General features: G+C 31.5%; 1 protein-coding gene across 1 annotated transcript; it reads right to left on the reverse strand.

The window, feature by feature from the left end:
* Window positions 1-17596: 17596 nt before the first annotated feature.
* On the reverse strand, window positions 17597-33301 carry LOC139499163 (uncharacterized). Its single transcript, XM_071287851.1, has 8 exons — window positions 33184-33301; window positions 31018-31078; window positions 28643-28805; window positions 26272-26559; window positions 24629-24695; window positions 23065-23135; window positions 21630-21707; window positions 17597-18749 (listed from the first exon to the last, which is right to left on the reverse strand). The coding sequence occupies exons 2-8, from the start codon at window positions 31048-31050 to the stop codon at window positions 18442-18444; spliced, it is 1008 nt and encodes a 335-aa protein (XP_071143952.1). The 5' UTR covers window positions 31051-31078; window positions 33184-33301; the 3' UTR covers window positions 17597-18441.
* Between the last annotated feature and the right edge of the window lie 38788 nt (window positions 33302-72089).

Raw genomic sequence — 72089 nt, forward strand, 5'->3', positions numbered from 1 at the left:
AAATATAGTATACAAGTTCTTCACAATAAGACATGATAAGACAAGGGAGACATGAATTAGATGCTTAATTTTGAATGACAAATTAATTCAGCTTATATTTTTTTCAATATGAATTACATCTTATTCCTCAATTGATAAATAATGCCTTTTCAGATTTTTTTATTTTGTTTTGAATGAATAAAGGATGACAACTTAAAATTACAAAATGAACACTTACTTTTATGATCACCCTTCTGTTCTTGTAAAAAAAAAAGTGACACATCTAAAACAACAAACTTATATTTTTGTTCAATTATCTCTGAATACTACTTCATGATATAATTTGTGTCAATCTAGTGTATTTTTGTTGTTGTTATCTCATCGAAATATCTCTAAATAAATCTTATTAGCTACTTAGATTACAGCAGCGGTTTTACTGTAGCAATGGAATAGACATGTGTTTTATTAATATTCAGGGCCAATTTTGTTCTTTTGGTACCAATTATAATTTCCCACTTTATTATTTCTAGTCATAGCATAGAATTCTTTCACGTCAATTTTCAATCTATTCAGACACTGATTGACTATAATCATGATTAAAGATGTAAGGATAAAAGTTAAAAATGAAAGTTAAAGACTAATGATATTGTAATGGGCTCTTTTCTACATGTTCGACTCAAGGTCAATTATTGCACTTTGACAAAGAGTGTCGAACATTACAATGCCATACTAAACGTATAAAAAAAAGATGTCAGAAACTTGCCGAGTTATTCTAAACTCAACAACTATCAATATTCCTTTACATCTCTATAAAATCTAAACAAAACGAAGTGATGCATACTGAAGTAGCACATTGATAATTCAGTTATTCTCCCCATTTCACATAAGGTCTGTACATATTACTACATGTCATTTGTATTGATAACTGCTTATATCATTCTACATTATTTACAAATGAAGAATTATTTGTTAAATATTAAGATGATGTCTACTAAAATGTAACAGCTCCTTACGTTTTTTTGGAAATACTTTGAATTGAATTAGTGCTTTCTCTGTCTGATGCCAATCCTGAGAAAGATTCAGAATCCTTCGTGACTGCAATGATAATTATCTTCATCAGTAGATATGTAGTCACACCAAACGTATAGTAAACATACAAATTATTGATATTTTTTTAGGGTTTCAACTTCCTCAGGCAATGTTGACTATATATGAATTTGGCTATCAATTCCAGAAACTTTTGTCATATAGCTCTTCAACAGTTTCGGTACTTTAACATCCTCGAATTTTCAAATGTTTGGCTTTAAGCGTTCTTGTGTAAGGAAAATCCAGAAAAGCGTTCCGGATGCATTGAAAGTATAAACGTGTTGTTTTCAATTTTTTGTATAACAGTTAAACATCCACTGAATTTTTATGTGTTTTAGGTAATCTTAATTACAATTATTGATACTTTATATATGCATAATTAAGATACAGTATAGATGTTCACATTTTGGAACCAACAGCACAATTTTACATTTTGTATCTTGTTTTCTGGTAGATAAACAAGGGTTACCTTTGGTTTCTGTCCCAACTATAAAGACTTTTTCCAAACAATGCTGAGACTGATTTGCAATACAGGATCGAAAGATTCAAAATACTGACATTTATGGCCTTGACCCCTACTTAAACTACTCAAACCGTTGTACTATATTATAAGGATCTTACATTCTCTTGAATTATGTTAGTTTGAGTGGTGCCTTCTTTTTCAGTTGTCAATCTTATGGCAACTTCTAAATCCTTATGTGGCTGGAGAAAATATAAAATATCAGTAGAATATTCACAATTGTCTGCATTTGAAATCATGACTTCAAAACACTTAAATCATATCACAAAACATGTGCAATCATATGAGGGATATCAAACGTTATATACCATGGATGGCCGAAAATTTAAATATAAGTAGAATATTCACAATTGTCTGCATAAGAATTCACGACATCAACACATAGTACATGTGAAATTATAAAAAGAAATATATCAAACGTGACAGTTTATTCCAATGTTTCTTCACATGTTTTAATATTTCAATGTAAAGATCGAGAGTGTAAATAATAGTAAATCAATATTTTAAATAAAAGTGTAAATATACAATGACGTTTCAAGTGTTTGAGTTTATCTCATATTAAAAGTAATGAAACATAGATATTTTTTTTCTGCTAATATACTAAGCAAACAGTATAGATGTTTAAATTGGAAACAGAATGCACAATTTTATGTAAAAAGTAAAATCACAAAATAAATTTCCCCGAGAAAATTCAAAACAGAAAGTCTCTTATCAAATGACAAAAATCAAAAGTTCAAACACAACGAACGAATGACAACAACTGTCATATTCCTGACTTGATACAGGCATTTTCTTATTTACTTAATGGTGAATAAACGACTTAGTTTAACAACTACTCAAACCTCTCACTTGTATGACAGCCATATACAATTCCATTTACTTGACAGCGATGTGTGAGGCCCAAAAAAATTGTATGTGTGTTTCCTATAACATCTTTGAAAAAAGAGAAGTAGGTTCGGACTTTTTTTTTATTTTACAATTTTGTTTTACATATAGCCAATGTTAGATACATTTTGATTTAAACAGTGCTAATTAAAAAAAGTACCAAAAAAATAATTTAAGGTACACTTTTCTAAGCTTAAAATATAGGTAGGTCATTGGAAACACATATATTCCTTTATTTGACCTATACATAACAAGCAGACAGTTTAGGTACAAATGTCAAAAAAAGGTGTATACATGTAGCAGTTATTGTAATATTATTATCTTAATTACTGCAAACAAACAGATTTATACACACACATATTCCACGAGACAATAATGGGATATATAAAAGTTAAGAGCCATGTCACATGCATATAAAAAAAAAACTTATCGTCAATGCTGGAAAATTATGATGTTAGCATATTGACAACTGGTGACTCTAAATAATATTTTCCAAACTGTACAGTATCTGGTTCACTATAACGTTACATCTATTTGGCACATTTTTGGGGGGTTCCCAATGCTCTTCAACTTTCCACTAGTTTGACTTAAAACTATTTTGATCTTTGCGTCACTGATGAGTATCATGTAGAGACAACACGCGCCTGGCGTATTAAATTATAATCTTGGTACCTTTGATAACTATTCTTACCAATTTTGGAATAATGTTGGTCTGAGTGGTGCCTTCTTCGTCAGATGCCAATCCTGAGGCAGCTTTAAACCTCGTGTACGGCTAAAGTGATTTACAAAATATAAGTAAAATGTTTATCATTGTCTATATAAAAGTCACCACATTTAACATATAAAATAAAAAAAAATATTTGTATATGTATATGTGCATGTTTTCAGAAGGAAATTATAACTTGAATAATAAAAATGTACACTTCTGTGTTGACATAGATATCAACAATGTGGTCATTTTCATAAAATTCCTGTTTACAAAACTTTGAATTTATTGTAAATACAAAGGTTTTTCTTATCCGAGGCATGGATTACCTTAACCGTATTTGGCCCAACCTTTTTTTGAAGAGGGACGAAATATACCAAAGGGACAGTCAAACTCATAAATCTAAAACAAACTGACAACGCCATGGCTAAAAATGAAAAAAAAGACAAACAGAAAAACAATAGTACACATGATATTTTACTTAAGTTGGCAGAAACCACTTATTTTATTATACATATTTTAGAATTTCATGGATTTATGACTTGATTTTGAGAAACAATCATTCAAGCGTATATACAAATAAAATATATGGTTTCAAGTAACTTATATGTGTGCTTGCTTATGGGAATATATAGAAAACCTTTAAGTTTGATTGTTTGCACTATAAACGTCCAAAAGTCTGAAAAGACCAGTTGTTGTCTCGATTTGCATGAGCTTTTACTCGACAATCTCAAAAAGAATGAATTATGTCTTAATTTTTCTTGACAAAATCTGACTTATATTAAATAAGTATGAAATTTACTCGACATATTCGCGACATTCTGAATACTGTCTAAAAATTTCTTGACAATTTTTCGACATTTAAATACTGTCTTAAAATTTCTCTACAGATTCTCGACATTATTTTTTTTCATAATTATCATGATTATGTCTCGACAGATTCTTGACATTCTGTTTTTTCCTCATTATGTTTCGACACATTCTGAATATTTTCTTAATATATTCTCGACATGCTAAAATCTGTCTTGAATGTACTAAACACTAGGTCAAACTAGTTTTCCCATTGTTTAGTTAGAGTTATTCCCCTTAATGAATTGAATGCAGATTATTTTCTTTGGAAGTGTAAGTGTAGATAATTATATGTAAATCTCTGCATTTTTTGCATTTTTTAATCCTCTGTATAATAAATAAAATACAACTCTAGGTATAGGTTTAGTTGCTCGCAGTAACATTTGATAACATAATTCAAAAGTCATACTTTTTTTTTTCTCCCAAATTGTCTATTAAAAAAGGCTATTTAGTTTTTTCTTTATTGTCTGCATCAGCTGACCCTCTACTTGATCTATTTTGCCAAAGCAATATTGTCCCGAGTAGAATTTTAACTTTTGGTTACTTTCTTTGGGAAATATTATATTGCTATGCAATAATAACTGTTATCATATTGCATAAAAGATTCAATTATCTCCCTTTTTAGTCAGTGTCCAATGTTAGCCACAATGGGGAAATACTTGAATTTATGTTCTTTAAATTATTTCCAGTAACTGATTTAATGCAAACATCATATTTTTATCTATTATATAAATGCCAATCAGCAAAATATCCTAGCTAAAATATTACGGGTTTTGCAGAAATAACCAAATTTAAAAATTTACCCCAAAATATGGTTAACATTGATAATTACTCAAATATGATACAAATATTACAAAAAAAATTGAGAATGGAAATAGGGAATGTGTCAAAGAGACAACAACCCGACCATAGAGCAAATCAATAGTGCCTCCTGTAGTACACTGAAAAGAGGGGATGGGGGAAATGCTAGTGCTTTATTGGATTAATACATATTCAATTACAACATGATTTAAAATGATCTTGGAATAAGTTAACAGTTACCGGAATTTAATTGCATTTAAGGCCACTTTAAACTTGACATTAAAATATATTAACATCAGAGGGTGGAAGAGTATTTTTTTTAATTCTTCATAGTTGAACCATTTAATTTTATAGAAATTTGGGAATTATGCCAGTTGAATCTTCCTGACTTCTTGATTCTATTATTAGGATCAGGAACTGACATTCCAGCAAAGTTGGAATTCTTAATTTGATTAAACAGGAAGATTTTTTTTTACTTCCATATCTCGTATATATCGCGTACACCTTTAATTCACGGTTTGCATGATAATTTAAAAAGTGAGTACCGGAAACATGGATTGTGACAACTGAACAAGAAATCTCAGAAGATCTCTAAGAAGTAAAAAGAAACAGGTATCACCATCTCATTCTGTAAGGTAAGTTTATTTGCCAGTACATGTATTTGTTTCCTGTTTCTTTAATTGTCTTTACAGCACAGAAGTCACAAAAGTACACTGAAGATATATATTTCTCAAAAATTGTTTTCATATCAACTACCAGAGTGTACTATGTATTCATTTGTCAAAAGTAGTCGAGAGCATGTAATTCTGTGATTTATTTACATGTTATTTGTTATTTGTTTTTTATTTTAAAGTTTAATGAGACCATTTATTGGATTGTTAAACAGGTGTTACTCATGTTACTCTTGGCCTTCTCATAACTTGCTATGCTGGTAGTATGGTAAATACATTTTTAGAATGTAGAATAGATTGTCTCTGGTGGAAAGTTGTCCATGGGTTATATCACACAACACATGTTTTGCCGATCATTTAATTGATGATATGAAAATCATTGCAATTAAACTGTTCTATTCGAATTTGAGGTGTTTAATTGATGTGAAAGGTTTATATCTTACCTTAACTCATAATAAAATATAGATATAGACAACAATCATTGTCAATGAAGATGGTTTAAATAGAAAAACCTATGTACTTTAGAAGAATCATAAAAAAAACTTTTGAAACAAACTTTCTTCTGTAAAAAATATCACTTATCTTTTTAAAAAAAAATCGATCATGTCTACAGAAATAATAATAATTAAAAGGAGAATGTGCCCATGGGACACTGATAGTGTAGCCCAGCTTTTATATAACCTTATTAAAGAACATAACTCCAGAATGCTGTATGCTATAACACCCTATTTTTAAAACATATTACAGACATACATGTACTGGCGTTCTTAGGGACAAGGGGCAAACTTAACACCCTCTTAACCTGGTGGCAGGGGCATGAATATACAAACACTTTTCAAATCAAAATTATACTCACTTAGTTTTTTCATATCCCTTTTGGTTGTACATTCTTTTTCTGAACCTTGTTCGAGCTTTTTCACTGGTTCTAGGTGTGTCTGGTAGATCATTGATGAAGTTGATAACTTCCGAAACACTGTCCTCAAAAGCTTTGTCTGATGTGCTGCTAAGTTTTGTTGTGTGCAAGACACTGGTTATCTGTTTCTACAATGATAAACAAATATGATAAAATGAATGATATATTACAGAAATAAGTTAAGGAATAAGTTCTACAGTACAGTACTGATCTACCGACATTCACTTAGTGTAACACACTTTATTTTCCATGTTCAGTGCACCATGATATCTGGTCAGAACACTGATTTGACTTACAATTCATAAGGAGCATGTTCCCAAAGTTTTAAGCAGTTGTCACTTAAACTTCATTGAAAACTACCTTGACCAGAAACTTTAACAAAAAATGGTGCAACAATCTTTACTGATTGACAGATCTAGGAACATTGAACATAAAAACTATAGCAGATGGGACATACAAATTTACATTTATTTTAAAACAAGAATTATCCATTTTGCCCTAAAAGGTCCATTTAAGGCCATAATTACATGCCCAGGTTCATTTTGCAATTTTAAGTGTTTGCATTTAAAAAAAATCTAATTTTTAGATATGTGACCATAAGTGACAAGTTGATGTTGTAGTTTTAAAAAAATGTGACAATTTTATCATATCTTGCAATATATTAAAGACAGTTCATGGAACATTTCTATGAATTATTACTTATACCCCGTTCACACTTTGCCTTTTTAAACCGGGTTCGACCCGAATTAATTAATCTGGATTAAATTAAGGTAGTGTGAACACCTTAAACCAGGGCGAACCGCGTTTGAATTACCCTTCATTCGAGGTGGAGTTAATGTTGGAAGAACCCTGGTTAAATACCTCATTTCTAAATGTAAAAATAAAGTGAAGTTAATGTGAGGTTGTTGCTATAGTGACTTATATGAAGTTTGCTTAAATAAGTCTCAAATGTGGCGTAACTATAACTTATAGTTTCGCTATTTATCCTATACTTATTGGAAAAAATAAATAAAAAATATGGGGTACTGTTCATTTAAGCTAACAATCTGCCTTTGAAAGAAACATGCATTTTTTTTGGGGAACTTTTTTTCTGTTGAACATAAATAGTAGAAAAAAAGTTAAAATCGAAATAATAAAAAAATTTGATTACAGAAATTGCTTAAATTTTACAATAGTTTAGTTTAAGATCAATTCATTTGAAAAAAAAATAATAAAAAATATAGGTCACCGAAGAGTTAAACAAGTTATTTAATTTCTATGCAAATAAATGTCATTTTCACCAAATAAACATTTTAAAAGTCATCTGAGCCAAAACAAAGTTTTTTTTGGTGATTTTTTTTTACCATATCTTAGAGTAACAACTGATAATGAAAAAACAAATGTTTCAATTTTTGCTGATTTTTTTGTACCCTCGACCCTCCTTAAGAACAATTTCCCAAACTGAAAAAATTAGTATGTAATAAAAAGAAAATATTGCAAGATCTTTCTCTTATATATTCAAATTATACAATCATGTATCATCTTTGTCATAAACACTTTGAAATAAATATGTTCACTGGGGGTCTGCAATAAATAAGTTCATTGTTTTGTGACTTTATGTCCTGTGACTTTTTTCTTTTTACTGATATATAATAACAGTACTGTACTAAAAGTCACATAACAATTAAACAGTAACATTTGAGTTTCCTTGAACAAATTTTAATCTTATTTGAATTCTTTTTTAAAAAATTTAACAAACAATTAGGTGATTCTCATACAATTTTACCAAAAAACTGTTAAAAATATTAATCATTAATATTAGAGGATAAAATAGGGATCTGGAATTTACTTAGTATATTGTACCTATTTATTCATAATTATTATGTGATGTATTTTTATTTAACAAAAGCTAGGAGTAAATGTTCTAAAGATTGTGCAATACTTTACAAGTAGCCTAAAAGGTTGAGCTGAAAAAAAAATCAACCTTTTTTTTGTGTGTTAAGTAAATTTCAGGTGTATTATTTTTGTCTGATTCAATTCATTTGTGGTTTCATATCTTCATGCCGTAGGCAAACATTATCCATTTGAACCCTTTTCTTTTTAAGAAAATTAAGTATTGTTTAAAGATTTCAAGAAATAATATTAATTAATGTGCCAAACAATTTTATATAACAAAAGATTTAATTCAAAATTAAGTGATTTCTTAATGACATGTCCACCTGAAGTAAGAATAAAAAGATTTATATAAAATTTAGAAACATTTCTCCTTTAAAACAAAATATAAAAGTACCTCTATCATTAAGTGTTTAAAACATTTAAAATAGTGAACCTCAGAGTGATGTATAATTTATGCAATCATGAATGTTTTTATCTCTTACCATATTTTCATTTTTTCTAAAAAAATAAAATATGGAATTATTGCTAATTATTGCATTATTCAAAATATTTAAATATATACCAAACATTTTGTGTTTACGAATCATTTTTTTTCCAACTGAGCCATTTAAGGGGAGATAACTCTTTTAGTAAAAACATCATACTGGTCTGATTGGGAAATTTTTAATTTTTACTTGTTGCAAAAAAACAAGGTTGGTGCCACCATTTTTTCTTTTTTTTTCTTCAAACATATTATACAACCTACAATCTAACAATTTATTTCAAAGTTCTATCTCATAGAATTATTTTTGGCACAAAAATGTGTTTTTGCATGATCCTTCTAAGCAAATTTAGACAATTTTCAACGACCCATCCTTTTTATTATGTTTTTAAAAATAGCATAGAAATCTTCATTTTAGCAAAGTATAAAAAAATTGTATCTCAGGAAACTTATACATATGATCTACCTTAACATTGTTTGTTCTTTTTAAAAGTCACCATGTAGAATGTCGACCCATATGTGTTCAGTATTTAGTTATATCTTTTATATTAATTTGCATAAGGTTGATTTAATTTTTGGACACTCATTGTCATGTCCTCATTTGGTTTCGGTCACTATCATCAATTTAAAAAAACAATAAGGAAAAGAGTTCTATAAAAATGCAGAAACGTAGTGCCAAAATGTGGAAACCAAAACACACATTTCAAATCCTACTTTCTTCTGTAATTGAAAAAAATAGTTCTGAGCTTTCAAATTACGACCATTATACAGGATATATATTCTGCTTTATTTCTCTTTCTAGAATTTACTGTTATACATGTTATATTTCAAGTTAAACTTATATTACCTTATATAAATTACCTTAGCCGTTTTTGGCACAACTTTTTGGAATTTTGAATCCTCAATGCTCATCAACTTTGTACTTGTTTGGCTTTATAAATATTTTGATTTGAGCGTCACTGATGAGTCTTATGCAGACGAAATGCGCGTCTGGCGTACTAAATTATAATCCTGGTACCTTTGATAACTATAACTACTTAAACAAAATTTTGGCAATTAAATATTTTGTATGAAAATGTTGATATGTAAATATTTTGATAAGAACAAATATTGGTATGCAAATGTTACAAATACAAATGTGAGTATGGTTAAATATAAACCAATTTAAATGTGGGTTTTTAAATAATTACAAATGTAAATTTATAAATATAATAAATAAGTGCCTAATATTCGAAATCAATCATACTGTAGATCATGAATGTTTGTCTCTAATATTTAATTAACTGTGCATTTGTATTCAGATATCGCAGATCAAATTTATTCGTTCATTGTGTAATCATACGTTTTTTGATTGAGTTAAGTCTGCCAATTGATATTTTATCGTGTGCTTTTCTATGTTGTGATGTTATGCTATAGTGTCAGAAAAAGGGAGAAGGTTTTGATCCGTTACAACGTTTAATCCCGCTGCAAATGTTTGCACCTGTCCAAAGTCAGGAATCTGATGTACAGTAGTTGTCGTTTGTTTATGTAATATATACGTGTTTCTCGTTTTGTTTATATAGATTAGACCGTTGGTTTTCCCGTTTGAATGGTTTTACACTAGTAATTTTGGGGCACTTTATAGCTTGTTGTTCGGTGTGAGCCAAGGCTCCGTATTGAAGGCCGTACTTTAACCTACAATGGTTTACTTCTTAAATTGTTTTTTGGATGGAGAGTTGTCTCATTGGCACTCACACCACATCTTCCTATATCTTTGTAGACCTATTTTATTTGACCTGTATAATATTCAATGTTTATATGGTTAATAAACAATTATTGTACCAAATTGTTGTTTTTATAATTTTAATTGTGTTATTGTATTCTAATTCTTCTAGGTATAGTTAAGCCATAATAGAAATGAAAACAAATCAGCTCAAGAAAGTGTTTAGACTGTAAGAATGCGTCGATACACAATTCAGATGAAATTTATACTGTCGAGAAAGTGTCGAGACATATTAAGACATCATTAAGAATGTCGAGAATGTGTCGAGACATATTCATACATAATTAAGAATGTCAAGAATGTGTCGAGACATATTCAAACATCATTTAGAATGTCAAGAATATGTCAAGACTTATCGATACACATTTTAGACAGTCGAGGATAGGTAAAGACATATCAAGACACTTTTTAGACTGTCGAGAAAGTGTCTAGAATTTTCAGACAATGTTGATACTGTCAAGACTTATGTCGAGACAAATTGAGAAATAATATAGATAGTCGAGACCATGGTTGAGAATCTAAATACATATTTCAGACAAAGGACTAGGGGCTATAAGGGCCATTTTTGGCCCCACCCCCAAATTTAATTTAATTTGTCATGCTGTAAGTCTATACCATAGCCCTTCTGAAAATAATTGAATTTTGGGTCTAGCTCGTTTATTATGTTGCCTAGCAACCAATATAATGGAGGAGCTAAATTCATCAAAAATGATTATTATACAGCTTTAATATATCTATATTTGAAATTAAACGTGCTTAGCATGTAGTGAATTTTACACTTCAACACTATTTAAATATTACATAATTGAATGGACAATATTGCCAAATTCACTGTTGTTTTTTCATAGCAACACATCTGTGCCCATGGCAACCGCAATTTGTTTTCTACTTTACAAGATTTAATTGTAAATATGTTGCAACAGAAAGGCAATTTAAGATGCAAATTGTAAAAAGAAACAAACTCCAAGGTAAATATTAAGGGGAAAAGCAATATTGAAACATCAACTAACAAAACAAAACACCGGCTATTACTGATAACTACAGACTGTGCATCTAGTGCTGGGTGGGGTCTCACTTATCAGCGACAAAAGGAATAATATAAATCTAAGAACACATTTTTAGCATTAAGAAATCTTAATATTAATTATCTAAAATAAATATATACTGACACATGCATTAAAGGGTGTTTTTAAATGTCAGTGTACTTCCATTACAGTAGATATGTTTCAGGTAGGAGTAGGGGTTGGAGGGGGCACTCCTATTTACAAGGTGATAGAACGTGCCTCTGGAATAATTCACCTTTTTAAGTTTAAATTAAGTGAAAAGTTGAGAAGACTATCAGATATACATGTATATGATAAGGACAATAAAGTGTCCATAACTTCTTTGACTGTCAACTTGTTTGGTGTTCCTGCTATGTCTTTATCAACCACTTTTTGACTTTTGACACTTAAGTATTACTAGTACTCTTTTACATAAAACCACATGAACCAAATCAATATGGGAAAAGGTAACTTTTTTTCATACGCAATATATGAAAAGGTATATTTTATTAAAATTAAAACAGGGTTAGGTAACAAAACTGTGGCACTCCTATCAATGAAGTATTGAAGTTCACCCAACCCCCACCCGACTCCCTCTAGACATATGTAGAGGATCGTTAGAGTTGACTTTTCGAAATTCATCTTATTTTCATTATCTATTTCAGACGTCCAGATTTATAACCATATCATTTTATAGCATTACAAAACTGGTATATGCTACTATCTGAAATAAATCCGTATTCTTAAAAAAAATTATATTTTTATATATATGTCGTGTACAAGTTGTGATTTGGTACAGGTTATAGCATGTACAAAAATATTGTACATGTTATAACTTGTATAATGCATAAATACAAGTTATATCATATATATTATTTGTTTTATTGTAATTCTTGTCAATAGTTTATTTGTTGCCTCCACTAATCTTAGTGTCGTATGACTTGGTCTTTGATTACCATGACAATATTCATTATGCATGTACGTCAAAATAGTTGAAAACAAGAATGTGTCTTTAGTACCAGTACATGGATGCCCAATTCGCAAGAATAACAAAGGCCAGGGAATCCTGAATTGGGACAGGTGCAAAAAAGCGTCAGGCTTAAACATGTTAGTTTGAGATCTCCAACCCCTCTCCCTTAACCTCTAGCCAAAGAAGAAAAAGCAAACACACAACAATACGCACAGTAAAACTTACTTCAAAAGAAGTCTGAGTCTGATGTCAAATTCAACTACCTTGACCGAAATCTCAAACCTGAAGCGAGACACAAGGACGATCGGACAAATACACGCACAGACCAGAAAACATAATGCCCAAAAATGGGACTTAACAACAGACATGTAGGATACTTACAGACTCCAGGCACTTGTTTCTATGCATGGGAAGGTCAATTATCCATATACATACATCTATATATGGATATATGGATAATCTACCTTATGCCGTTTCCTTTCACTTACCATCAAATTTTATAGAACTTGTTTGCATGCTCATAACCAACAAAGACACATCCAATTAAAATATAGTTAATTTCATTTTCAAAATAAATTTTGTGTTTCTTGCAAATTATGGAAATTAAAGCAAAATAATCTTTTAAATTCGCCCCCCCCCCCTTTTTTCTTTACATGAATCATGGCCCGGGTTCCAACCCTAATACCAGAGAGAGAAGATTGCCCATTCAAACACCAGATTCTGAATTGATAATAAGCAGAAACACAAGAAATGTACAGATTTTGTTATATTGAAGGTCTATCTAAAATTTCATAATTTCATAATTTCAAAAAAAAAATGTCCTCAAAGTTGTCATTGACTTCCTTACACATGAAGTTCATTGCTTTCAGATTTTTTAAGAAATTTAACTATATATACTTACGGAAATAATATAAGGAATACACGTTACATTCATAAACCAAAAAAATAAGTTCCTATAGGCATACTAATGTATAAACTAAACTTTGTCAGATGAAAAGGTCCAATTTGTTTTGCTTAGCTCTAAAAAAATATAAAATAAACTATCGTACCAACCTTGCACCAACAAGATTTTTTATCCGAAGTTTGATATGTATGAACTTGTCAAAATGTTAAAATTTCTAATTGGTGCAAGCATGGTGCAGTGGTCAAAATTCAGAAAAAAAACTTCCAAATTTCGGTATTTTTGCTTATTTTCCCAATTATGACGTCATTTGCACCTACCATTGTGACGTCATTAAACCTTTTTTTGTTAGATAAAAACATTTTTTTAAATCATTGACTCATATTCTAATAATTTATGAAGAAAAATCTGCTCTGTTAGAATTCTTATTATCTTGTAAACAGTGATCAGGAAGGACGTGCGCCCTGCGCCTTCAGCGCATATTCACCAGAAATGGCGCATAGAGTGACAAATGTAAGCGCCCACGTGGCGCACGATATTTTTCACATCGTTTCGAAACGTTTAGATATCGTCAAATAGTTTTCCGATCGTGTTCCGTGCCGCCATGTGTGTGTACACAACTGTATAATGTTCCTCCAATCATAGGAGCACCTATATATTTTAGGACGTCTCGGGTGTTTTCTTATGGTAATAGAACCATGCGGTTTAACGTCTGGGGTGTTTTCCTATGGTAATAATAGAACCATGCGGTTTAACTGATAACCCCAAAAAACGCAATTAACCATCATTCATGATATAATTTTTTATAAACAACTTTACATTTGTGAAATTTGGCTATTACAGTTGAGATTTAACTCTAATAATAATCTTTTAATTTAGTTTAGCTTGCTATTATTTCGAGTGAAAACCCCTGAAGCCTTTTTATGAATATAGTTTTTGTCTCCATAAAAGGCGCTTAACTGTCCTTGTCATTTTTTGGTCTTTGGCTCGTTTTGACATTTTGTAAACATGACTTCAGCGAATTATTGTTTTGTTCTATCAATTAATGGTACTCTCTACTGTTATTCTTGTCATCTTGATGAAGTAATAATAATAATACAAGAAATGCAGAGAACGTTCCTGAAATGACCTCTAATACGGAACGTCTGGTATGAGTATGGTATCGACGAAGACCCAAATTTAATGTTAAAAAAACATGAACATGAACAAGCCAAGGCAACAGTAACAGTTTAAACATTGTAAATAAAGGTTTATCTTTAATATTGTCCGTTTTGGAAGAAGTAATTGTATATTCATTGAAATTACAGAATCACAGGAACAATATTATTTAAAATCATAAAGGTAAACTTGTACCAACACCTCTTTTCCAAAACATGACTGAGAAAATAATGATACTTTTTATTTTTTATAAGTCAATTCGAATGGCCCACTCATTTGACAACATGGCCCATTATCTTTTAAAACGGCCCATTGAATTTATTTTTGAGGGGCCCTGAGCCCATAGTGAAAAAAACCTTCCAGATCACTGTGTAAATCTTGGGCCATTTTAGGCCAGGAAAGCCCCTACTCCTTTAGACTTTGTCGAGAATTTTTACAAAAATTTCATACAAAAAGAGAATGTCGAGTAAAAGTTCATGCAAATCAAGACAAAAACTGGTCTTTTCAGACTTTTGGACTTTTGTAGTGTTGTCCACCATGCATATTTTAAAATTTATAAATGCATTGCAAATACATTTAGGGCAAATACTCGTGATTCCCTGATACAAATCTTATCCTCACCTTCAGAATCCTGCAATCAAAGACAAGGTAAAATTCATTAAAAAATGATAAATAGTAAATTAGTAACTTGTCAGAACCTATACAGAACATCAACATCTCAAGATATTTGTCTTTACATAAAACTAATTTCCCTACTTTGATTGGATGATGTCAAGTGAGGAGATCACATAATGAACTCACAATAAGGAGAGATATAAAATAAAATAACTATGAAGTTGCTTTGTTCGAACAAAATAAGAAATAAAAAATGAAAATAGGGAATGGACAAAGACAGGATAGATGTGCCGGTGTGCCGGGTCAAACATTTTGCATTTTCAAGCTTAAAACTTTCAGCTGTAAAAAGTTAACAAAGGGCTCTTGTATTCAGATGATTTTCTACATATCATATCTGGCAGACTTCAAGTCAATATGGGACGATTTAAATTGTTTGATCTTTGATACACTTCAGGTCGTAATCATGTAAAATATGTTGGCTTTTTAAGTGCCTTTAAGTGCCGTATTAAACAAGTTACTTTATTTTGGGAGTTGTTTTTATTTCATTTCCGAACGTATAGCTACATTTTTAACTTTTTCCCTTTTGATATTTTTGTAAACCGACACGGCTAATGTCCATCTTCTTTTAATTATTTCAATCAACTTTGAAAGTGAAACGAAACTTGTGAAAAAGGTTCAGGTCGAATTATACACAATAATTACATTGCATAAACTAATACATTCATCGTAACCTTTCTAAGTATGTTTTGAAGCATATGTCACCAATTCAGTTTTTCGTTTCTTACGTCAAACATGATAACTAGATCAATCACGGGAATGGGATTTGTCCTATTAGAAAAAAAAACAATTTTGAAGCTTGAATTATTTCTTAAGTTATTAAGAAGCTATTGTAATTAATGATTCTACACTCTTTGTGAATAACAAGGGCAAACAACCTGTGTACATATTGAGGTACATATATTAGTTTAAATTAAGAGTACCCACTATTCTGATGTAATCAGTAGTATTTAGTTAGTTATTTCTAAGTGAGTAATCAACCCACCCCCCTTAAAAAAGTAAAGAAACAAATAAAATAGATATAAATATGAGGTTGATCAATGACATTAATGTCGGTAAGGTTATAACAAATTAACATAGGATAGTATATGTACTACAGGAAGACGCTACGTGTAACTGTGTTTCATCATCGTCGATAATGGTATTTATGGTGAGTTTATTTACAACTACTTGGTCAATGCCACTGCTGGTGGAGATTTATTTCCCCGAGGGTATCACCAGCCCACTAGTCAGCACTGTTTTGAGCTGACATGAATTATCATTGATATGGTTATATTTATAAATTACCTATTTACAAATTGATTTTTTTAAATACTAAGGCTTTTCTACCTCAGGCAAAGATAACCTTAGCTGTATTTGGCAAACTTTTTAAGAATTTTGGTCCATACTTCGTACTTTATTTGGCCTTTTTAACTTTTTTTGATTTGAGCGTCACTGATGAGTCTTTTGTAGAAGAAACGCGCGTCTGGCGTATATACAAAATTTAGTCCTGGTATCTACGATGAGTTTATTGTTAATGATAAGAACAAAATCAATATATTTGAAAGTGAAATTAAATGACTCAAAGGAAAATAAGAAGATTTCGGCAAAGAGAGGCACATAGTTCGTTCCCATAGGAATGCCGGTAATTGGTTGAAAAAGTTTTCCTCCATACTCAACAAATCTGTTATAAAAAAACTTGCATACTGCTAACTTGGTCCTCTGGGAAGAATGTTTTAATTTTCTTATTAACATTCAGATAGTATTCCCTCTAATATCTTTAAGTTATAAAACTGTTATTTATGCTACCATATTTTGTAGTATTATTTTTTTGGACGATTTGTTTTAACTCTACACGGGGCAAACGAAGTATTTTCAAGATTCAGTAAATACAATCAGGTCTTTGATGACAAAACGTCGAATATGTTCATCATGTAATTGTTCCGATCCTACAGTAAATACTGGTCTAAAAAACGGAAAAGATGTGGATCACAAGTTATACTGACTAGGGGATGATAAAAATGTGAAAGAATGACACCAAAGATCTAGGAGGGGATATAGATTTGGAAGACTAACAAACATTAGGCCTATGATAATGCTTTCCTCATGACTTCTATTAAGTTAGTATTAAATAAGCTTTTTTGTTTTAATTGCAGCCATATGCAGATACAGATCAAAGCACTGAAAATAGATTTGTATTTATTAAGTTGGTGAACACAAATGTATTTAACAATGCAAATGTATGTTTGAATACAAAGTATTTAGAAAATACATGTTCTGCAACTTTAATACACATCAAATATTCTACATAAAAACTAAGTACAGCAAACACACAAACAAAAATATGTTGTCAGATTTATTCAACGATACTAATATGATATAAAATATAGAAACAAGATGAAATTAACTCGTTTTGAGCAACATTTCGGCACAACAAATGGGATTTATTAATGTCGATCCCTAATCAAAATGAGCTGTACATGTGTTTAAAGAGAAAAATCATTCATACACGTGCTTTCTTTTATTATAGACATTTTTTTCAATTTTTTTTACAAAAAGCAAAAGTTTGTATCCTAAACTTTTCACTTATGCTTTAAATGTTATAAATATATCGAGGTCCGTTCCTTTAATCAAATCAAATGTGGGGTCTATTTCAAACATCTGAGTCCAATATATAATCAGGAATGATTGTTTTCATAAATAAAATTAAATGGATATAAACAAAAAATGTACTAAACAGTAAAATCACAAAAATACTAAACTCCATGGAAAATTCAAAACGGAAAGTCACTAGTCAAATGGCAAACTGAAAATATCAAACATATCATACGACTGGCTTGCAACTGTCATATTCATTACTTGCATTGGTACAGACATTCTAGAAATCAAGAGAGGAATATACAGTCTAAAACTATAGATAGAATAAAACATACAGTCAAAGCAGAATTAATGTATTATATTTTGACGCTACAAGATTTAAAACATATAAAACGGTTGAATAAACTTTTTTTCAGATGAGCAACTCGGGCTACTACTTGATTTTTTCTTGTAAATTAGATTGATGTACTTTCCAATCTATTTTTACTGTTCATGATTTTTCTCTGACTTTTCAAATATATGTTTACATATATACATATTTTATGGACAACGTGGACAAACGTTATAACTTTGCAATATACATATATAGGTTTTAATCAATCCTTTTGGTGCAGTTGTGAACGAGTTCTCTATCCTCAGACGTAACTTCTGTGTTTTGTATTAGCATTGCGAGTTCTTGATATTCTTTAAATGCGTTCAAAGCTTCGAGGAATTGATTATAATGGTCTTCATCTCCATTCAAAAGTATTTCCATTAGTGTCCTGTTCTTTTCTTCATTTGAACTCTGTTTTTTAATCTTTTTACTTTCTCCTTCTTTCAACATATCTATAAACATCAGGTGATCTACTATCCATTTAAATGAAGGAACTTTATAGAATGCATCAGGCCACTGTGATAAACCTGCAAGTATAACCTTTTTCATTTATCAAAAGTTTCGTATCACATTGAATAACAGTTTCACGTCATCCAGAAATATCACTGTTTATATATTGATTCGAATTATGGAAAGATACAACTATACACAGCTAATCAGATAAATGAAGTAGAAGGGGAAAAACAGAAGGGAAAACTACAATGACTGATCCGTACACATTTTTTATTGTTGCAATCTATCCCATTATGTTTTTTACTTGCAATTATTATTTCTATAATAAAGAACACTGTGTTTAAAGTACCTCGTTAACAATTTCTGCACTTGATAGCGTATAATATCTAGACCGGAGATAGATCAAAAGTAAGTTTGTTTATTTGTTATGTTTATCACCTTGTAGAATATAAATACATATACTACTGTTTTTGATTGTGAGACGTTGTGATTTCTAGACTCGTTCAAGATTGATAAAGACATAAGTAAAAGTTAAAGATTGTTTCGCTAACCAGATAATGTTACCATAGTTTTAATTTAAAGACATAGCAGGCCTCGACAAAAACGCTTGTCCGATTGTCCGGTACCAGAGGGAAAAAAGGTCGGACAAGTAAAAGCTGTATGTCCGTCGGGACAAGTACATTATTAATCTGCAGAAAATAAATCTAATCAAACCTTGATGAACAAAGTAATTATAAACAAAAAATAAGAAAACAAATATTAATTTGACATGTTTCTGTATTCTGTATATTCAAATGCAAAGCCCTTTTCTTCGACATGTTTACTTGCAATCGATAATTTTTAACTGGTTCTCTGTCAGGTACTTTTTAACAGGTAAAAGGTATGGTATACTAATCTCGGAAACCAGTCTTTCTGATCCGGATCAATGATGCGCTTTGTAGATAAGGTAACTTTACAGGACAATTGGTCACCTCCAAAGATTCAGCTCCAAGTTTAATAGACAGTCTGGCACCGTAGGAGGCATATTTAGAAGACATGATTGATAGACAGTTTGACAAGGCAGGAGACATTTCGTAAACCAAGACAAAACAGTACCTCATTTTGCTACCTTATTCTGTTCCTCATAATAAATACAATACCGGTAATTTTTTCAACATGATATATATATTTTTTTTTTATTTACCATAAAATTCACAAAATCATATTTGATCATAAGTAGAAAAAAATACTTGCAATATGGTGACCTGTAGTTGTTCATTTCTTTGTCATTTGGTCTCTTGCAGAGAGTTGTCTCATTGGCAATCAGACCTTATGATGACTTAAATCTTCTTTTTATTGATTGCATTTGAATAAGCTTTTCTCCAGGATATAAACCCAATGAGTGTACATTGGCCTATGGGATGGTGCCTCATGTTTTTAGTCTGATGAGACTGGCATTGATGAAATCTACAACCTAATTCCTGTGACATAACTAGTTTAGCAGTTGTACTTGACTCATATTTTTTTAAAGTATTTCAAAAGAAATAAATCAAATTCTGTTATATTGTTTAAATTCGTGTTGCTCCTTTTATCAACTAAAAATGTAAAAAGGTTATTTTTAATAGAATTTGTTTTGGACAAGTAACAATTTCATTCGGACAAGTAAATTTTGGTATGTACTTGTCCTACAGGACAAGTTGAAAAAAAGTTATTGTAGAGGCCTGCATAGATAACTGGTTTTTTTTTTAGAAGAAGAGGATGTCGACATACTAGTATTCAGTAGTTAAATGACAGACGTGTGTGAGTCTTATGGGAGGTTTCGATGCTTCAATAAATGAAAATAACACGTTCAATAATTTATTGCGTTCGAACCGCTTGATCAGGAACGCTCAAAGCCGAATATTTGAAAGCCCAGGATGTATAAGTACCAAAACAATTGAAGAACATTATGACCCAAAAAAAGCCTAAAAAATAGCCAAATCAATGTAAGACAAACTTTGCGTCACGTAGTTGAAACCTTAGTTTCTCTATAATTTCAAATTTATCAACAGGTCATTTTAGAAAGATTTTTGAACAATCAAGTCAGTACCGAATTACTGACCACTGAAATGATTATAATCTCGGAGACTAATAGTCAACCGCCAACCCTGTTGTTTGATAAAATCACTCAATTTCGAAATGATGTAACATTTTCAATAACAGACACAAAAATAATATCTGTTAACGCTACATTGAATATTAGTATTTGATTACCCTCCGATACACCTGCTACCACCAAAATTGTGTTGGGTCTTATATTGTGGCATACTGTTATTTTTATTGTCTTTTGATAGATTGCAGTGTTTGACATGACTTTGTTCGTATGTTTTTAAACTTAAAAATCTGCGGTTGCAATTTGTTAATACATCTGTTTCTCAAACCACGCCTCTTTTGGAGAGATCTAGAATATTCATAGAAAATTAATTTTGATTCAAACTGGTTCCCAGTTATACTCTCTGTGTTCCATCTCACAGAGACATAAATTGGGAATGTTACCAGTAAATATACATGTGCATATTGTTTATATTGAAATATGTGGTAACCCTTCATTCGAGATAGAGTTAGTTAAGAAAAATAGTGTTAGTTTAAACTCTGAGTTCGGGGCACATACACATTGAAAATATGCCATACAGCCCTAAAATTTGCCCTTTGTAACAAATGGTAGTGCATATGAACTTTCAATTCTAGTATAAGATTTTTTCAAAACTTCATATTAAAAGTGGTACAGTTTAATCCGTAAAGGATTTCCTATGGGAAATTGCATTGTCAATATTTTCAGTAATGCAATCTTGAATGTCAGTTTAATAATTTTAGTATCTTTTTAAGAAGTCATATTTTGCATGTTTCAAGAAAGATAACTTTTTTCTTTGTGTGTCACTTTCTAACTGATAATTGCATGACATCTAGATCATATCTGATTAAGTTTGTTTACATACCGTATAATGGTAAACCAATCGTGAAGACAATTAACAATGCTAGGATAAAGAAGATACAGTTTAATGTATGAGTTCTACCTGCAAAGAGAAATTATTGTATAAGGTTTTCAGTACACGATATCAACACAAGGAAATATGATATGATTGCCAATGAGAAAAATCTCCACCACAGACCACACGACATAAAGTTTAAGCATAATAAGTCACAGGACAGTCTTAAATAATGAGTCAAATTGATAAATAGCCCCCAATTGACAACTGTACATTCATTCAAACGAGGAAATTATTTATGAACCATAAAATAAAGGTAAAATGAATATAATATACATATTTATGTTTTTAGATAGTATAACTTTTTTTTTGACCGAACAACCGGACTATTTCATGCGAAACATTCCGTAAACTAAGACATTTATAACAGTTCTTGCATGGTGATGAGTTGGGCCAACTTGAAAATTGTTTGTCCCTGGTGGTGGGTTGTACAAATAACATTAACGGTACCAATTTTCCTGCACCATATGCGCATTTCTACAATATATATACATTAGTGACATATCTTTATTCGTTTTGTTAGAGAGTGTACATGCAGCTTTCGAGGGAAGCTTCGAATAACGGAGATATTAGTCTGTTTCCCGGCCGTTATTGAAATACTTAATATTTGTATATTCCAAAGGCACACTGAATGTTTTACGGAGGGGACCAACCTACGGAGGTATCAACTCGAACATACATTATAAAAAACTAGACTTAACAGTGACAGGGTTACACAGTTAGCAAGTTTAACACGGGGCATAACTTTGTCTAATTAAATCTGTTTTATATTGAAATTTGATTATAAATCAAATAAATATTTTAGACACGTGTTTCGCTTGAATAAAATATTTAAGTATATTAATTCAACATCCACCCAATCCTTTTCGTTCAGATGATGCCATTTGTGTTGATGATTCAGCCAAATATCACTAAACCGAATACACAAAATAATCAGCAAAACCCAAATAAAACAACATTAGACTGCCGATCGTGCAATCATATTTTTCAAACAATAGTTACTTGATGATTTTCTTCTGGTATTGGTATAGAAGTTATATGCATCCTTCTTTGAAATCAAAGGACGCAAATGAGTGATGCATGCGTTGCATTGGCTACGTACGTTGGCAGCATAGCCAGTCTAACGTATGTTCAAGTTCATGCAGTTGAATGAGGCACCATTGGTACATCTAAATGTTTTCTCTGATGGTCTTTTCTTTTTAAAACCATGGTATTGTCAGTTAATTATCAGTTTGATTGTCCCTTCAGTGTCTGCTTTTTTCGTAATTATTTTATACGATTTGAATATGATGGTTATCTTGTTGTATTTCGTATAATAGAATTTAATGTTGGTATTTTTTTAGGATGCTAACATATGATTCCTTCTATACAAATGCAAACATACCTTCATCATAATTATTTCTAACGTCTTCAAATCTGTTTTCTAATGCCGAAGATAAGTTTTGTTGTTGTGACCTGTTTGAGGATATTAAGAAAAATATCAACTAGACAATAGCCAATGTAAAAGGATACACAAATGAATGACCATTAAAAAGGTATAAATAGCTTCAGATTATAGAGACAACAATGAACCTAACTTGTTAACACGCTTGTTCTTTATGCCGCAGATAGATGATCATTACCATATATACTTGTAACTGTGATAGCTTGTTTAATTTAAAAACAAAGTCGTGCAGTCTTAGGAGCCAACACAGTGGGAAAATATACAAAACCTCTCTTTAAAAATTACGGGAAATCTGTTGGTTTCCTAACTTAACAACCATCAATTCGAAAAGTTCAGTTTGATATTTTTACATTATATCTTAACACGTAATGAACTCGGAAGCCTTAATAGATAAATATTGGTAGGTAGTTAAGAGTGATGTATAATACACATGTCAGCAACCGTGACGGATTAATGATAAGTAGAAACATATTTCATGTATTGAGATGTTACGTCATCATGTGTATATTATAATTATGTAATCAGAGAAAAGTTCCACAACTAACTTTGTTTTTCACTAGTTAAAGGCTCCCGAAATGTCACAAACAGGCTTTGGGACCTTGTGTTTGACCATTTGACTCTTTGAACTGTTTTTGTTCTTCGAATAAAAGGAAAGCAGACCAAAATTATTTCGCCATCTTTCCTTGTTTTGCCTTGAATGTACGTACAGCAAGAAATTATTTACTGAATGAATTAGGGGTATACATCACATAACATGTAGACTTTTCATAGATCTGCACAACTGATCATAACGATAGATAGTGTTACATAAATATTTCAAGTTGAAAAAATAATATCACGTTTTCAATTTTGTTAATACAACCGACCACCTCATATCTTGCTTTTTACAACAGTACCTAGAAACAAAAAGATGTTCAGGTATTTCTATTTCCAAACTTGTTTATGGTCTGACTTATTCTAGCTAATTGTTTTCAGTATAATAGAAAGCATTGTTGAACTTAATACGTGCAACAGTAGTAAATTGCTGTTCAAAAGTCATATATCGGTGGAGAGAAAAACATATCAGATCAAAAGCTTAAAACGAGGGAGGCACATTAACTATAAGAGGACAACAACGGAAAACAAAAACAAACACTATATATGCATAGACACGAACTATTGATTAACAACTACCGTATTCCTGACTTGGTTCAGGAAATTTAAAGAAAAATGTTGTGGGTTGAACATTGTTGAACGGCTATCTTATATGAAAATGATAAAAAAAAAAAGATAACACGTAAATGACAACAATACGAAATAGGAAAACTGAAAATACATTCACAAGTACAGAAAATATCAATTATAAATAATATAACAGCACATCCTTTAAATTGCAGAATATAAACAAACATTTTTGATAACATTCTTTCAATAAAGCGGGTGTATGAACAATGAGTCGTGCTTAAGTCAAAAAGTTGTTAAAAAATGAAAGGCTATATGTGTGACAAAGTTGCAATTTACTTACGGTCTGGCGATAATTTCTGGACATGAATTATTCTGATTGTCAGTACCAATAGCAGGACAAGGATTAGCTGTAATGAACAAAAAAAAAAATGAAATTAATTGAAGTACATATTCTGCAAACAAAAGGTATTTTGTTTCAGTTGCTTATTAGTTAATTAACAATTGACATGTACATTCATTTATACCATACGACAAGTGAAATAAATCAAGATTAAAACGGAATGAAAAAGCAATATTGTGTTGGACACGGTGCAAAACATTTTTCATAAAACACTATTCTCTGGGGAATGCTGACGTATAAGTCCCTGTTATTCATCAAAATTTCGAGAAACTGATATTTATAAAAAAAAAAAACCAGGAAAAGTCGTTTGATGTGTTTTAGCTTTTGATTTCAAATTTGATTAGAGACTTCCCGTTTTGAATTTTCCTATGCGTTCGATATATTTGTTTTTTTCACTGATTACATGGCCATTCTTTTAGGGTAGACATCAGGGGTCTGAAGTAAAATTTTCACATTTACCTGCATTAGCAAGTATAAATTACATCAGGAATATGATAGTTGTTTTCAATTCATTTGATGTGTTTAATCTATTAATTGTGCAATTTGGTAAGGGACTCTCCATATTGTAGTCCTATCATGTAGTGTTGTCATTTTATTATATTTAACATTGCCATAACAGCGGGAGGTTTGGCATGTCACAAAACCAGGTTCAACCCACCATTATTTTTTGTTAAAATGTTTTGTACCAGGTCAGGAAAATGGTCCTTGTTATATTACAGTTCGTGTCTGTGTGTGTTACATTTTAATGTTGTGTTTCTGTTATTTCGAAGTTCTCCTCTTATAACTAATGTTTCCCTCAGTTTGAGTTTGTAACCGGGATTTGTTTTTTTCTTAATCGATGTACAAAGGAGTAGGTCCAGTAAGACCCTTTTTTTGGCCCCAAAATATAGCAGTTTTACAAAATTGTTAAAATGTAATCTTTTAGTTACTTATTGGACAGTAAAATGCTTCAGCTACATAAATGTAGGCTGTTTTTGACAATACAATGCACATATATCGTTTTGTTATAATAAAACACCCATGCAACCACGCATCCCATATTGCTGATAGGACCCGACACAAATATCAATTTCGTGTTTCGTGTGTACTATCACCATTAGGTCATTCTAAATAATTGAAATCTTCACAGTTCTAGCATTTTAATTAATGTTTAGACGGTTTTCGTGTAAAACGAAAGGTGCCGCATTCGTGTTCGTCCCTAATATTGAAATGTAAGTTGTATTGGATGATAATACATAACATATATAAAGGTTGAGGATGAACACGGATGCGGCCTCTTTCATTTCTGACAAAAACCATCTGAAAAGTGACATTTTTCGGCATATTTTGCGCTTGAATCATATATTTTTTAATGACTAAATCAGTTAAAATCTTTCACATAAAGTTATTGAATCAAATGAAATAGCCACTTAAGTGTTTAAAAAGTGGTCAAAATTTTTTGTCAGATGAACCTGAAATTTGAAGCCAAAATCGGTCCTTACCGGACCTACTCCTATCGAACAGCGGTATACTACTGTTGCCTTTTTTAAAAAAATATTTTACTTTTTATATCATAGGTGTGAAGTAAAAATGTTCAGATTTACCTTCATTGTCACAAATGAGTTTGCGACATGAACAGTCTTCCTCTGAGGGTAAACAATAGCAGTTGTGCTTTGGTGTGGTCACAAATATGTACCCTAGTGAAGAATCGCATTCACATGTTGAATCATTTATCATACTTCCTTCACGGTGGACGATTTGACCCTCTTCATTACAAAACGACTTTTGATACACACACTTATTGTTACCATCAGTTGAAAATGGGAAAGGCTGATATCGTTTATAGCTGCATCCTGCTTTGTTGAAATATGGTTCGAATATAAGTTTGCTGCCTAAAATTGATATACAAGAAATTAGAAGAAGAATATTTTGTAATGTAAAGAGGTTAATCATTGTAGCAAAGTCCCTACTTACTGGTAAATACACTAATAATACATTGTATATAGATACATGAGATACTAGGATTGAAATTTTGGTAACTATGTTTATTTTATATATTTTTAAAAACAATAAACACAAATAAGGTGAGAAATTTAAGCATCGAACGCAGAAGTCAAATGAAGAACACTGTCAACGAAAAGAAAAAAAACAAACAAATAAATTATGTGTTAAGTGTTAATATCAGTCCAAGTTATGTAGTTGCATTGCTCAATATAATTATATTACCAAATCGTTTAAGCACTGCAAAAAAAATAAGTCGTGCAGGCATACCACAGACTCCAGCTTATAAGCCAAGTAAATATATTGTACACTTGTTTTTTCCTTATATGTCTATATGAGTATTGGATGAGTACAGACTTTTGACTCTAGCAGCTTCTACTCAGACTTTGTAAAACGTCATCAGTGTATAAGCAGAAAGTTTATGAACCAGGGATATGTCAAAGAACGTCTCGTCCTTTTTCAAAAAAAAAGTTCATCGAAAGGTACCAATACCTTGTTGATAAATATTCCGTATCAACTTCACAAGTAATACAGGATGGTCTTGATGTATAGATTCTGCGTACTGACGTTATTTGTCATCTTAACAACGTGTTATATTGTTTTTTTTATTCGTCTTTGTTCTATTATTAACTTTACTTTCACTGTTGGATTGTTTTCTGTGATATCCATTTGACGTGGCTCGGTACTTATACATCCCGTCAATGTGTATGTATTATCTTTTATTTTTGCTGGTGTGTTTTGTATATGCGACTTTTTGTGTTTCGTTGGTTCTTATAACGTGACTCTGTACTTTAAAATATCCTGTCAGTATGTTACTGTTCTATTACTAGTATATGTCATTGTGTTATATTTCTATTAGAAACTAGAAAATATTTGGGAACCACAAATGTCAAAATTATTTAATTACGTAGTAGATTATAAAATCCATAGATTGTTTGTACTATTTTAATCTCGGTCTATAGCTGAAACTAATTCTTACATACATTTGATTGTTTAACCCTGTACGCTAACATTGCCCTTGAAGTTTTTTTTAGAGTTGTTTGTACAAAAATTGAACGACAAAAATATGTGACGTATACATTTTCTGAGGTCAGACACGCGAAATTGTTTCTTTTTAAATTGTAACACGATGATGACTGCTGTACCCATACTTTGACTATTTTATTTATTTTGTCTGTTTAGTTCACGCATCATTGTAAATATAACGGAATTTTATGATACCGTCGTTCAAAGGGAGACGTTTAGCGCTATAAAACCAGGTTTAATCCATTTGAAAATGCCAGTACCAAGTCAGAAATACAAAAGTTGTTGTCCATTCGTTTTTTATGTGTTTTGTCATTTGATTTTGACATGTGATTAGGGACTTTCCGATTGGATTTTCCCCTGAGTTCAGTATTTTTGTAATTTAGTTTTTGAATACTTACTGTCTTGTTACAGATGCCACATAAGGCGCAGGGTCTTCTTAAGAGCACCTATTCTTGATGGTGTTTGTGTTGCTCAGTCTTTAGTTTTCTATACTGTGTACTGTTGTTTGTGTGTTTGTCTTTTCTTTTTTAGCTATGGCAATGTCAGTTTATTTTTGTTTCATGAGTTTGAATTTGCACTATTTTGGTGACGCTACAGTTTGATAGTTTTGAGGTATAAGATTTATAAATACCTAACCCATTGACATGTGCATGCACCTGTACGAAGTAAAACAAATCGTCATTTATAACTATACATTGACTATTGATGTGGCATGCGTTTGATAATTTGACTTCTTTGAAATGTTTGATATTATCCTATTTTACATATGTTGGTAATATAGTAAACAAAATGTTTAGGTTAATTAAAAAAAAATGAATTATGCCGTATTGTCTTTTTGAAGTTGAAGCAGTGAATCAAAGCAGAATTAGGTTTTATTGTTAAGTCCATAATGATAGGAGAGACTGTATCATGGGACAATTAATTATGGATAATTAACAACAGTTTCACCTGTCCTGCTATAATCCAGGCCATCACAGGTCTCACGATACGAATTCTCTGGTGAACGCAACAAACACACATAGCTCTGACCACAATAAAACTTTCTTGCTCTGAGACGCCAATGTCCTGGCGCTGGACACTTTAACTCATATACAAATGTCACAGCAATGACCTGTAAAAAGTAAAATTACTCTGAATTTCAAAAAGAAAAGTCCATTATTAAAATCAAAAGCTCAAACACATCAAACAAATGGATAAAACAATTATATTCCTGACTTGGTACAGGCATTTTCTTATGTAGAAAATGTTTGATTGAACCTTGTTTTATAGCTAACTAAAGTTCTCACTTGTATGACAGTCTTTTCAAATCCCATTATTTGACAACAATGTGTGAAAAGTAAAATCACAAAAATACTGAACTTAGAGGAAAATCTAATCGGGAAATCCATAATCACATGGCAAAATAAAAAAAAAACACTTAAAAAACGAATGGACAAGAACTGTCATGTTCCTGACTTGGTACAGGCATTTTCAAATGTAAAAAATGGTGAATTAAACCTGGTTTTATAGCGCTTACCCTCTCACCTTGATGACATTTTCGTCAAATTCCGTTATATGTTCTGTTTGAACAAAACAAACAGACATAATGGGTAAAAATGTAGAACAAAATAGGGTACAGCCATCAACATTGTGTAAACAAAACAAACAGACATAATGGGTAAAAATGTAAAAATAAAATAGGGTACAGCCATCAACATTGTGTAAACAAAACAAACAGACATAATGGGTAAAAATGTAAAAAAAAAAGGGTACAGCCATCAACATTGTGTAATCATTTAAGTTACTATACAACAATAAAAGAAGCACACATAGGCTTACATGTACATGAAATTTAATATCCTTGTTTTGCTTTTTTTAATATAAAATTGTTTCTATCTATGTAAGATCCATCCATAAAGGATTGAAAAAGTTTACGAATACTTTTGTCGTTTAAAGAATGATGGGATATAACTGTACAGAGTCACGTCAAATGGTTATCACAAAAATACTGACTAATTGTAAAAGTATTGATAATAAAATAAATTAATTATGTCGGTCAAAGTATAAAGGATACATATGTACAGAGTCACGTCAAATGAATATCACCGTCCAAAAACAGACTTATAAGTTAGATTAATATTAATACTGACAAATAATATAATACTCTAACACGTTCTAAAAATGATAAACAACGTCACTATGCAGAATCTATACTATTTACAATCGTGTTATAATTATAAGTTGATACGTAAACGGAATATTTATCGACAAGGTCTTGGTACCTTCAAATGAACGTTTTTAGAAATTCGTGTTATCAGTGTAACTCAGCAGATTATATAATATTATGAAGTGTTGTTGTTTGTTATTTGATTCTTTCAATTGGAATTGACTAATTGAGGAACATTCTGCACAGTCCATTTCTTCAAAGACAAAGCCTAAGCTCTAGACCATAGACGTGTAAACAAACTTAAATAAAGAACAACAGAAATGTACTTATGCCAAATTATAAAAATGTGCTTATTTTATACAAATATAATTAAAGAACCTTAGTGAGCACGCTCACATACCCCACGTCCCCACATTGTCATTGGAGAAATTAAATAAGTATAAGAAAAAAAAATTGTATAAGAAGAAATATTGAATAATAATTTCCTGTCAATATACATAGTATGTCCTTATTATCTACAAAATTTCATGAAATTCTGTTGTGCGTTTTCAGAGGAGTTGAGATGACAAACTGTTGCAGAAGTACATTGAAGCAAATAAGTTCAAAGGGGCATAACTTCTAGAAAAAAAATTGAACCGTAATTTCCTGTTGATATGCACATCTACATAGTATGTCCTTATTATCTGAAAAGGTTTCGTGAAATTCTGTTGTGTGGTTTGAGAGGAGTTGCGATGACAAACTGTTGCAGTAGTACATTAAAGTAAATAAGTTCAAAGGGGCGTTACTCCTGGAAAAAAAATTGAATCGCAATTTCCCGTCGATATGCACAACTACATAGTATGTCCTTATTATCTGAAAAGGTTTCATGAAATTCTGTTGTGTGGTTTGAGAGGAGTTGCGATGACAAACTGTTGCAGTAGTACATTAAAGTAAATAAGTTCAAAGGGGCGTAACTCCTAGAAAAAAAATTGAATCGCAATTTCCCGTCGATATGCACAACTACATAGTATGTCCTTATTATCTGAAAAGGTTTCGTGAAATTCTGTTGTGGGGTTTGAGAGGAGTTGCGATGACAAGAAACAGGACTGACGGACTGACGGACGGACGGACTGACGGACGGACGGGTCAAAAACATTATACCCTCCGCAACTTCGTTGCGTGGGGTATAATTACTTACTTGAAAAAACCAGGGTAGTACTGCTGTTTTCATTATACAGAAGCCAGGGAATCACTTCAATCTGCAAACAATTTCAAACAAAAAAACCACTTTTGCTACATACATATTGCACACATATATATATATATATATCACAATAACAAAACACACACGTTGGGTCTGTGAGATTAAACAGCAAATTAAAACAACAACCAATGAAATTTTTCGTACTAGATTAAAAAATGCAAAACAAATTTTATGAGTAAAACGTTTCTTCACGTTATATTCGACGATTATACTTTTTTAACGCGGTTGGAATCACTCCAAAAATGAACATTCAGACAAATGGTCACGTATTCAATTTCCCCAAAGCTGAGAGGCCAGTTTAAAAAAAACAACATTACAGACTGTTTATCAGCATAAAAACTGAAGAAAAACAAAAATCATAAGTCCTCATTAGTCGTTTTTTTTTTCACAATTTCTTAACTACACTAGTGATCTTTCAGGATAATAACATGAAAGCAAAACGTTCCCGATACCGCTAAATTTAAAATTTTAATTCATAATTGACGATTATCGAACCTGAATTTAAATCAAATGTCAAATAATGATTTCGAATATTTTCAGAATCAAGACAAGGTTTACATATTACCACAATTGTTTTTTTTTTAACATTGAAGATGGTCCTATTTTCTTTTAGACAGTGGAATACCAAATAAACACTGTACCATGTCAGGAATATGACATTTGTTATCCATTCGTTTGATGTGTTTGCCGCTTTTGTTTGTGCCATTTTATTAGGAACTTTCCATTTTGAATTTTCCTTGGAGTTCAGTTTATTTATCTTTTTTCTTGATACTACTGTTGCCTTTATTTATGTAGTAGCAGTTAAAATGTTATGTGGTTTATGGACCAAAGTAAAAAGTTGTCAAAGAACAAATATCGAACACACAAAAATAATTACTTAATATCAATTGAAAACCTTGAATTAGAGGTATGTTAAGTGCTATATTAACTGTTTTTCTTCTCATATATCTATCAATATAACACATAAATGGTTATGTAAAACACCAAGCACCAAATCGGCTATGTTCGTGGTCTTTTTACTTTGCAAGTTGTTGTTACAAACATATATTTTACAATCAGACCATTATTATGACTAATGTCTAAAGTTCAGATTATAATCACCCATGTCTACGTATATGAACATGATAAATTAATGTTCTTTCAATATTATGTCAACAGTATAACAATCTAAAAACTACACAGCTACTTTTCCAAAGGTACTATTTCAGTACTAAAATCTAGAGTACTTGAAATCTACTTTTCATATTCAGTACTAATTTGTTACTTTAGAATTATTCTAATATTTAGGTACCTGTATTTTACAGTCCTTTATTTGTACTTGAAATTTAGGTACTACAAATTTTTGGTTACTACCGTCACATTTCCAGCATTTTGAAAGTTTGTCTATTCTAAATCTCTTAAAGTTACGATTTTCAAATGGAATATTGTGATCACTTTTGGTATTATTTCTGTACCGAAATATTTAGTACAAATCAAGTACTGTAAAATACAAGTACTAAAAAAAATAGTACTAAATATTAAAAGTTAATTTCCAAAACTACATATTTTTAGTACAAAAATAGTACCTATGAAAAAGTAGCTGTGTATAATTGTTTCAAAAACTGTGTTATTGAGTACTGTACACGTAAAATACACATTTGTATTTATTAAATACCCTATATTTAGAAATTAAACACACATTTAAATTGTGTAAGATAACATTCAATATTATTGAGGGTATTGTACCCACTGTTGATCATGAGCAGCGATTCGCCATAACTGTAAAAAAAAACCACTGCAAATTTCAGAATGATTGCCTCATTTCAAGGACATGTGTATTAATGTTAATAATGGTGGCATGTTTGTTCATGGACATAAATGATTGTTTAGGAATGCACTGTTTTTTTGCAGTCATCCATTTTTCTTATTTTTTAGAATTTGAATAAGAAAGACAGTGTCACTGCCCTATTATTATTTAATTTTCTTCATTTGTTTTATTGTTTGTAATTGATAATATCATAAGTATTTAATCTCATTGTGTTTGTGTAAATGAATAGTGTTTTTTGTAACATAATAAAAGAACTTTCATCGAATTTATTATGTAAAGTTATTTCTACTTACATTTTAATTGACTATGACACTTGAATAACCAGTAGATCTTTCATTCCTTAATTTCTACAGCCAACACTTTATAGAGACATCTTCCAACCTTAAATACATCTGTGTATGTAAATCGGTGTATTCCAGGTAAATGAACTTTAAAAAAAACAAATATTGAGTGAATTATCGTTCTTTGTCTTTCAAGTCCATTCGGAATACGAAATATTTATCGTGTAACCAGCACAAAATTATACATGTAAATATAAAAATAAAAAGTCTAGTATTCTCATTAATTTTTTAAATGATAATGGCCCCCCCTTTTTTTATTTTACTTTTTGTTGCAGCGAATCTTTTAAACGATTTAATGCATGATTATACAATTATCTTAAATAGTTTCTTTCATGTTTGTAGAGCATTGCAGATACATTTCAAGTATCCGGTATTTAGAGATAATTAAATTCGCACTTTGAAATTAACAAATATATTCCCAAAACAAAATTGAAAATTGAAACTCATCAAAGATATAAAGCTTCTAAATTTGTAATTTTGCGCTGCATCAGTTGCTCGAATCAAAACGGTCATAGGGTGTACGCAAATTCGAAATTGAAGCCGATAAACAAAACAAAAATACTTAGAAGTTGTGTGTTTAATACGGCAAATTGCGCCTCTTGCATTAGGGATAGAATAACCGAGCGTTTAGAAGTAAACTAGAAGAAAATGAAAACTTGTGTACAAATTATTGGATGAAGAATGACATTTTTGAAATTAACAAATATATGTCCAACAAAAAATTGAAAATTGCATCAAAGATATCAAGCATCTACATTTGTAATTTTGCGCCGCATAAACAAAACAAAAATACGGAGAAGTTGTGTTTAATACGTCAAATGCGACTCGTGCATTCGGTTAGAAAAAACAAAACTTTACGAAATGTGTTATCGCAAGGTCTAAAAAATATCGTGAGCCTAAATCCATCAATTGAAAATACAACTTTAAAATGTTGATGGATTCAGTCAAAGATTATATCAGGCAATGGGCTAATCGCGAGAAGGAAGACGTAGACACTCTTTCCAAATGGATTAAGGCAGTGAGGTCGTTGATACAAACCAGAATTAAGAAACTGAATGGGTCTATCAATGTCCATGCTACGTCAATCGTTAACGACCTAAATGTTGAAAAACACTTATCCTACCTTCATAACAAAAAAGTGGTTGTCCCCGCAGATAAATCCCAAAACAACATCGTTTTTGTGTTTGTAATATTTATTACATGTACTGCTTGATAAACGAATTAGGTATTGCCAATTCACTTGGAAACGCAACATATACCCTCATAACACTTACCAAAGAGGAAATCCTGGATAATCATAGGTCTGTTCTATGATCCTTTTGGATTTCAACCAAAGATGAAAAACTGGATCTTCCATCACTGTATTGAATACCAAAACTACATAAGTGTCCTCACAAACAACGGAATCAAAGACGGGCTTAAAAGATATTGTGCAACTGCCTATTCTAGAGGTGACGTGAGTCAAATGTGGATACTTAAAAATTCCAAATATCTTTTAGAGTACATACAATCTAACTCTCTTTTATCTTGTAATAGTATTAAAACATTTGACTTATCTACACTTTGCACAAGTATTCCACATTCCAAAGTAAAAGACAAATTGAAAGAATTGGTATTGCTTTGTTTAAAAAAAAAAGAATGGCCAACGTAGATACAAGTATCTTGTCTTAGGGAGGGAAACATCATCTTCTTGCCGACTTGTTTCTTTATTATTATGAGCCTGACTTCATACAGGAACTTATTAGGAAGAGAGATAAGAAGTAAGCAATATCCTTTAACTCTACTTTCCGCTATACAGGTGATGTTCTTTCTCTAAATAATTCAAAATTTGGTGACTATGTTGAACACATCTATTCCATTGAACTAGAGATAAAGGACAGAACAGAAACAGTTAATTCTGTCTCATATCTTGACTTACATCTAGAAATTGACAATGAGGGTCGGTTGAAAACAAAACTTTTAAAAAAAATACGACAAAAGAGAGGATTTCAGCTTTTCAATTGTGAACTTGCCATTTCGTAGTAGCAACATTCCAGCAGCACCTGCATACGGTGTATATATCTCCCAATAAAACGATATTCTCGTTTTTGCATTTCCTATCATGGTTTCCTTAATAGAGGATTGCTGCTCACAAGGGAGGTATTAAACCAAGAGTTCCAAATGGTGAAGCTAAAATCATCACTTCGTAAATTTTACGGACGCCATCACGAGTTGGTTGACCGTTATTGAATAACCGTTTCACAAATGATATCAGATATGTTCCTTACGTAGTAACTACAACCCTTCCCTTTCATGAATGTGACCTACGGAATAAGACTATTTACCGGATTTGTTATCAGATAAGCAACACGACGGGTGCCACATATGGAGCAGAATCTGCTTACCCTTCTTGAACACCTGAACATCCCTAGTTGTTGGTGGAGTTCGTGTTGTTTATTTTAACGTTTTCTATGTTATGTCATGTGTAGTATTGTTTGTCTGTTTTTCTTTTTCATTTTTAGCCATGGCTATGCCAGTTTATGTTCGATTTATGAGTTTGACTGTCCCTCTGGTATCTTTCGTCTATCTTTTAAAATGACCTGTACCAAGTCAGGAAAATGCATTCGTTATCTTATAGTTCTTTTTGATGTATATTGTATTGTCGTTTGTTTTTTGTTGCAACTCTGGTTTCTGTTGTTTCCCTGTTTTCTTCTTACAGTGTATGTTTCCCTCGATTTTAGTTAACTTGTTTCCCGGATTTGTTTTCTGTTATTCGACTTATAACTATTGAACAAAGGTTTACTACGGTTGTCTTTACTTTAGTATGTAAGTATATGTTCAATGAGAAGACAGACAGATATAAAATATTTATTGTTTTCATTTCCTATCACGTGTTCTTGTTAATTGTAGATTGATACACCACCAAAACACCCGGCTTCCTTAGCATTGCTTTTAATCACAATGACAAATGAGCTTTAAGCACGATACACGTGAACTAAAAGTTACAAAGACGTTGTTCGAAAATAACGCGTTCCATCTATGTCAGACACGAAGTAGACCCTATCACTAAAAGACGAGGTTATATTTTTTTTCAGGCAATCCCCGATTTCAAGGTACACCAATTTTAGAGTTCAAAAACTAATTTTAAAAAAGAATTAACCCTGCAAACCAAAAAAAAAAAGAAGTTATTAAAACTATTGCAGAGTCCAAGTACTGTGTCATTGAACCGATCATAGTATGAAAGATTTTTCATTTATTTAATTGTACAATTTTATTTAACAACTTCTCCAATACCGATGTTTGAATAAGATTTCAAGGATTTACAAACACATGATATTAAGATATCATATATTCAGAATATGAGGTAAATGCCAATAAGGTGCGAAACGGGTTTGATCATTATGTTAAATGTTGGGAACGAGTTGGTACTTTTGATTACGAATTGATAGAAAGACGAAATGGTCAGTGTACAAAATGAATTGTTACGCCATACAAATAAGCTTGCAAAAGTAACAGTTAAAAATATTGATGGGATTAGAACTACATGTAGTTGATACTTATAATTTGGCATTTGGAACAATCGTATTTTTATCACGATTCATGATGACCTCCTTATACTTAATCCTTTATTTTATAACTGGATCGGAGAAGACATAGTTTGTTTAGTAGTTTAATATACTATGTGCTTTATTTATTTGCTAGTTGAAATTTGTGCTTTTTGCTGATCTGATTTCCTCTTTGATACTAATTTTTACTTAACTGACTTAATTGTCCCAGCTAATTCTTTATGCATGCTATATGGCTTTCCCAAAGTGGTCAGAAATATATGATTTTTTTGTTTTTTTTTACATAAAAGCAGACTTATCTGAACGACAAATATACTAAATCAATATCAGAATGCTTAAGCTATACACTATAGTCAGTGTATAATGATGGTTTCCGCAGTTCCGAATGATGGCATAACTTCTATTGTAAAATTCTCTTTCTAGACAACAAGTCTGAGTTCAAATCATTTTTGATTTTCAAACCCTGTAAACCACCTTGTCCCAATGTAAGATTGAAACATTATCAAAAAGAAATAATCCACAACAATATTCAACATAAAAATAAAAGCATGAGTATGTTAAATTTGATGTATGCCTTTTTGTGCTTCTTCGTTATATTTGTTGTTTTTATAGTGATGCAAGTATGTATGCCTTCATACTTTGAACGACTAAATTATTTTTATGTTTACCTGTACGAATTTCAAACGCGCATTTTTACACCATCAATGAAAACCTTCTTTCCTTTACGGGTAGACTTTATATACATAAATTAAGTGGTACAAGAAAAGCAAAACGAGTATGTTAAATTTGATGTACGCCTTTTTGTGATTCTTCGTTACATTTGTTGTTTTTATAGTGATATTAAGATGATAACACAACATTGACTGCTGTACCCCTATTTTTGACATTTTTACTCTTTGAGTATGTTTGTTTTGTTCATACATCGTTGACAATGTAACGGTATTTGATGCGACTGTCATACAAGTGAGAGGTCTAGCTAGCTATAAAACCAGGTTCAATCCACCATTTTCTACATCAGAAAATGCCTGTACCAAGTCAGGAATATGACAGTTGTTATCCATTCGTTTGATGTGTTTGGACTTTTGATTTTGCCTTTTGATTTTGGATTATCCTTTTTGAATTTTCCTCGGAGTTCAGTATTTTTGTGTTTTTACTTTATACATGTATAATTTAAGGGTATCATACATCATGTAAATCTTCTTACCGACCTCTTCTTATTTTTATATGAATCGGAGAAGCCAGTTAATTCAACTTCACATTTAGATACATTGATGATGTTCCGAATAACAATCTATACTTCTCTGATTGATGTCCATTACTATATATCCCATAACTAGGAATTACAGATGCAACAGACACGCCTCACTTTTAGACGTATACCTCGAATTTGATAAACACGGTCATCTCAATACCAGAATCTAAAACAAAACAGACGATTTTAATTGGAAATTATCCATTTCCCCCATTTTAGTATCACTATATCAACTTCGCCTGCATATGTGATATATATTTCCCTATTTATTTGGTCTTCTAGAGATTGCAGCTCCTACTCTGACTTTGTGAAACGTCACCAATGTCTTAGAAACATTTGAATGAACCAAGGGTATGTCAAAGAACGTCTCGTCCTTTTTTTAAAGGTTCATCGGAAGGTATCATAGCCTTGTTGATAAATATTCCGTATCAATTTTACAAATACAGGATGGTATTGCAGTATAGATTTTTGGTAATCACGTTGTATTTTTTTTAGTCTTTATGAATATTACTTTTACTGTTTAGTCTATTTTTGTCGATTGACGTGGCTCTGTAATTATATATCCCGTTATTGTGTTATTGTTTTTGGTCCATTTTTGTTTTCATTCTTGCTAATGTGTTTTACCTGTAGCCTGTTTTGTTTTGTTACATATGACGTAGACCTCTACTTATACATACCGGTATACCTTATGGCAATTTGGTCTAATCAAGAAAAAATAACAGTTATTTAGACAACTTTCGGTGTAGGTCATCAGTAACGAGCCGAGTGAAGGAAACAATTAAAAAAGCGACCAATAAGAAATTTTTATAGATTATGATCCACCTTTTCGAAATCCAAATTATAGTAAAAAAATATTTGGTTGAAGTATTTACGATGGTTTAAACAGGTCTCATTAAAAAAGTACCATGCATGGTGCCTTGTTTAAAGAGGGTCCAAGATAGCGTCATCTGAATGAAAAACTTATATGGAATTGAATAAATAGCGATGAGGTGTATTCCATCATTGTGTCATGTTACATTTTTATTTTGTATTCTTGTCTTTTATTTTTACTTATGTACTTTGTCTATATGCCTTTTGTTGCTTCTTTGTTATCTATTTTTTTTTGTTTTATAGTATTTACGATTAGGCCAATTAAAATTAATTGATAGATTTTCATCCCCGCCCGCCCCGAATTTTTTATTTTTTAAAAATTATGATTTCCGGATTTTGTTCATGTCCGTTACCGGTAACCATCGATAGTGTAACGTGTTTGGCTTATGAACTATATGTTCGTATCCGTTTTCACAGAATCTGAGACACTCCAATATCAATCTTTTAATTAACTCAAAAACCCAACTACAACTTGGAGGCTTTACTTAAAACTACAAGACCAACTTTGACACTTAATAAAGAAATAACACTATTTACACAAATAACTTTGTATCAAAAAGTAGTCTGAAAACTAAAACCTCAATTTATCCTTGATCCTTTCACTGACTCCGAGGTCCCAACTGATTTGACAAACAATTATATTAAACTTAAGAATAAGCTTCAAAAATCCTAGGTTCCTGAAACACCTAGTTCTGAGACACCCAGTCTCTGAGACAACTAGTCTCTGAAGCACCTAGTTCCTGAGACAACTAGTTTTGAAGCACCTAGTCCACGGAGCACCTAAGTCACCAGATTATTACAAGCTATCTGTTCGAGGGACTGCGACCATTCCCGAGAGAAATTACAGTTTCGGAACAACGCGGTAGCTTGCAATAATTGTAATACCTAGTCTCCGAAGCACCAAAGTCACCAGACTTTTACAAACCACCTGTTCGAGTGACTGCGACCATTCCCGAGGAAAATTACAGTATCGGAACAACCCGGTAGCTTGCAACAATCGTAAAGACTTCAAAAACCGCTTGCTTCAAACCCACAAGCTTTCAACTCAAACTAGGTTTACAAACTTTCCTTTCAAACTACTTTATTGGCTGGTATTCACTTTCCGATGTTCATCCGTCGACGGCCAATTAATAAATGAGCGACTTGCAATGAATCGGTGTCTTTATATACCAAGAGCGCGGACCTCGAAGAGAGCACCCTAGCAACAATTAACGCGTCTCATAACAACCAAGGATAAAAGACTGATTTTATATGTATTATTCGTTAACGCATTGTTCAAACGGGTAATTTATTATGGATAACAATTCACCGATAAATTACAAATATTGTCTTATGCCTAAACTGCATTTTTGTCACAATAGTTTCATTTCATTCAAAACTTCCTGTTTCAAATTTTGGTTTTGTATTTCTTCGAGTAATCTAACGAAAATGATTAAGTCGACATATATTCTGCTGCTCAATGATAACATCAACATCTACCGAAAATAGAGATTGATTACGAGAAGGGCATGCAATATTCGGGTTATGAGTAAAACGATGTGTCTAAAAACGCAAATCGCGGTATGTCACAAAAGATTAGAAACCGTTCTTATTTTTATTTATTACAATGACTTTGTGTCAGAAAATTGGGGTGTGAATGATATCCAAAGCGTAAGAATTGTGGAACACACTGGTACAAAAGCATGGCTGGCTTAAAGAAATTGACAAAAGCACAAACTTGTTAGATTTATGACCGTATATTGTGTATTGAGCTAAACAGAAAGTCTACAAACATATGCATTTTATAGCAAGCCCTTAGTTTTACCTTAGATGGCTGTCGTTTTTTATTGACAAACAGCAAACACCCTCTGTCCCAATATCCTCAATTCATTATTTAAACAACAACTTCTTTTTGGTAAAGTTCATAATTATATCATGTTGCATCTTGGTTTAGCACCAACACTATTACTTTCAATACTGTTTGAGTTTTTATTTTATTCTGTACTCATAACACTTGTGTTGCATACATTTGTACCAATGCATTTGATTAATTTTATGGGGACTACACAACATCGCTTAGAAAGCAAACTAAATTTGGTGAAGGTATAGTCCAACTGAAGAGAGCATTTCTGTACGTTTTTTAAGTTAACTATAAATAGACATACCCGTAGCCAGGGGGGGGGGGGGGTTCGGACGAACCCCCCCTTGAAAACAAATAATGACTGTTAAAGTCAACGTTCTGTTCGAATTGCGACTGTTAAAGTCGAGTTTTTGGGGCCAACGCACCCCCCTTTGGAAATTCCTGGCTACGGGCCTGATAGAATTCTAAAGTTTCAATTACATGTATAACAGTAGTTGCAAATCAGAGATATTCATTCAAGAGTTTGAAAAGTTATGTACCATTTCTTAAGCATGTATATACATGATATAAGCTTAGTTTACACTTGCTTATACCCTCCGCGGTATAAAGAACTCGTCACAAGAAATAAAATTTAAAAAATAAAATCCTCCCACCCACCCCATTTTTTTCAAAAATCTGGATAAAAATCTACTTATTAATTTTAGTTGGCCTTATAACACAATGTTGACTGTTATTCCCCTATCCATTCGTTTGATGTGTTTGACTTTTTGAGTTTGCCATTTTATCAGGGACTTACTGTTTTGAATTTTACCAGGAGATCAGTATTTTTGTAATTTTACATGTGTATTAGGATATGCGTACCCTTGCGGGGCATATGTGATCCCCCAGGTTTTTGTATCATCTTTCGTTTTCTATGTTTAGTGAACTATTGTTTTTTTTTGTTTTTTTTATTTCTTTGTCAGCTATGTCGTGGTCAGTTTATTTTCGACTTATGAAATTTAATGTGTTTGTGGTATCTTTCAAATCTGCTTTTACAGGAAAATGACAACTACAATTAAACACAGAGTACATGTACTATATTTAATTATTGTTTTATTTGATAAAATCTTTTAAGAATTGAAAGCTCTTTTTTGTTAATTCATTGGGGTGTAAAAGCATTGACCGCAGTACATTTTGTATGAAGCGCGGAAGCCAACCAGAATAAAGTATTATAATGAAACATATATCTAATGTAATCGTAATTGTATAAGAGTCATATGAGATATTTTTTACTTTAATGCAACAGTTTTAAGTGGGATGTAGTAAATAATGACATGTATTTTTATAATTTAATTGGTAAATATAGCAATACTCATACATATTACAGATATTACATGCTTGATAAAACATCCTTCAGATTTATAACTTTATTGGTAAATATAGCTATACTCATATATATTACAGATGATATTACATGCTTGATAAAACATCCTTCACATTTAAGTATGGTTGAACTGTATATCAATCAAACAAAATCCTTAAATACAAACATCACATAAACATAAACAAATATTTGGTAAGGCTTAGTTTTCATGGTGTATGTTAACTAGATAGAACAATATACATGATACACACACATAAATAGGTTTGAAAGTGTCTTGTTTATTAATGTAAAAATCTACCTTCAAAACTATAGATATTGATAAGGGGATATTGCAATTAAATGAGTACGTGCAAAAATGATTAAATAAAAAATATACAAAAAATCTGTTAGACAGACAAATAACTAAATAATCTACTTTAAAATCAGAATCTGTTAAGTCAGAGAATCTGTCAAACAGTTAAATGGCTGAATCGTCAACTGTAACATCAAAATCTGCTAAACAGTCAAATGACTCAATAACCTTCATCAGAATGCACCGAAAAAATCAAATGAACTAAAGGTACAAGCAAACTAGGTGTACGTTACATTTATAAGTGTTGATGTTAATCAATTGACAACCATATCTCTTCAAGGAAAATTGAAATTGTGCAATATCAAACTTGGCCTCTATATTGACCTGAAAGATTCATGATTTATTGCACGGACAGCTGTTATGTATGTTCACTTATCTTTTTTTTTACTTAATGTCAGATGATTGATTGGAATCCTCTGGTTTATCCATGAAGTGTCATCAAAAACTTTGCGCTGTAACCCGCACTGCTCTATTTGAATGCTATCAATTATGGTTTGAAAATGTATTTATTTAATTCTTATTCGTGTTATTATGTTGGTAGATTTTGAAATAAAATTGTGTTAATGTTAATTTTCAAGAGAATCGTTTTCTGCAAACAAAATATCACTTTCACTTTCCGGAAAAAAACTCCTCAATTATGCGCGCCTTTATGACATAGTTCACCAGATCGAGGAGAACCAACTGTATCCCTTTATTAACGTTCATCAACCGTCTTAATGATCAGATCGTCATTTTTGGGGATAAACTATAAGTAATGTTTGTGCAGTAGGTACCTCATGACAGCAGTGATGATTATCAATTATGAAAATCCAATTTTCCGAAAAATACATGCATTATAGCATCATAGTTTCCGACCACTCGTTCAACATAAGGAGGGAAATGATGATGTCCCTAAACACACGAATGACGTTCACGAAAACCATTTTTTATATCAGAAATGCATCGAACTCGTATCGTTTCATTTCTGTCTGTTTTTTTGTTATTTCGTAATTTATACTTAATAAGTCTACCAACAATCATTTAAAAACTTAGAGATAAAAGATACAACAGATACAGATAAGGGATACAACAGATACTGATAAAGGATACAACTAGAGATAAAGGATACAACAGATACAACAGATACTGATAAAGGATACAACATATACAGTTAAATCGGCCTCATATCTTGACTAACATCTATAAAAGAGGGACGAAAGATACCAAGGGGACAGTCAAACTCATAAATCTAAAACAAACTGACAAACAATAGTACACATGACACAACATAGAAAACCAAAGAATAAACAACAGATAAAGCATATACAATGGGGGTCGGTTGAAAACAAAACTTTACGACAAAATAGATGATTTCAGACAGTTTATGCCTTTAAATTTTCATTAGACAGAATCCACAAAACGAGTTAATTTCAAATCAATCCATCAGAAAAGGCAAAACACCAACTTCAATATCAACCATGACATCATCCTGTCAATATATAAAGCAACAACATATTAATTAAAGAATAACTGATCGCAGAATTTGAATATAAGGAAATAGTCAACGAGTGACCTAACAACACATTAATTCACAGATGCACATAGTGCATGAGTTAATTAGCAGTGTTGTTTGATCACGACTTGACTATTTTTATGTATTTGTTTTAATACATTGTCAATTTTTTTTATAATTTTTATGAAATTAAAGTCAAACAATGTAAGGAACTATATCTTTTTCTAAGCATTCACATCTTGTTTTGATATCAAGTCTTGACAACGCTTTTTGTTGTATGACGTCAGAGAAGTGATAATCATTTTTATTTCACATGTGAATTTATCGGTTTTTGTTTAACTGGAAAATCAATATCCTTCATTTGAAAAAAGTGTATAAAGAATTACTTGAGTTGTTCACTTATACTTTTAAACAAGAACAGATTGAACGATTGCCATCCAGTCCAAATTGAGGTTTAACGATTAAGTGATTAACACATTTTTTCCTGAACAACCCTATGTAATGTATTACCCCGTCAAATGACTCGTGAATCTTCTGAAATGCTCCAAAAATCAAACTGGAGAGTATAAACAAAAATGCAACTAAACGTCACAGGAACCATCATTGAAATGCCATGCACATTTAAACGACTAGAGAATCAAAAATAGCATGCCTTGCAATACTACTACTGTAATAAGGACTAAATGGTACAACAACTGTTGTACTCACACTTTAACTTATATACAATAGACTAAAAACGTATATTAATCAAAGGTACCGAAAAAGTAAAATCACAAATATACTGAACTTAGAGGAAAATCAATTCGGAAAGTCATAATCACATTGCAAAATCAAATAACAAAACGCATCAAAAACGAATGGACAATAACTGTCATATTCCTGACTTGGTACAGGTATTTGCAAATGTAGAACATTAATGGTGGATTAAACCTGGTTCTATAGCGCTAACCCTCTCACCTTAATAACAGTCTCATCAAATGCCGTTATATTTACATTGATGCGTTACAGACAAAATAAATAAAATAGTCAAAATAAGGGCACATCAGTCATCATCGTAGAACAATGAACAATTTTAAAAGGGACACTTCAACAGAACATAAAAACATCTATCTACGAGCACATTAATTCATTTGAGTGTCTGACGTCAGAAAATGTATACGTCACATAAATTTGCCGTTCAATGTGCATACAACAATTTTGAAATTAACATAGACAATGTAGGTATACAGGGTTAAATAATCAAAAGTATGTAACAAAGAATAAATTTCAGAAATAGACAGAGCTTTAAACTAGTCCAAAAGTTATAAATATAATTTATGAGAATCCACAAGAATTTATAAGGAATACAATGTCTCACAAAGATGCATTAAATGAAATGAACAATTTCATGATTTAAGAAACAGCTATAAATAGGTCAAACGGAAGTAATGTATGCACTTTTTAATTATAAGAAACTAACTTTCAAAAACGCTGACGCTGTTTTGTACAAAATACTTGGCTTTGATCTAATCACACATTTATCAAAGCTAAAATCAATGGGATACCCTTATAATTTCAATTTCATTTGTTAATAATAATGTTGAGGGAAAAAATCACCTTATAACTAAATATCCCCGAACTCCTCTAAATATAACATTATATACCTGTCAATCTTTTTTTTCAACGCAGTTTATGACCTGCTTTAAAAAAAAGAAATTTCAGGTCATAACGCATACGAACATCATTTCAATTTCAGTATTAAGGGGACATTTCTTTTTATTCAAATCTAACACTTTCCTGAATAAGTTTTATGGGGTACATTATTTTTCCTTCCATGCCTCACTGTACCCTCTCTCATAGAATCATTCATTGTATTATATCAATTAACAAGCTAAAGTACCTTAGTGGTTTTTTAATCTCTATCCAAATATTCAGCGTTTATATACAATATATATATTACATAATATACTAAAATATTCACAAACCAGTGGTAAAAAGTATAATGACAAAGACATCAACACAATAATAAAAAAAATAAATGCAATGATAACTTTAGTCGCTTGCACTAAAACGTTTCATGCATGCACTTTAAAAAGTTTTCCAAAACATATCTCATAAATTTTAATCCACACAAATATTCAGTTGTTATATACTGTTTATTTGAATAGTTTAATAGAATTGACATTACTATTTACATTTTTAAGTACATTCCTTCTTGTTAAATCACCTCACTATACATAACTTGACTAAAGTGCTTGCGTCTCAGTATTCATCATGAAGTGCAACCTCTACTTAACTGTGAGGGTTTCCAAAGCCCTTATCAACCCAAAGGATGCTTGTTATTACAATAATAAAGCATGCAAAGAAAGTAGAGATGAATAAAATACAAATCATTTAAACAACTTGTTCTTTTTCTTAACAAACAGGTGTCTTTCTTTTCTCTGTACTTTCACCTTTTCTGTATTTTCACTTTCTCTGTACTTTCACTTTCACTGTTGTTGTACATCTACTTGTCGTTGTGTTTTAACGTGTTGATTATTGCTAAGTAGTTCTTCTGTAGACGTATTTTATAATCTGGAACATCTGGTAGATCTAAAATAATGTAATAAATGTGTTATAATCTGGAACATCTGGTAGTTCTAAAATAAGGTAATAAATGTGTTATAATCTGGAACGTCTGGTAGATCTAAAATAATGTAATACATGTGTTGTAAATAAAATATTGAGTAACATGTATTATCACTGTCTTGAATAGCTTCCAGGATAAACCAATACCTTGATTTAACCATTAATATTTAAGAGGAACAATTCTAGTTAAGAGCCACTTTGATTTTATTTTACAGCATCTGTCTGTAGAACTAGGATACTCCGAAAAGAGGGTAATATACCTTACCTAACAATGACTTCATGGTTTAGCTAACAAGCAAGCTAAAGTAATATGCCATCAAAGAAACCATTTAGTAGTTTCAAACATATATATTTTTTTTATTTTTGATATTCCTGATTATTTTTGTGGTTTATAAAGATGCAAATCAATAAAACAAAATCATCAACCATTAATCTTATCAAACTTTTAATCGGAAATATTGTACTTAGTGAAAGAGTTGTAAACAACAATTTCTTTGTGCTTTCGTTTTATCCATTGTATTGACCTATTTAGGATTTTTTTTATTATTATGGCTACGAGTCGGTCAGACAATCAATCTTTCCAGCTGTCTAATAATGCGAAATACACAATAGTTATATTTTGATGTAAACATAATTTGTTGCTAGAAAATAAACCAACAGTTGAGACCATACAAATGAAAAGGGTGGAATAAGAATAAAAAAGAAGATGTGATATGATTGCCAATGGGACTACTATCCACAATAGACCAAAATGACACAGACATTAACAACTATAGGTAACACTTCAACAATAAGCAAATGGGGAATTTTCTAAATTTCAGTATCAAAGTGTCATTACGTGTATTCCAAAAGAAGATAAAGATAGACGTTATCTAGCTAATTGGCGCCCAATTAGCCTTATGAATACTGACACCAAGATTGCTTCTGCCGTTATTGCTAATAGAATAAAACCTGTTTTACCATCTATTACCAGTGACTGTCAGAAAGGCTTTATTAAAGATAGAATTATGGGTGAGAATACGCGTCTATTGTATGATTTGATGCACTATTTAGAAAAGCATAACAAAACTGGTCTTTTACTACTAGTATATTTTGAAAAGGCTTTTGACTCTATTGAATGGTCTTTTTTGAAAAAAAATTGTAAGGGTTCCGTGGAACCCAGTGTCTCGCCTACTTTTGCTGAAATTCACAGGCTCAACAAAATGAGGAAAAAAATCAATAAAAATATTCCTCTTGATACTATCTTTTGATTTTCAGTAGCTTCTGTCCAAGTTTAGTAAAAATCCAGGATAGTTTATGAATCTAATAAATGTTTTGAAAAACTTTAACTGCAGACTGTATGTAATGTTAACTGGAAGAAAACTTAGTCCATTTATAAGTAAAATACAGATACACAGGTACAAAATATTATCAAAATTTCCTTCTAAATACTAGCTTATGATCTTAAACAAGCTTCTGTCTAAGTTTGGTACAAATTAAAAGTAGCAAAAGAAAGTTTGTTTTTTAAATTTAACCACAGAGTGAACATGTTATTTCCTGCCAGAAAATCTAAGTCCATTTAAAAGTAAAATACGGAAAAAATGGATTTATTTTTTTACAAAATTTCCTTATGCATATTATTTTTTGATCAAAAACTAGCTTCTGTCTAAGTTTGGTACAAACCCAGGATAGTTTAAGAAAGTTATTAAAATTTTAAAAACTTGAACCACAGAGTGAATGTAATGTTTCCCCGCAGAAAATTTAAGTCCATTTATAAGTAAAATACGGAAAAAATGGAATTTTATTTTTACAAAATTAACATTTGGATACTATCTTATGATCATAAACAAGCTTCTGTCCACGTTTGGAAGTAATCCAGTAAAGTTTAAGAAAGTTATTAAAATTTCAAAAACTTTAACCACAGAGTGAATATAATGTTTCCCTGCAGAAAAACTAAGTCCATCTATAAGTAAAACACAGAAAAAATGGAATTTAATTTTTACAAAATTTACTTCTGGATACTATCTTATGATCATAAACAAGCTTCTGTCCACTTTTGGAAGTAATCCAGTATAGTTTAAGAAAGTTATTAAAATTTCAAAAACTTTAACCACAGAGTGAATATTTGTGGACGCCGCCGACGACGACGACGGAATGTAGGATCGCTTAGTCTCGCTTTTTCGACAAAAGTCGAAGGCTCGACAAAAAGCATTGAAGAGTTTCAATTTTGGGCCATCTATATGCAGATGGTTTGAAGTATTTTATTTGAAAGCATCAAGTTGTGTTATAAATAATGGCCATCTTTCAAGCTTCTTTAATTTGGAGAGAACCTGTAGACAAGGTGACCCCCTCTCCCCTTATCTTTTTAGTATAGGTGTTGAGTTACTTTCTATGAAAATAAGGTCAAACCCCAAAATAAAGGGAACTTTTGTTCATGAAAATGAATCCCTTTTGAGTCAATATGCTGATGACACTTTCCTTGTTTTGGATGGAACTGAAACATCTTTGAGGGAGACTTCAAATTGTTTCGACTCATTCCAAAAAGTATCTGGGTTAAAAATTAATTCTTCTAAAACTAAAGCTGTGTGGGTTGGGAATAAAAAGTATTCAGATCTGATTCTCTGTCCTGATTTAAAACTTCAGTGGTGCTATTCAAATTTTAAACTTTTGGGAATTGAATTCTCTTTAGATCTTGATAGTATGCCAGAAATTAATTTCTCCAAAAAGATAAAGGAAGTGTCAGGCATTCTTAACAGTTGGCAACATAGAAAATTAACCCTAATGGGAAAGATTACTGTTATCAAGACTTTGGCACTTCCAAAATTAATTCACCTGTTGACTGCACTACCCAACTTGCCAGAATCAAAATTAAATGAGATGAATACTTTATTCTTTCAATTCATATGGAATGGAAAACCTGATCGAATTAGACGAAGTACTTTAATCGGAGATATTCCACAAGGAGGTTTAAATATGATTAATATACATTATTTTAATATATACCTTAAGATTGGCTGGATAAAGAGGTTTTCATCCAATTTATATGGTAGTTGGCAATCATTATTATTAAAAAACCTTGAACAGTATGGTGGAGAAAGGGTATTGCATTTTCAAAAGGAGAAACTCAGAGAAATCTCTGATAGTCTTAGCAATCCTTTTTGGAAGGATGTATTTTTTTAGCTTTCATGTAGCAAGGCCTGCTACCAATATTTCTGTTCAAGATATTTTGTCATTAGATATTTTAAATTTCGCACCTCTAGTAGATTTTCCGTATTTTATTCAGTGGCATAGAAGGGGAGTGCAGTCTTTGTTTGACCTTATTAACTTAGAGACTAAGGACTTTTGTAATTTTGATCAGATAGGACCAAGACTTCAAACAAATAATTTTTTAAAGTATTATTGTCTCATTGCAAACATTCCAAAGTATATGAGAGAATATATTAAAGAAAAGATTGCCCATGTAAATTTTGAAACTTTTAACTGTATTGATAATTTTTTGGAAAGATTATTGTGTAACAAAAAGGCAAAGTTTGTATACAAAGATCTTGTTGACAGAAATGTGCAACTGCCAACAGAAAAGTTCTTACAATGGGAGGAATCACTAGGTATTGAAATTGCAGATTGGTCAGAATATTATGTTATTTTAAGAAAATCATGTAAAGACACTTATTTAAGAACTTTTCAATATAAATTTTTACATAGAATAATTGCAACTAACACTTTCTTATATAAAGTTAAACTTAAAGATTCAAAGCTTTGTACTTTTTGTAAGGTTTCTGATGAAACCATGGAGCATTTATTCTATGAATGTCCAATAACACATTTTATATGGCAAACTTTTTCACAAAAATTGAAAAGATATTTTGTGAACTTTACATTATCTAAGAAGCACAATTTTCTTGGTCTTCAAAATGAGAGTTTACTGTTGAATTTGATTATTATTATTGCAAAGAACTATATATACAAATGTAAATTGTATGAAAAGAAACCAAGTATTATAGGGTTATTAGCAAAAATAAGAAAATATCAGGAAAATGAACATTATATAGCAAAGAAAAATGGTACCACACCTTATGTTCAAAAATTCTGGGCCCCATTAGATTACATTTTTACTGATTAGTCACCATTACTTTTGATTCAAATCATATAAAATAAAAAATGAAACTTACAGTTCATAAAGAGCAGATCTTTACAAAGATAACATTTTTCTTTGCAATACACAAGTTGATTTATGTTATGTTAATGCAAGTGCGAGAGTGTGTGTATGTGTGTGTGATTGTTTCTTTTCCACTTTTTATTATAATGTTGATATTTAAATAATTTATATTCACATTAGAAGAAAAAAATGTAGTCAATTTTTTGTTGTATATATATATATATATCAAACCTCTTATCACCATAGTCAGGTGGTGATGTAAAGGGATTGTAAAAGCCTGACTACTGAAAAACAAATAAAAAAAAAAAAAAAAAAAAACAATAAGCAAATACCGCATAGTCAACTATAAAAGGCCCCAATATGAAAATGTAAAACAATTCAAACTAGAAAACTAACGGCCTTATTTGTATAAAAAAAATGAACGAAAAACAAATATGTAACATGTAAACAAACGACAACCACTGAATTACAGACTCCTGACTTGGGACAGGCACATACATACATACTTTGGGGGAAGGGGTTAACATTTTAGAGGGATCCCCCCTAACCTGGAACAGTGGTATAACAGTACAACATAAAAACGAACTATAAAAATCAGTTGAAAAAGGCCTAATTCATCAGATGGACAAAAATACAAGTGGACGTAGAAGCATTCTTGATGCAGTAGCACTTATTATTAATTAGTGAACAGGGTTATCTTTAAATGTTGTACATTTGTTGTCCATACAATAGGGAACACTTAGACATAAACAGTTGTAAATTACACTTTTTTACAGTGTACATATGCCTCAAAAATTGCATTGTACCATGAACAAATACTGTACACATAAAAAACGTCGAGTTGATTTAATTTTTTTGAAATGAAAAATACCAAATTTTGTAAAGTATTTATTAACTCATGATTTACCTATATTGCCCCTTCTTTTAGAATTGCTAAATGAGCATAACAAAAAACAATAGTAGGTACCTTATCTATATTATTCTACTCACAATTTGTTCAATGTCCTTTTGATGCGACTGGATCATATATTTAAAATCAAGGACAAAATGAGATTCTTTTTAATCAGTGTCAAAATGTCAATTATGCACAAGCATGCACCATTATTTATAAAAAACAAAATAACTATCCCAACAATGTCAAAATGTTAAATATAGGCTTACGATTTTTTTTTTATAATATTGCATATTCTTACAAAAAACAAAATAAAGACAAATAGTGGATCAAAATAATATTAGGCAATTTTTTCTTAATACTGATTTCATCAGCTGGAATAAATGTTTACTTCATCGTAAGTGGCTTGATATGTTTGTTGACAGAATTTTGGTTTGAATTACAAAGCGACAAAGTGCTAAAAGTATTAAAAGTTCATATCAACTGATAGGGTGGAGCTTATGTTTTAATTTAAATAAAGACAGACTATTTAAATATATTTGTGATAAGGATGATGGCCGTTATAATTATGATTGATTTATAATCACCTATCAGTGACAACAAACGGATATACAAATGACCTGAGTGTATGTGACGAATAACTGGACACTTCATTGATGAGTTTACCCTGACACATCTGTATATAGATGGACTAGTCGAACTAAACGAACCGGTTAAATCCCGCCCAGTCATGTGCAATGATTCGAGAAATAGGAGTGACAAACAGGTTGATAAACGCAGTGATGATATGATATGCAAGTTGTTGTGTATGGTATTATAGTACAGTTGCTAGGTTTAAAACAGTTATTTGTAATATCAATAAAAGGGTCAAATACACACCAGGGATCTATCTGTTTTAATGTACAATGAAACATACAGATCTTACCTGTTTTAGTGGTTGGTGGCACTGAGCTTGACGAATCAGACTTCAAATTGTGTGCTAGATCTTTGTACCCACTATTTAGTGAATCAGACTTCAATTTTTTTGAAAGATCTTCGTATCCGACTTTGTGCTTTAAAACATCAATACATTCAGATTTATTAGGCTCTCCCCTTTTGATCACTATATCTAGCATGGTGTTTTCCTGGTCAGTATTTTGTTCAATGGTGCGTCTGTCCTCCACTGATATCACTAACTGTGTCATCAATTGATCCAAAATATCACTGAAGTGTAATTTGGTATCTACAATCGTATACATTACCACTTTAAAAATGAGTATTATATACAATAGACAGCATTACATAAGAAAATAATTACATTAGATGTATGTTTCATTATAATACGTTATTCTGATTGGCTAACTGCACATCACATGTTATTCCATAAGTAATTGAATCAGACAATAACATTTATCATTCGTGATGACACGAGGTTCCACATCAAAGTGCACAGGTGAATTAAACAAAACTTGATAAAATCGTGTTTTCATGATCATAGCTAGAAAAATGTAATTATAAGTATTGAATGCTTCTTTTTGTAACTTGGGTTCCGCGCTTCATACAAAATGTACTTCGGTCAACGCTTTTACACTCCAATAAATTTACAAAAAGAAGCATTCAATTCTTAAATGTGGTCACAGGTGTTAATGAGACAGGTATTCGTCGACTAAATGATAATTCAGGTTATTGCAATGCCTTATTTGCGGTAATAAACACAAACTCACTTATATCAGAAGATACGAAACTATTCAAAATAGAAAAAAATACAAAGTCTTGGTTCTTACTTGATTGAACAAAATCGATAGAAAACAAAATGAAGTATGACATCAATAGAATTATCATTGTTTTGGTCACATTCATTAATTATTTGTTTACAAGACTTTGGACAAGAGGGAGAACTTAATAATAAGATTTACTTCCGGAGGAATATATTGATTGAGTGTATTTGATAAATCCTTTCGAAATTTTGGTACTCTAGGCATTTAACCTTTGTTGCTTATTTAACATTTCAACTTTATTTATTCGAGTGTACCTGATTAATTGTGTGAGTGCATCTTAATGTATGACTCCGTAATCGTTGATGAGTTATTTTGCATGTTTCCGGACCACTAAAAGTCAAATAAGGAATGTGACATGTTTAAAGACGTTTATGTGAGCTCACCCCACCACTGAAATGGGACATGGTATTAACAAACAGCAAAAGTAAAAACAGTAAAATTCAATCGGAAATGGCTTAACACCAATTGTCAAAAAAATTAGAATATTCAACATGTTCAATGTAATTGTATAAGTTTAGTTGTGTTATAATATTTGCATTAATGAGTAATCAAATAAATGTTTCAACTTCCCTTTTTTATTAAGTGTACATAATTTTATTTGACATAACATGAACAGCATGCTTACATGATCTGTATAACAAAGAAGACTGCTATTGAGATAACAATCCAGCAGAGACTTTGATGAAAGTAACATTTCAGGTTTGGTAGTCCACAAAAAAATACTTATGATCTGAGCAAAAGGGCAAATATTCCCCGTATTCAAATTTCATATCATACAATTATAAACTTTTGATGAAGTTTGTACATGATATTTATATATTTACTGAGGCCACCGATCAAGGATGAATATATTATCTATGGGGTTTATATAAAAAAAGAAGATGTGGTATGATTGCCAATGAAACAGCTCTCCGCAAGAGATCAAACGACACAGAAATTTACAACTATAGGTCACACGGCATAGTCAGCGATAAAAAGCCCCGAAATGACAATGTAAAACAATTCAAACGAGAAAACTTTCTTTTATAAAAGAATGAATGACACATTATATAAACTGATATCAACAGTCAAAACTTGTTTTATTATATAACTTATTTACCCATTTCTAATTTCTAGCATTGTCTATTATTTACTCCTTCATTTGTACTAAATAAAATATCTGCTTTGACAGTTGCTGAACTTTTTAATTCTTGTTGAAATATATGGAAACAGTTTTTTTTAAATAAATAACATCAAAATAAACAGGAATTACAATGACAAAATTACATCAATGTGTAGAAAATTATTTTGTAGATTTATTAGAAAGGAATAACTATATTACAAGATCGTAAAAGAGGGACAAAAGATACGAGAGGAACGGCCAAACTCATAAATCGAAAATAAACTGACAACGCCATGACTAAAAATGAAAAAGACAAACAAACAGTAGTACAGATGACACAACATAGAAAACTAAGAATCTCAAGCAACACAAACCATATCAAGAACTAGGGAAGATATCGGATGCTCCGGAAGGGTAAGCAGATCCTGCTCCATATGTGGCACCCGTCGTGTGTTGTTTATATGATAACACATCCGTTAAATGGTCTAATTCTTTAGGTCACATTAATAAAAGTGAAGGGGATGGTAGTTACAACGTAAGGAACATAACCGATATTATTGGTGAAACGGTTATGATAACGGTCAACCAACTCGTGATGGCGTCTGTAAAATTTACGAAGGGATGATTTCAACTTCGCCATTTGGAACTCTTGGTTTAATAGCTTTCTTGTGAGCAGCAACCCGCTATCAAGAAATACCTGATAGGAAATGCAAGCACAGGAATATCATATCAATTAGGAGATACATACCCGTATGGAGGTGCTGCTGGAATATTGCAACTTAGAAATGGAAAGTACACAATTGGAAAACTGAAATCATCTTTTTTGTCGTAACGTTTTATTTTCAACCGACCCTCATTGTCAATTTCTAGATGTAATTCAAAATATGAGTTATTTTGTAATGTAATATTATGTTCTTCTTTGATATGTATGTATCTACTGTAATCAAAAGGTTCTTAAATGTTTTGTAATAGAGAACTGTACTAATTTAACTTTAGATCTGATTGCTTATAAATGAATGATGTTATGTATTATACATTGCAATAGCATCATGTTATTTTTTAAATGTGGTTGAAACTGAGTTTAGTATCAAATCTATTAGGTAGTTAGTGCCCCGGTGACACAAAAGGTAACACAAATACATATCAGCTTAAATGTAACCTTACCTGCTGCGAGTGGGTCTAACTGTATTATTTTCTGTAGAATAAAAGAAGGAGGCTTTTTAGAGTTTGAGACAAGAGTGCACATGCGAAATGTATTGCCTGCTTTACTGACTATTAATTTTTTGTTGATATTCCTACAAGTACCACATTAACTTTACACGATTCAAGAAAAAGAGTTCAAGGTCATATAGATTAAGCCTGAAATACATATGCATCGAATGTAATCCTTCCATACACTAAATATATATATCAAACCATTCCAACTTGATATTGACAAATAAACTATGGAAATGAGGTCAAGGTCAAATAAACCCTGTCAAAAAGATATGTTTACCTTGAAATCTTTCCATATGTCTTTATTTATATATTCAGATGACACCTGCCATTTGAACATGTACAACTCCTCATATACACCACTTAGTAGAACTGTTGCTCATATTATTTAAGATATGTACTTTACCACAAAAACCTTGTTACCTGATTCATGATATGAGGTTGAGGTCAAGTGAAAACTGTATGACAGCCATTAGAACCTAACAAAGTACGCACAAACGAACGAACGGACGCACATGCAAAGAACAGTATACCCCTAGGTAGCTAGGGCATACAAATAGATGTCACTATTATCCCAAGTCAAACTGAACTGAGCTGTTATTTGCCAGTTCTTAATATTTTTAGCAGTCCTTTAGCTGTTCTAAGCATTCAATCTAATAGCAGTTTGAAAAACTGCCACATTTCACCATTTCTTAGCATTCGGCTTAGCATTCGTCTTAGCATTCATCTTAGCATTCGACTTAGCATTCGTCTTAGCATTCATCTTAGCATTCCTTTTAGCAGTCAAGACAACAGTTAAAACAGCAGTTCGATAGCAGTTGACCTATTAATCTTTGTTATAAAAATGCTTGGATCTGGCAATGTTTTCAGCTTGAAGTTAAACATTTATTTGAAGATAATTTGATCATTTTCAAATGTGCATTTTGGCTCCATGTTGTGTGGAAATACTTGCTAGTGAAAAACTGTATTTTTGTCATTTATAAGCTTAATTTTGGCTGAATTGAATACTTTTACACACCTGCAGTACAGTAAGTTGAAAGTTACAATTAATGCCTGTGTATATTCTGACATAACTTTGTTGAGGGAAACAGAAATCATACAGAAAGCCCACAAAAAGGGGGGATATTTGTTTACTTAAATAGAATATCTGATGTTGACAGGATTGTATAAGAATACTAGCATATATATACTTACAGTTCAAGATGTTATTTGAAAAAAATAGATATGATTATTTTAATCTATTATTTTGTTAAAAAAACAAATCTAATCATATTCGAGAGTTGAAAAAAGGGGGAGGGAATTCATAGGTAAACCTAGACTGCAAATAGCTGATTGGTTAAAATTGTCCAAACAATCAATTTAATGAAATTAATTTATAATATATAATTTTTCTTTAGTTTGTTTCAGAAAAAAGAAACATAATATATATTACATGTATCAAGAATTTATTTGTTTAAAATTCCAAAAGAGATAGAGGATATAACTGTTGTCTTTTGGTCCACATTTAATAGAATAAAAACAGTACATTTGGCATGTTTGGTAATAAAATAATGATAACAATGAAATAACTTATTATTTGAAAATCACTTAGTCAAGGTAGTGATAAGCCTCTTAGCAGTAATAGCTCTTAAATAAGTTGCTTTTTTAAAAGTTTTGATAATTAAAGTGCATTTTTAATTGTTCCTATATCATTACGGCCACTTATATAATTAATAAAGGGTCTAAGACCAGTTAAAGTAAGTGCTACTCTTTTTTTTTTTTTACATTCCCTTAAAATTAAGTCTGTTATTAGATTGTATAGTTACTGCTCTAATTACAAAGATAAGTTTAAGTACAACTTTCTGAAATTTCACATAAGACTTACAGTAAAATATTAGAATTTTAATAATTTTTGCTTTCATATCTTGTACACTGTATATTGATTACCAGTATTCATGTGTCGCCTTTGAATTGCAACTTTTGGCAGATCTGATAGCATTCCACAGCAGCTATTAGCAGTTTATAAAACCATATTAGGATGTAAAACTTAGCAGTTGGCATGAATATTCATTATTGACATCTGTTATTATAGCAGTTCTCATGAATATTCATTTTTTGATAGCTTTTATTATAGCAGTTCTCATGAATATTCAGATCTCATTTAAATTTTTCGTTAAAAATAACTGCCAAAGAACTGTGAAGGCTAAATAAACTGCTAAGAAACAGCTATGGAATGCTATTGGAATGCCTTTATGCAAATTAATCATTGCCTTATATTTGGTAACTGTGAATGCTAATAAACTGCCAAATAACTGCTGTCAAGTGGGAACTGTGAATGCTAATTAACTGCTAAAGAACTACAGTTCACTTTGACTTGGGATGTCAAATATCCACTGCTAAAGTTTGGAATCACTGTTTAAATTTTCAATCACTATCTTTGAAACTCCAGGCATTGAAAAAATACTAAAAGTTCTGTATGAATTAATCCCTTTATATTATGTAAACATAATTGATAGGAATGACAGTGCTTTGTTATTTCTATGGAGCTTTAATCATTCATCTAGACATTGATAGAGGTAGAGACCACCAATAACCTAAGTGTTATACTGAAAATATCAGGTCAAAATTAGGTTGCTAATTAATTTGCTGCACATTGTATTTCAACATAATACACAGGAATAAATCAAATTGCTAGTCTTAAAATGGAAAAAAAAGGAAAAGGAAAACTCAAAAAGAAATGCCGTTATCAATTGAAAACTAAATTCAGTTATACATGTAAGTTATATACGGAAAACCAAGGGAAAAAATTGTCAAACGATTCCTCCTAGATACTAGCTTTTGATCATACACAAGCTTCTGTCCATGTTTGGTACAAATCCAGGAAAAAAATGTTTTAAACTTCAACCAAAGAGTGAATAGAGTTTTAGCTAGCGAAAAAGTCAATTTATTAGTAAAATACAGATACATAGGAATTTAGTTTTACATAATTTACTTCTAGATACTATCTTCTGATCATAATCAAGATTCAGTCAAAATGTCTTAGGCCGAGAAAAAAAAACCCGTGTTTCCGGTAACCCGACCGACCCTGTTTTTTAGCCCCGACCCTAACTTTTTTATTGGATCTTCCAAAAAAAAAAAAAAAAAATTATCAACCGACCCTGTTTTTGACACAGGCTTCTGATAAATGACATAATATTTTTTCTCTCTTGCTTCCTCTTGCAAAGAAAGCCAGTAAAACATTTTATTAATGTCAAAAGGTATTCCAAACAGGTTAAAATCCAAGAAATTCACAGCAGGTGCTTCAAAAACATTGCAAATGGCACACTTCCGGTTTTTGAAACTAATTACGGATCCGGACTTGGAAAAAACATGATAATTTTCCGGATTTCATTTACGATGTCAAAAAAAAAAAAAAAAAAAAAAAAAAAAAAGAATTCCGACCTTCCGACCCTATTTTTTAAAATGATGTTACCGGAAACACATATCTTTTTTTTTAGGCCTTAGAAATCCGACATGGTTTAAAATAGTGACTAGTATTATCAACAGAGTGACTATTTGTGCACGCAGCAGATCAGGACAGCATAATGCTGGAATCACTATGGCTCCATTTTGCGACAAATGTTAAATGCTCGACAAAAATAAGAGTTAATTTAATTTAAAAGTGCATGATAAGGGACGGATAAAATATGAAGATCTTCCATACTGCACAATATTTGAACTTTCAAAGGTCCTAAGAAAGGAAGATATTCAAAGTGGAAAGGGATAAATATAAGTTGCAAAACTTGTTTCCCAATCAACTATAAATAAATATGTTTAAACAAAGAACGGAAGATATAAGATGCACAGTGACATAAGCATATAAGGAACATTGAACTAGATTTCGATTTCGATTGAATTAACTTTAAGATTTTGTATTGCTAACAAGAGGAGAAGGTCTTTTGAACATAGTCAAAACACTGTCGTTTAATGCTATATAAACTCCTTTACTGTCATCCAATTGTTATGGATTCTTTTTGCTGTATAGAGTACATGCTGATTGATTATAGTTTGTGATAATAATTCAAAATACTGAAATAAATCTTAAATTGTCAAGTTAAGATTTTTGGTTAAAACACATGAAATAGAAAAAAAAGTAAATCATCTGTAAAGGACAATCGCTCTTGATATTCTAGTTGAAAAGTAGAGAACTATAAAAAAGATTTACAATAGCGACCGATGCTTATTGATAACAATACATTTTATAGCCCTATTTACCATGTAAGCACAAAAACAATGGCATTAATAATACAACGTGAGTATGTGTCAATTTTGGAGAAAGATTGATAAGTGTCCATTGCTGATGGATCTCCATTGATGTATTTTCTATGGATGTCATTGGCGATACTTAAAAGTTTTCCTGACATCCGCAGTATAATTGAATAAATCATGAAAATTTCAAGGTTTTTAAGGAATCTTAAAATAGGAAAAGTTAAATCAAAATATTGCCTTTTCGATATAGAACATTGAGAATATAGTGTTATTTCCAAGGAACTAACAATCAAATGTATATGTTACGGTATTTAAAATCACTCACCGTTGATGCTTTTTTGTGTTGATTCGACCATTCGTCAAGGAACAAGTGTTTAATTTGACATGTATCACATTGATAGTCTGTTATAGGCTCTTTCATGAATTTGTTTGGTCCTGTCACATCTTTTGGCTCAGTAAGTCCACATTCCCAGGTTTTCCCAAATTTTACATTTGACATTTTGAATCTTGTATGTATGATTGCATTTAATTCCCCTGTAACAAAGTCGTCAATGTATTTGTACAAACCTCTTTTAATGTCTTCTCCAAATTCCCATACCTGAATCTGAATAACATTTGGACATGTCATGACAAGTAATTTTCTACATTTTGTTATCTCTTGTATCTCAAAGACAGCAGTGTTTTTGTAAAGAGCAATTTGTCTTTTCTTCCGTCCAGTGATAACCTTCTCTGCAATGGGTGAAGATTTTTGCCTTTTGTACTTCTTTCTGTCAACCACTTCTGCAACTGTATACTCCCTGCTCAGTGAAGCAATCAAATGATGTATCAAATGTGGTGGTAGAAAGCTAAATCTAAAACACAACCACGTGGATCTTTTACCAATATCTTCTGTTACATTAAAAATTTCATAAATGTCACGCTGAGGTTCTGCTTTAATAATACAAGGAACATAAAAGTAAGGATGTTGAACAGCACCTGATTTGGTTGGACGTATAATGATATCAAATTTCTCCATTACATTCAAGATATAGTCTTTATGTTTATACAAAATGGTTGTCTCTTTCTTAAATATATCTTCTATAACCTTATAATTTAATTTGCCTGTATGGTAAAATTCATTTAATCTTTGTTGATTTTGAGTACTAGCTTTAAATTTCCTTGCTGTTACTATACATTTAAAAGCATTACACAACCATTGAGTATCCAAAATGATATATTCGGATAGATCCTTGAAATAAACTAAAGCTCTCAGTTCATGGTGAAAATCTAGAAATAACCTCAATTCTTCCTCATTCAAAGGCTCTAATGTACTTGTAGAAATATGTTTAATTTCCTTATAGGTAATAATCGGTAACTGTTTCTTCTTTTCTTGAAGTAGCTGTTCCAGTTGAATAAATTTTAATGGATAATCTTTGTTCCATGTCCTCATTCCTCTGGCTAAGTTTATGATGTCTAGTCGTATTTGCTGAAATACACTGTCATCATCTTTTTTATTAGAAATAAAGTATTCGTTTCTTACATGTCCACGCTGATCATCTGCCAGATTTTCGGTGTAAACCAACAAACTTTCTCTGCATGCCTCCTTAACCTACAACACATAATCTTCAAATTCTTGATATTGTATGTGTTATTCTATTGCTAAGTCATCACAGTAAAATATTACTGCAGTTTAATGTTCTCAAAAGATACTAAATACTGGTTGAAATACTGCATTTTACTTACACTGTGTTGTAGGTGAAATATCATAATATAAGTACAATGTATACTGTGTGTACTTAAAATTAAACAATATAATTAACGTTCAAGGTGTGTAATCAAGGTGAAATTCTATAATTGATGGTCACTGTGTGTAATTAAGTTGGAATACATGAACTATCATTTACGTTCACTGTGTGCAATCACAGTGAAATAATAAAATTGACATACACTTTATGTAAGGTGAAATGATACAATTGACGTACACTGTGTGTAAGGTGAAATAATATAATTGACACACATTGTGTGTAAGGTGAAATAATACACTGCAATTGAAGTACACTTTGTGTAAGGTGAAATACTATGATTTACCTAAACTGTGTGTTATTAAGGTAAACTACTATAATTTACATACACCATGTGTAAAGATTTCATTTCCATGAGTATATATTTAACAAGAGTGCACTGGTTGAGATATCTTACCAACTTTACTGGTCATGATTGAATTTTTAAGTTAAAAGTCTTCACAATCAAAGTTAGATTATTTGAATACATATTGAATAAACAAAACTATCAAGATCCATGAAAAGGGGTGTCCAAGGAAATATGAATCTTGAGAGAGGGACATGCACATTTTATAATAATCATATCCACTTTCCTGACAGTTTCTGAGAAATAGACGAAACAAAAATCACTTAATATTGTTGAATAAAACATAAAAACGATGGCAAGGTCAGATGAACCCTTCTAGACGGATAAGTATACCTCGCAATAATGGCTTTGAAAATCGAGACCCAGGATTATTTCCTATCATAAAACACAAAAAGAATTCTGAAATAATATTGGATGATTCTACTTAAAAATATATCATCCTTTAAACATAAAAAAAACACTAAAGCAAAGTATCTTAAAGCTTTTGAAAACATCATATACCTTGTCTGCGTCAGAGGTCACAGCATCTTTCCATGTGCCAACAACAATTACTGGTGGATCAAGATCATCTGACATCGTCATAATGTTATCAGATATAATGTTTTGCTCTTCCAGTCTACTGTAACAATGTATCGAGTCAATCCATAGTCGGAATAAAGCTACAATATCAAAGTTCAACGGTTTCATATCAGCATTTATTCAAGTGTAATACATATTTCTAGTTCTTATTAATTCAAATTATTGCAACTATAATGCACGTAAATTAATTTTGGAGAGACAAATCAACCTGATCAAAGTGAGAAACAGTAAATGAAGGAATCGCATGATATCCTTCTATTCATGCAACACCCACAATACGAATCACATTCAGTATAAAAAATGAAACAATTGGGAGAAGAACATAATCAATAAAATTACAGATCAGATACATGTTTCTGTACTGGTTTATAAACGAGTCGTCAAATAAAAATCAAATGAATCAATTTCTAAAATTGTTGTGTATATATGCGCATCTCCATATTGAAAATGTACGTCCTTATTGTCTAGAAAGTTTCAAATGTTGCATTAGTATAAACATAGACCAAATTGCCGTTTCTGGTTAAAATTCTCGTTTTGAATAAGGATATTTATCTTGCGATTATTTTCTATGCTATAAACTGAAAGTACCCGACTAGACTATGCAGTTAACCGGATAATTTAACATAATATATACGGGAAATGGTTTCTTGCAGGAAAAAGTCATGCAATTAATCTAACTGTGCTATTTAACAGTATGTGATTAAGTGGAGCAGGGGTCATGAGCTCCTCTTTGTTGGACAAATTTGTTTGATTATACAGGGAATCACTGAAGCATAACTGGAGCGGGCCCCTCTTAGGCAGTCAGTGGGCATCCTCTTATGACAGTTTAACATTATATGAAAAAGGAAATGGTTTCTTGCAGGAAAAAATCATGTAATTAACGGAATTGTGATATTAAACGGTATGTGATTAAGTGGAGTCTATTCATCCATAGATATAAATATTTGGTATTGAAGTTTTGTTGTATCTGTCAAACAAGATAGCATATCTTAATTTTTATGGAAATGTTGTTTACTATGCCCAGAAATTTTGAACGATCCTGGTAAACTAAGCAATATTCAGAGGTCAGTTTAGAGGGTTTTGCAGGGAGCTTGGGCTCCTCTTTTTTGGACAAATTTGTTTGATTATATAGGGAATCACTGAAGCATGACTAGAGCGGGCCCTTCTTAGGCAGTCAGTGAGCATCCCCTTACAACAGTTTCTTAATCCGCCACTGCAATATACAGTCATCCTAGCAAGTTCGTTCTTGTTTTTTATCATCTTTAATCCAGTCATGTTTTCTGTATCAATGAGTTTTAAGAATCTTGTTCTTTAGATATCATTCACAGTTTAAAATTACTGACACAAAATCAATGCATGAATACAATCCAGTTTTCTTATCACAGAAATGTGTTATCACCACAATTTGTGGTCTTGTTTCTATACATTGAAAGACCCACTTTTAACATATATATATACGTAAATATACGTTGATAGTGCATGAGTTGGTCTCCAAATGGATAGATAGAAACAAGTGCCTTTGTCTTGGACACAGCATTTTTCTCGTAAAATTAAAAAAATCGGAGAGGGACGATTTCAGAGGGGCCTTCATTGATGAAAATCTATCCATTACTTTTAATTGGCCTAATTAGATGATTGAATAATATGTTGATCGGTATTAATATTGATTTTGTTATCAGTAAATTCAAAGCAAACTAAATATTATTGTTATATACATATAAACATTCATGGATCTACAATCTGTCGATACTTGTATCTTGGCATTGCACAAGTTCATATTTTTCTTTGACTGTTTATGACGTCTTTCCTCTGAACCCATTAGATGTTGGATGTGTACTGATTGATATTTTAGTCTCAGATGCATGATTTTTTATTAGCTAGCTGTCAGTAACTGTGAGTACTCCCAGATCTGTACTTGGTGTCTTTTTTTTTTTGGATGTACAAGTTCCCGTCCACGTCCACTTGTATTTGTAATATTTGTATTTTTATCCATCTGATGAGTTAAACCTTTTTCAACTAATTGTATAGTTTGTTTTTATGTTGTAATGTTACACCACTGTCCCAGGTTTTGGGAGGGTTGGGTCTGGCTTACATGTATAACCCTGCCACATTCTGTTTGTATGTGCCTGTCCCAAGTCATGAGCCTGTTATTCAGAGGTTGTCGTTTGCTTATGTGTTACATATTTGTTTTTCGTTCATTTTTTGTACATATTTTAGGCCGTTGGTTTTCTAGTATGAATTATTTAACATTGTCATTTCGTGGCCTTTTATAGCCGACTATGCCGTATGGGCTTTGCTCATTGTTGAAGGCCGTACGTTGACCTATAGTCAATATAGTTGTTCATTTCTGTGTCATTTACTCTCTTGTGTAGAGTTGTCTCATTGGCAATCATACCACATCTTCTTTTTTATATGTGTGTCCTTATTGTCCACAAATTTTCATAACATTCAAATGTTGCAGTAGTATCGGTAGGCCAAAGTTCAAATGGACATAACGTCTTTATTTACAAGTTAAGAAAATGCATCATCTTGAGACCTAGTTTATATTAACCTTACACTTTGTGAAAGTGTATTAAATTTAAAAGTGAACAATTATCTCGCAGCTTCTAAATTGTACTATAACTCGAGTATAAACAAGTAAATAAATGCAAACCATTGTTAAGTATTCACCTACAATAAACTTATATTAAGGTCATAGAAAAAAATCAAATATACCAACTTGGACATTTTTAGCTTCTCAAGTGATGAGTTCCATTTCTTTTGTTCAATTTTAACTGGTGAACAAAATGATAGAGTAAATGACCCGTCCCTAGGATTTTCATGGCAAAATTTTTGCCATGAAAACCAGTAAGGTCTAGATCACTTACCTGCTGATTGAGCACCTGCTCATATAGCACCATCAGCTGGCGATACGGCACCTTTTTGGGAAAATTTGATTTGCCTCCCTTTGCACAGTGTCTTAAGTTTTCAGAGAAAAACTATTATTGATATAATTTAACTAATTGCCAAAAAACAAACATTGTGTTCTACCACAACCATTTTTAAACTTAATAACATATATCCACAAATGTGTATTTTCACAAACAGATCTAATTTACAACTATTTTCTTCTCATTTTAAGATAATTTAAATTGTTTTGTCGGGATTTATTTGAATAAATACTTTGAAAATGTAAGTATGTTTTAATTGGCTTTGTAGTATCTCCTTTAGATTTAAATAATATGTAAACTATAAGCTAAAAGAATAAGATTTAATTTTCGTTCTCAATATAACTCATATAACTCACCAATAACGATGCCTGCCCCGTCATATATATGAATGAAGTTCTGGATGGGATGTTTATATATATTAGAGAATAATAGACAAAGACAACAGAATGGACACAAAAAAGGGAATAAAAAATAATAGGATAACAATAGAGAATAATATATGTAAACAACAACTTAAAGACAAAGATATAAACCTCGTTCTAAATAGACAAACAAAGGTGCCTGTCATACACATGCATGAAGGTCTGGATGGGGTGTTGATATAACAGAAAATAATGGAAATAGAAGACAGAATGGACAAAAATGAATAGATAATAATATGGGGGGGGGGGGGGGCCGTGGGGAGGGAAGAAGAGAATAATGGGATAAAATATAATGAACATATAGATAGAGCAGGAGCATTTTTTTTCTATTTGAATTTAAAGCACAATGAAATAACTGTCTCTAAAGCTAGATTGTTCAACAAATACACACTTGGATATCCACAAATATTCTAATAAGAAGTCAATCGAAAAAAAATCAAGACCACTTAGAAATAACACTTTTTTCACGGTATCTTATACAATCTTACTAACTGGGTGATAAGTTCTATTCAGACAAAAACTACAGTTACCATCATCCGCTTGTCAACAGTAAAACTGTAGACGCATTTTTGCGAATTTATAGTTTGTCAAAGTTAATGCAAACTTTGCAAACGTATTTTAGAAACAAAGGACATAAACGTGTGCTCGCTGAACCGTTTTTATCGTTTTTGTTAGAAAGAAATGCACTCTAAAAAAGGAACAACTTCAGTTTTTTGTGGGGTTCGTGTTGATCAGTCTTAAGTTTTATATGTGTGTGTTTTGTGTACTTTTGTTTGTTGGTCATTTTTACTTTTCTCCATGGTGTTGGCAGTTTATTTTCGACTTGTTAGTTTGAATATGCCTATGATATCTTTTGCATTTTATTTGTTTTCAATTATAGTTAAACAGCTTGCTTAATGAGTGACGACATTTTCAATTCTTTCTATTATAAAAAAAAATAATCCAGGACTAAAAGATTGAATTTTCAGAGAAGAATTAAGCGCGTTACATTCAAAGCTCTGTGGACAATTTAATGTTGAGAAACCGTAGGACTTGACTACAGCTAACTTGAAAAGAGCATTGTTCGAATCATATATCCATGTAGGCTCCAGATTTTCCACCAGTTTCATCACATCAACTTTGAATTTGTATGTATTATTATCAAAGTCTAGTAGAGCATATATGATAATGCTTTTCTGACGTTAATACCAACAATGTTCGTCAGGATTGTAATCGGACGAGAAAGACTTTATAAAGTGTGGGGTTTGGTCATTGTTTACATAAAAATAAAGTGTATCCAAGTTTCTATGTATCCTTCCAATGTTTTTTTATTGGTTGCTGTCGATACTTTTTTTTCCCGTCGGGATTTTTTTACGTTTTCTTTTCATTAAGCAAGAAAAATCACCAATTCAGAAAAAACACAAGATACACCACTTCACTAATCATAATTAGAAGCATTAAAAAAAAGAAACACTGATATGATAACAAAAAACATTTCCCCCAAAATGAATTACTCAACAACCTAACTAGAATCGAGGCGAATTTCAATCTTTTTAGGCCGTATGTAGATTTGTTTGTGTTGTTGGATTATTGTCTAATCAGAGACATATTATATGTCTCAGGTTATTGACGTGTATCAAACATATTCAAAATTTGTTTTAATAAGAAAAGTCGAACAGACTATAGTGAATCGCATGATCAATAAACGTTAATGGTCTCAAGTAGAAATCGGGGATTCATAAAAAAAAAGGGAAGGGACTATGGGGCTCAAGATAGGACCCGGCATGTCTTCAAGCACCTATACCTTTGGTCGTATATCTTTTCAACTTGTTCAGTTCTTACACATTAAATAAACTAGAAGCTCTCAAGAGCCTGAATCGCTCATGTTATTTTTTGGCTTAAATCTTTCATTAATGAATATTTTTGCTTCTCAATATATATTAATGAGTGGCTTAAAAATGCCATTTAAATGTTCATTGCATCTGTCATATTTTCTTCAAAAGCAAATTAATAAATGCATTGTACCCATATGTTTCATTTTAGCCATAGTGTCTATGTTTCTTGACGTACAAGGAAATAAAATACAAAATGTATACTAGATTCATTTGAGAAGATTTAAAAAACATATACAACTTGTGAAAAACTGTCCTTAAAGTACAATAACTTCTTAAGTGGTCCAACTTGTTTGTAGATCTTATTTTGCTGAACATTTTTGCTGTTTACAGTTTATCTTTATCTTCAATAATATTCACGATAATAACCAAAAACTGCAAAATTTCCTTAAAATAACCAATTAGGTGGCAGCAACCCTACAATGAGCGTTCGGTTTGTCTGAAAATTTCAGGGCTGATAAATGATAACGTACAAAACATATTTTCCCCCGTGTCAGATTTGTTATAGATGCTTTAGTTTCTGAGATATAAGCCAAAAACTGCATTTGACCCGTATGTTATATTTTTAGCCCTGGTGGCCATGTTTGTTGATGGATCTAAATATTCAGACACAATTCATAAAATAATTTACTAAAGTAAACATTCTTTCCACGTCCCCTTACATTTTTTCCCATCTGATGAGCTAAGCCTTTTTCAACTGATTTGTATAGATCGTTCTTATGTTGTACTGTTATACCACTGTCCCAGGTTAGGGGAGGGTTGGGATCCCGCTTACATGTTTAACCCCGCCACATTCATGATTTATGTATGTACCTGTCCCAAGTCAGGAGCCTGTAATTCAGTGGTTGTCGTTTGTTTATGTGGTACCAGTTTGTTTTTCGTTCATTTTATATATAAATAAGGCCGTTAGTTTTCTTGTTTGATTTGTTTTACATTGTCATATTGGGGCCTTTTATAGCTGACTATGCGGTATGCGCTTTGCTCAGTTGAAGGCCGTACGGTGACCAATAGTTATTAATTTCTGTGTTTTTGTGTCTCTTGTGGACAGTTGTCTCATTCATTGGCAATCATACCACATCTTCTTTTTAATATTTTAAAGTTAAGAAGTATCAGGCACAGTAGTTTCAGAGCAAAAGATTTTTAAATGTTAGCAAACCTGATGAACAAATTGTGTAAACTTGTCTTTAAAGGACAATAAGTCCTTAAGGGGTCATTTGAAAATATTGGTCATTTAACTTTTTTGTAGATTTTACTTTGCTGAACATTATTGCTGTTTACAGTTAATATATATCTATAATAATAGTCAAGAAAACAACAAAGAACAGCAAATTTTCATTAATGGGTTGTTCGATTCGTCTGAAAATTTATGGGCTGATAGATCTTGACCAATTTAACAATTTTACCCTTGTCAGATTTGCTCTAAAAGCTTTAGTTTTTGAGATATAAGCCTGCATTTTACCTTATGTTCTATTTTTAGCCATTGCGGCCATGTTTGTCGATGGATCAAAACTTCGGATAAACTTAATAAACAAGATACCCTAAGGAACATTTTAGTTAAAGTTTGAAAGTGTTTGGCCCAGTAGTTTCAGAGGAGATGATTTTTTCAATAGTTTACGATGACTGACGACAGAAAACGGACGACAACGGATGCAAAGTAATGAAATAAGCTCACATTGGGCCCTTTGGCGCCCGAAGGGCCTCGCTGAGTTACATTTATAACGTGTTGTTATAATTTTTACATCAGATAACGGTGATGGCATTCCAGTGTATTGATGTCGCCTAGATTTCCATTACGTAACTTTCGTGTTGGGATTGTAACCGATCTATTAAACATGAAAAATACGCGGACATTATCAAGTGCTAAATAACATTCCCTATCGCTTGTTATAATTTCCTTTTTTTAATGGATACTCCAAAAAATACTTTTTTCGAACATAAATTAAGAATATGAAAATGTTGTGTTGTTAGAAATATATATACAAGTAACAAATCTTTTTAATATCTATGCACACGCACAGAAAACGGGTGTTAACGCATGCGGAAGAATATCTCAAGAACGTTTGCAATCTCCCATATAGCCTGGCATCCCGGCCCATTCTAACTTCACGTCCCAAGATTAGCCAGGACCCCAGGCTATCTCCCATGCAGAGTTATCGGTCCTTGCTCTCTCTCAAAGACCGATAACTCTGCATGGGACATTGAACATTTTGCGGGAAAATATGAATGCCTACTCAAATCCAATCTATTAGAAAAGCAAATTATTACAGAAGAGTGTCCACCATGCACTTGCACTGCACTATGATTAGTATAGTAGAATAGAAGGATATACAAATGGATGAAAATTTTATATACATGATAATAACTATGATATACAAATATTAATTTAATATATAACAACAAACCAGAGTATACTGATTTGTATCACTACAAAATAATACTTATTACAATGAGGTTGAATTCCCTGTCATTTATTTCTCGAACTTGTCTCCAAAAAAAATCTATCTGGTTTTCAACCTCGCTTTCAGGTATAGAGATGTGATTTTTTTTAACATGCAGTCATCTGATGTTCAGTACTTCAGTACTTTAATTATATAACAGACAAGAACAAAATATAATTCTTCAGTATATTTTTTTTTAAATTCAATTGCGTTACATTGCTTTCAATTTTAAGCAAATCATTAAAAAAAAATACTTCCAGATATATATCAACAAAGAACGTTTATTGTATTCAGTTTAAGTATTTGAAAAAAAAACATATTAAGAGTACTTATTCTTAATATTTTTGCGTGAACCACGCTTACTTATTCGCAAGTTTTCTTTGAGGGGTTCTCGCTTATATATCGGCGAGTTTTTGATGTGTCTATGGGCCACTCGATATCTCTCGGCAGGAAGTCGGGACAAGATGGCTATACTTTTTGTTTTGAAGTCATTGCAATAAAAACTATACGCATGGTTTCCGTAAAAAAATATCATGAACCAGGAGAATAGTAAAAATACTTTCAAAATATAATTAATATGTTTCCTCTAAGCTTTTTCAATATTACAGTATAAATGAGCAAACTCGAACTTGTATAAAATAATTGAAAACAACACGCTTAATTATGTCTTGCGTCCGAAGCGCTTTTCTGGATTTACCTTCATCAGGAACGCTCAAAGCCAAACATTTGAAATCTGAAGATGTATAAGAACCGAAACCGTTGTCTTGAAGAGCTATATGTCAAAAATACCAAAAATAAATAGGCAAATTCATCTAAAGCCAACTTTGCCTGAGGGAATTGAAACCTTAGTTTCTTCATAATTTCAAAATTTATAAACGGACAATTTTAGTAAAGTTTGTTAAATCGTGTCAGTACCGAAGTACTGACTACTGAGCTGATGATACTCTCGGTGACTGATAGTCCATCAGCAGAGGTATCGACCTTGTTATGCTTGGACATTTTTCAGACCGTTTACAAAAATAACTTTCTTCTGATAACGGTTTCAGTGATATTGATTTTGCTTTAATACGCGAATATCTATAACAATAGCAATATTCTTGTGAAGTTTTACGATGATCGGAGAAAAAATACCATAGGAAAAAACGGAACTCTGATCGTTTGCACACAAAATGAAACGTTGGACATAACGTTTTTGCGTAAAAACGGGATAATTAAGTGTTATAATTCCTTGTAATTTAAATTTCGGTCCCTTTGGTGTCCTCACTTAGGAATATTCCTGTGATATATTCTAGGTTGCGACACGTTTGATGTGTTCTACGATGGCCTGCGGACATATCATAGTCATAAGACTGCTTCGATAAACAGGCATTAGTAATATAACTTCATACTATATTCTAATATGACGTGCTTCTTTCGCTTTGTGAACAAACCCATGCTCTAAAATCAATAAAATTTGTTTGCACATGCGTATATTGATCTCTTCAAAATAATGAATTTTATCAATTTATCATGCACTTAATATATTTCCTTAACTTTTAAACACTTTCAAATTCTTAAATGGTGCACATGATGTTACTAATTCATTTATTATGACCGTAATGTGTTGCATTCCGAAATTGACATATTTGACTGCCTAGATACTACAACCGTTCATGCTGGCTGTTCAAACTCCTCCCTCTGAAAAATCACAGTGCCAGCTGTTTGCTTCTTTACAAACAAAAAAGGGAGGTTCATGGAAGAGCCTACACGAACGCTTTTACACTTATACTTATCGGACATAGAAATTACCTTAATTGTCGTATTTAGAATCGAAATAATTGATGCAAGCTATACTTTATTGTA

Source organism: Mytilus edulis, chromosome 12 (assembly GCF_963676685.1).
Source record: "Mytilus edulis chromosome 12, xbMytEdul2.2, whole genome shotgun sequence".
Taxonomy (NCBI): domain Eukaryota; kingdom Metazoa; phylum Mollusca; class Bivalvia; order Mytilida; family Mytilidae; genus Mytilus; species Mytilus edulis.

Bases quoted from the DNA above. Each gene is read 5' to 3' on its own strand.
- LOC139499163 (XM_071287851.1), bottom strand. From the start codon at position 31,050: ATGAAAACAGCAGTACTACCCTGGTTTTTTCAA. The intron at 28,806-31,017 runs GTAAGTAATTAT...TACTTTTTACAG, and splicing joins TACTACCCTGGTTTTTTCAA to GTCATTGCTGTGACATTTGT. The intron at 26,560-28,642 runs GTGAAACTGTTG...TATCAATTTTAG, and splicing joins CCTGGATTATAGCAGGACAG to GCAGCAAACTTATATTCGAA.